At 38.1% G+C, this 72,089-nt stretch overlaps 1 protein-coding gene across 1 annotated transcript; it reads left to right on the top strand.

The window, feature by feature from the left end:
• The first annotated feature begins 25,678 nt into the window (after positions 1–25,678).
• On the top strand, positions 25,679–68,014 carry CMC1 (C-X9-C motif containing 1). The gene is made up of 4 exons (XM_084222826.1): positions 25,679–25,799; positions 38,363–38,455; positions 66,431–66,521; positions 67,753–68,014. Exons 1-4 carry the CDS (start codon positions 25,775–25,777, stop codon positions 67,865–67,867), a joined length of 324 nt encoding a protein of 107 aa, XP_084078952.1. The 5' UTR covers positions 25,679–25,774; the 3' UTR covers positions 67,868–68,014.
• The last annotated feature ends 4,075 nt before the right edge of the window (positions 68,015–72,089 follow it).

Raw genomic sequence — 72,089 nt, 5'->3', positions numbered from 1 at the left:
AAGGCTGCAGCAAGTGACACAAAATGGCCAATGGCTACCAACCACACAGGTAACCTGCTGTGAAAAGTTAGTGCCAAAAAATTACTCTGCTGTGCATAGGACACCTGTGGGTGAATACTCTATCACACCAAAAGCTGCTAACTGGCAATCAAGTTCAAACATCTGATCACTAGATACATATGTATTTACTTGGTCCATCTGCGGCACAGAACATGTGCCAGAAGTGTGACTTAAAGTAAGAAAGGAGCAGTTACTGTACCACATGTTTAAGAAACAGTTAATAAATGTGCACTAAATATTTTATTACTTTTTAAATTCACAATCAAAATGCTCCAAAGAAAGTGTAAACATCAGATTTTTAGTAAGGGGAGTTGTTGTTGTTGTTGCTATTATTATTATTATTATTATTATTATTATTATTATTATTATTATTATTATTATTATTATTATTATTATTATTAGACTACTGCTGTTGTACTGAAACCTTTTTTCCAAAGCCCTTAAAATTTCATATTAAGAGGAATTTCTGAAAAACCCCATAGTTATATCAAATAATTTCCCGACTGATTTCATTAGTTTGTCAGAACATGTTCAAAATCAGATCACTGGTACTAAATGCAAACTTTCTGGTACACATGGGTGAAAGGAGATCTAATGCATGATGGGATAAAGAACTGACAGTCTTGTTAAAAACCAAGATTAATCTAAACCTCACTGAAGCTAATGGGACTTTCCATTAACTTCTACAGTCTTTGGATCAGGTCCTATAGTTTATTTTTCTCTGTCCTTTTATCTTCTCTCCCTTTCAGATTTGTTTTTCTCCTTTATGTGTTACAAGAGCAGCAGTGAGAGCTGAAATGGACAATGCTTAGCTGGCAGTCATTCTCTGGTAATTAGACCGAGCCTCAAACACCTGACCTGCACATCTATGGATATCAAGCACGTCTGAGTGCCCAATTACCCAGGAGTATTAAGAAATAGGTTTGGAGGATGGGCAAATGATTTGATTCTTAAACTCTTCTGTAGTTGACGCTGTGCATGCTTCTTCTTCAGCACAGACTAGAAGACCCAAAGAGAGACTGGAGGTCAAACCCTGTCTGAACCATGATATGCTGTGAACAATTTCTTCATAGCGTTTAGGATCTTTGACCTTTAGAAAATCTACAGCATTCATAATTATATCTAAAGCAGCTTTGATGGTTTCTTCCCCTATAATGGATTCACAGACGTGAATAATACTCCTTAATTTTCAAGTATATCTCTTTCAAATTAATATTTCAAAGAGAAAAACCCTTATCTTGTTAAGAAAAAGAGTTTTAGGGTAGTAGCTCTTGCATAGGATGATACAGTTTGGTGGCCTCTCTTGTTAAAAATGTTCTAGTACCCATCTAATGCCCACTTATTTATGGATTTTAGACTAAAAGCCCTTTTTTGCCAGTTTTCTTCACAAGCACTTATCTCAGCATTCTCATTAGATGGTTTTTCTCTTTTCTTTTTTTCAAGGCCTATCCATGCCCTTGGTACTTTCTTTTGTTCCATTCTGCAAAAGGAATGGCTTTAAAGCATCTCTCTCTACCAGTTTCAACTTTTTTCCTTTGTAATTAGCCTTATTTGAGGAGGAGAAAAGTAGAAGACCAGAGAGAAATAATAATAATAAAACCCCCTGGTGAACAAAGCAGATGATGTTCTTTACTTCAATCATATGCTGTATAGCCTGAGTCAAAGAACTTGCACATCTTTTTTTTTTTTCAAATCTGACTCATACAGTACATGCAAGCCAGCTGAGAGACAGTTCTGAAGCTAAAGAACAGGAATGCTTTATTTAGCTGGTTATTGTTATTACCAAGAGCTTATTTAAAAGTTATAATTAAAGAAACCTTTTGCAGATTGTAATTTGAAAACGAATTATATGTTTGCCATCATCTGCTGAGAAGGAATATATTGATAGTGTTAATACACAAGTGTGTGAATAAGAAAGAATATATTCTATTATATTAACTGGCAAGTGTATGAATCTTTGAAAAATAGGCAGTGAAATAAGATATGGGAACTAAAATGGAACCTGAATATGAATTAATGTAGAATAAAGTCTAGAACTGCCCTTATTGTAGCTAAATCTGGTGTCAGCCTTTATTCAAATAATCAGGGAGGTAAATTTCTTTGCTAATTCTCTTTCAAACTGAAAAAATACCCAATACATATTGGCAATCCTGACAAATCTTTAAACTCTAGAAAGCATTTCAGCATACACAACACTGGCAGAAACACAGAAATCTAAATTTGTAGTGATTCTGAAATTCACTTGTGAATGGTTCAGAAGTGCCAAGAAAAACAAAAAAGGATTCCTTTACTAACAAAGTGAATCAATTTTATTCTTTTTCCAAACTTTAACAAAAAACCCCAAAAATATTTGTACCTTGAATATCACTTTCTGACTTCCTACCATTTGTTTGCATTTTTCTGTCTTTTTTCCTTCTTGGTATGCAGTTCTTGCTAGATTAGCTATCTAAATGAATGAACACTTACCACCTGAACAAAATGAACAAAAGCATATTTGAATTTTTAAAAAGCAAAACTCTCCTCTACAAGTACTTCCAAGGACTTTCATTAACAAGATGAACAGAAGATATTTTACTACTGGAAATCCACAGCTGTGAAATCATGAGTCTTTTTTGTTTTTTAAATCTGTGAATTACATAAGTATTTTTATTATTCATATCACTTTGAATAAGTACATAAAATTTATTTTGACTGCTACCAATAAGTCAGTTAACTTTTATTAAATGAAGATTACTACATTTGTGTCATATGTTGACCATCTTGATTTTATTTGAGCCTTAAATGAGTTCACCCAAGCCAACAGTAATTTCCACAGATGTTATAAGATTACTAATATTTACTATAAAAGAAGCAACATACATGCAAAGCCTTGATATTTTAATTTTTGTTTATATGTTCTAACTTTTAATAATTTTAGAATTATCCAAGTTAAGCTAATTTTGATGGGTACACAGTTCAGTTAAAGATTTCTACTTCTGTGAATTTTACTCTCACTACAATATCTTTTTGAATCTGCAAAACTGACTGGAGTCATTCCAGTAAGATAGCTGCCATTTGTTTTGTTGCTTATGTCAAAGTAACCACCATTTTTGCCACTCATTCTTTTTAATTCTAGACAGAAGTCTAGTAAAAACAAAGCAGAGTGTATAATTTCTGAATGATCACTGTACATGACTGAACCTTAATAAATAAGGTCTGAATTTTGGACAGAAAGTTCAGACATTTGTTATCTAAATAGGAACACTCTTCCTCATTTTGCATATCCTGAACCCAGTCAATCTACCAGCATTCTCTGTACCAAGATATGTAGGTTCATACTTGCAAAATGGGGGATAATTCATCAGTTCATTGATGCTAAAACCCACAAGTCTGAGGTGGTTAAATCTCTCAGTATCTTATCTCTGTGGTCCCTGCTCATTTACAAAATTGTCTCAGATAATACAAACACATTATGCAATCCATGCTCACAACAGAATGATCAAATTTAGTTTGTGGCCTGCGTTGTTTAAAGAATTATATCTGTTTCTGTTAGAATGCTTAAGATACACAGATATACTATATTTTATCAGATAAAGAACTTTTTTTGGAAAGGGAAGTTTACTTCCTCTTTTCATTTCATATTTTGTATACTTTTATATTTTAAGTTACAAGCTGACATTTTTAATTGATCCTCTAGCTGAACCCAGCTATGGCCTCAATATGCACAGGAAAGGCAGACAAGCTTCATAGACTTTGCAAAATCTATAAATGTGCAAACACCTGCAGTGCTTCACCTGCATGAAGTTAGGCACAGAAGACATCAGTGGGAAAATTAGAAACTGACTCTTTCTCAGGCTAAGGGAAGGTGAAGAGATTTATAGAAGGCATTTCTATTTCCTTCTCTCCTTAATAACCCCAACCTAACATACAGAAGAATATAGAATGAATGAAGTCATTTTAACTGCATCCTGCTAGAATAAGCATAATTGGATGCAACAAATCTTTTCAGTTACATTGTACAATTAAATTTCATTTAGCAGGATGTTGCATAGATTAATTATCTTGAATATTAAGTATTTTTTTCCTTTTAATTTCTAGGAATGTGCCTACCTATTAGTGGTAATTTACTTTGTCTGGCAGTAGGTATTTTAAGTGAATATTTCATACAGGAAATTACTCCTCCCTATGTTTTAAAGAAATCAAACAGAAATTAAAAGCCTGAGAGTCAGTTTTCTCAATTTAAACTTGTACCTATACTCTCAGTCTATCTTTTGACCAGCCTGTATTTGTGCTCAGGATTGCCCTGACCCAGGTGCAGGCCCTTGCTCCTGGCCTTGTTGAACTTCATGAAGTTAGCATGGGCCCACCTCTCAAGCCTGTCAAAGTTCTTCTGGATGGCATTCCTTCCCTCCAGTGGGTTGACTGCACCAAACAGCTTGGTGTTGTCAACAAACCTGCTGAGATTGCACTCAATGATGCTGACAATGTTGCAAAAAAAGATAATCAGACAATGCTGGTCCCAGTACAGACCCCCTGAGGAACACCACTCATCTCTGGGCTCCACTTCAAGCCATTGACCACAACACTTCAAATACTACCATCCCACTAATTCCTTATCCACTGCATGGTCCATCCATCAAACCCATGTCTCTCCAGTTTACTGACAAGGATGTCACGCAGGAAAGTGTCAAACACCGGTCAAATACATCCTACTTTAAACAAGGGGCTGGAGTAGGTGTTCCTTCCAAACAACTTTTCTATCACCCTCTGACTAAATGACTAATGAATAAATACTTTAATTAGGCACATTCAACTTTTGACTTTGCTACTCATTCACAAAAGAGCGATGTTACTGAAACCCCCTATTTTTCATAGAATCTTTCTTCAAATACTGGAAGCAGAAGCATCAGATGGTTCTGAATGCCTTTATTACAGAATGACTATCTTTGGTTTCATGGCCAAATGCTCTTACAGATTTGCCTCCCCCCTTGATTATGGATTTTCATACTCAGCAGAGAAAGAAATCTGCTCTGTGCTGACAGACCTGAGGACCATGGAATTGCTCTGATCCTGCTGTGCAGAACTTGTTCCTTTGTGAAAATGCATTTATATACACATCACAAATGTTGTGAGTCTAGCATGTTGTCAGCTCAGTTAAAATGGTATCCCAAAGCAGAAGATTTGGAAGAAAACAGATGAGGCAGAATCAGAACTATAATGACTGGTAACACACAGATCTCAAAAGTGTCTTTCTATGTTACTCATGACTGATGTCAGACTCCTGCTGCTTAAAGGCAGCTGGGCCCTCTAACCCTGTTCATGAACCGAAGAAATGCCCTCTTTAAATCAACCTCGTTTGTTCTCTCCATTGCTATTTTAAAGAGGCTGTTCCAGGGCTCATTCTTCTTAAAAACATTTTAATTTTAAATAGCATGCATGCTCAGATTAAATCTTCTTTCTTGTGCCAACTCAGATCTTTTGCCATAAAGAGATCTACCTGCTACCAAGGGTTGAGCACTGGTAAGAAAGTTTGTTTCTTGATTGAAGATGAAAGCAAATTTACTTTTGTTTGCAAACAAACAAGAAGTGTTTTGTCATAAGTTCCAAAAGCCAAAACCAAATACTTTGTGCTTTGTCCAGCACCGTTTTTTCTTTAGATTTAGTAAGTTTAACAAGACTCTGGGGAACCACAGAGCAGCAGCAAAGAAAGACAGAAATCTACTTCTGAGTTTTGGGTGGATCAGCCTCTACAGGACTTGGCCTCAGCCATGCATATGAGCTCCCATATCATCAACACTAATGCTGCAATGGCACTCTTAACACCCAAAGTATCGCCAGTAGCCTGAAACCATACACAGCAAACCTTTCTCAATACAGTCTACAGAGCTGAAGGCATCCATGCCCAATCTGTTCTCACCAGACTTTACAAATCTTGCAGGCATCTAAAAGGGTTATCTCAAGTCCTCCTCACAGTAAATAAAATATTCTTTAAAAGGCTTTTGGGGATCCTCAGGGCATTCCAGTATTGCCAGGAAGATGCTTTACCCTACCTAGTAGAGAAATACATAACAATGTGCTTTAAAAATTAAAAATTTAAAAGAATCTGAATAATGCTTCCTGTCAATTTTCTAGGTTGGCATCATGTAATTCAAGAGTGAAGCATCTCAACAAATTAATCTGGAAAAGTCTGTCTAGCCTGTGGAAAAGCTATGTAAACCTAAAACTGTGTACACAGCACAATACACAATGAGGTTTACACTTGCTTTGGGTTTGTCCTGAGGAATGTACAGCAATTCTGACACAGTTTCTGTCAGTGTTACCATCTACAACATGCAGCTCACTAGCACAGGAGTCTATTTCCTGTTCAAAGGGGAAAACAAGGACTTTAATATTTACAGGTTAATTGTCTCAAAATATTATCAGTTGGTTCTCCTTAAAAATAATTAAGTGCCTCTTTACCAGAATTAATGAAAAAGAATATTATTAAGTAGACATTAAAACTACAGGGCAGTCAAAAAATTCATAATAAAACCAGTGTTTTTCTATCAGCTTCTTTAGATTAGCACAGGCTATAGTCTCAGACCACTTCCTTTTGACCTGACCATAAGAATGAATCAAAACTAAATTGATCAGGGTCTTGCACTCTGATTTGCTCAAATAATTTAATTTTTTTTTCCCAACATGCACTAAAGGGAGCTGTGTGCACAATCAGGAGGGATATATCCTACCAGCAGAAAGACTATGGTTTATTTCAGTATTTTTATGAATCTTGAAAATAGAAAAGGTGAAATGGTAAGACATATTTGATTATAGCACACATACACTAACTAAAAGGCCATCAAACTTGAACAGATTTGTATACAGAAAATCTCTGAAAATTGTGAAGAACTGCTTGAAAACTTTAAAGCAACAGAATTTCTCAGGAAAGCAGTAGTCAAGCAAACAAATATACAGTGAAAAAAACATTTTTTTCAGTAGGATTCTGGGGGAGGGTGGTTTTTCTTCTGTTTGTTTGGGTTGGTTGGGATTTGTTGTTGTTATTGGTTTTGTACTTATTTTTATTTTGGTTTTGTTTGTTTGTGTATTGATGTTTACATGTTTGTTTTTGTTTTCTTTCCCCAGAAAATGGATTGATTTGCTTGTTTTGATTTGATGATTTGTTTTGCTGCTTTTAGAAAAACCAAGTTAGACTCAAAGCAGACTCAGACCATGAAGAATTTCAAACTGTATGTCTTCCTGTGTTTCAAAACTAAAGGCATTCACACTGTGACCAGATCAGTGCACACAGCATAATGAAACTTCTGCTATGACTGTAATATAAATAACTTTTGCATTAAATTGGATGCATATTAAAGACTAAAAAAAGAATATTATTCTTAAATACAAGGTAGAAAAGTGTAAAATTACAGATTTTAGATAGCACTAAAATCAGATATTCTCAGGAGTTAAGCCTTCTTACATCTCTGCTATTGCTTCAACCAGTGTTGCCAAGGTGCCTTGATTTACCTGGGCAATGAACCTATTACAGCTATACACTTATTCCACTACTTTCATGTATTTATATACATACTTTGAAGGAATCATTCTTATTATTGTGGGAGACTTAATGAGCAAAGAAAACTACAGCTCAAAAAGAATACTGAAGTAGAACTACAGAACTACACAGCAAAAAAACCCTAAAAACCAAACCAGCCAACCAACCAACAAAAAAACCCCCAAAACCCAAAAACCCAAAAAACCCCAAAACACCCCAAAAAAACCAGAATCAAACCACAAAACCAGAACATTTTGGTTGAAAAAGTAGCTGATACCGAATCTGTTATCTCACTTGTTAAAAATAGGACCATGCTGCTCATTTGCATTTGTCTTGCTCTCATTTCTAGCCTCAGGATTTCCCCACAGATATCCATGCACAATCTGGCTGCATAAATGTATGCCTCACACCAAAACAAAACTTTTTAGACTACAGTCTGCTTCTTAACATGCTTTGACCTGAGAATTCAGAAACAACACTTGTGAATCAGTATGAACATTATGAAGTGTTTAAAACATAATATAAAAATTCTTAAAATTGTAAGGGTAAAACGTTTTGAATAAGTTGCATTTTTAAAGTAATATTAAATTCTTAACTTCGGTATCTTGGATACCACTATTTACATATTGGATCAGTTTCAGAAAATAAAAAATTCAGATTAAAAGAAGGAAAACAAAGAGGAAGAGAGAACTACTCTTCACTGACCAAACTGGCATTAACCCTCTTAGTTATATCAAAAGCTGTGTGATACCCAGGTGAACTTAGAAGTCATTTATTGGTCTTCTTCAGTCCTTGAAGAACCAGCTTCCTCTGTTTTTCTCTTGTCCTCTAAACACCCACTGACCAAACAATTTTCTCTCAATCTGCACGAAAAGTGTAGTGAAAGTTTGCCTTTAGGGGACCATAGATTGTTTTCACCTTTCCCCATTGCTCTCTCAGGGCACAGCACTCCTGACTTCAAGGCAATATCAGCAGTATTCATTCACAAGCCTAGCAAGAACACCCATTAGTTATACTCAAGACAGTATTATTATGTCCTTTCTCTAAGTTCTATGTACTAACTCAACATAAAATCACAATTTTGGGTATTGATCAAATAAAAAATTTCCACTTGAGCAGTTCTGACAGAAAGCCAAGAGATTTGCTGCACAGCAGCACAGTCCTTCCATACGTGTAGCCGATATACTGAGGTTTCCTCTGAAGTTTTGTATCCTGACAGCTCTGCCCCTGGAGTGCCGTGGGATATGCCTGAAATACTTCTTTACCCTCTCTCTGATCTTTATTGGCTCTTCACCCCAACAGGAAACACCTCACACTGATGCTGTTCTGTTTGCCACAGAGTATTCCCCAGCTGCAAGGTGCCATGAACATGTCTTAAGACAATGGTCCACATTTGCAGAAAATGCTTCAGAGAAATCATAGGCCCTAAATTTATGATTTCCCTCTCATCTACCTGAACCCCAGCTTTAGCCAAGTTTAATGACAAAAATTCTCCCCACCTCTGAATTATTAAGCAAGTATTAAATGTAGACTTAGTTCAAGAATGGAAATCCTGGACTCCCACTTGCACCCCAAGCCTGGTTGATCAGACAGTAAGAGTCTAATTTTTATATCTGTAATCTCTATTTTTTTGTTATATTTTGCTGTTGGTTTTAGGACACAAAAGCAAATATCTGAAGTGCTCCAGCACAGTAAGGATAATTGTAAAAGTGGGAGTTACAATCATACTTATTTAGTGAAGCTCATCTCTTACAAGGAGTGCTTTTTAACTGGAGAATACATCCCCCAGCAGCAACACCAAAACTTGATGAAGTGAAATAAAGAAAGAGGTAAATTTACACAAAGTTTACTTTTGTGGAAATACAAAATGAAGCATAGGCTTAAGCATCCTCTTTGATTCACCTGAGACCCACTTCTTTAATTTACTTGACATTTGGAATTGCACACAGAAAAGAAAAGGAATGAGGTGATTCTTCTTCCTAAGCTAACATAACATAAAGTTGTTAATGTCTTTTGAACTCTACCTTTGTGCTTTAGCAGACCAGAAGACAGAGCTTGACAAACTGGAGTATTTATCCAGACAAAAATAGCCACTCAGCTGTGCTTTAGTGCCATTTTCTGTCACACCAGCATGACAGCACTAAGTGTTTAGTTCAAATAAGTGGTTCCACGTCCTCTGATAATACAACATGGTTCCAGCATTCTGTTCACTACAATTTCAGCTCCATCAGGGGTGGCACAAGACAGCTCAGTATTCCCAGAGATTTTCAAACTGTGGTGCATGTGTTCTATTATGCACTCAACCCGTCTGGTCCATTTGGACTGGATTCACCAGGGAATACAATTAGCTGACCATTTTATTTACACAACCCAGCCTGCCAATTTGTCTGGAGCTTCAGTTATTTTTTATTTTTCTCCTTCTTGCAGTTTTGAATTATTTCTGATGTGGCAACTATCTGTAGCACAGATTCTTCTTCCACCAGGCATTAGTGTGTAAGGCAACCAACTGTTGGGGGACTTGGGGCAGTCAAGATCTTCAAATTTAAAGCAGTAGTTATTTCCTCAACAAACTCAAGTACATTGTTCTTTAAAATGAGCCACTAAATAAGACTTCTCCTTAATGTGCTGCCAAACAAATCATGGAGAATACAAATGAACAGCAACAGACAACAGCACGCAAACACAGGGCAATGAATTAATTCTGTTCCCTATCGCACAACTAATCGGTGCTCCCAAAGCAGGGCACTACTGCTGCCCTGAAGACCAGAATTTGACACAGGCAATTTAGTGTTTTAGGAAAGCAGGCAAATATTCAAAAAATGAGACATTAAATGATCTTATCCAAAGGACAGAGATCTTAAATAATCTCATCAAGCCTCACAGAACCATTATTGTCACTGTATTTACTTTCCAAAGTTTTGTTAGCACAATGATAATGTCAAAAAATAAGACCAGACATAAAAAGAAACATAAAAAATCACACTCATTACTCATTTGAAATGGGAAATATATGAAAATATTGTGTGCTTTTTCAGACAAGAGGGTTCACATATTACCAGTTTTATGATGCCAAATATTTTCTGCCAAAGTCTTCACTTTTCTTTTCTTCCTCTGTCTCTGCCTCTTTCCTCCTGCATCAAAGAAAAAACTCTCAGCCTCCATTTTTATCTTGAGGCAACACAGTCTCAAAATGTTTCATACAATTAAAAGCAAAACTTAGTAAAACTGAACCACCTTTCAATAGATATGGATTTTTTTTTCCTCTGCTACTACTAAAAAGAAATTGCCTGTCTTTCAATTTGCCTAATAACTTTAATTATCTTTTTTCCAGAAACATGCTGCCCCTGGACAAGCCCATAAAATATGTCCCAAGGTACCCTCTTGACAAAAGCTTTTCCCATAAGCTTTTCCAGTCAGCTTCAAGAAACTTACTGGGTTTTTGTAACGATTTATATTTAAAATTTGATATGAAACTTTTGGCAACATATGTATAAAGAATTCAAATTATTAAAAAAGTTATAGCATACATTGCAAACACAAAATGACTGATGAGATTGCATAACATCTCTTATAACTCTGCAGGTTTCTATTACTGTAAGTCTTTTTGTGAGCAATAATGAGTCAAACTGAAACTATCACCAAAAAAAGGTTAAATGAGAAAACATTATCCATGCATTTATGGTGACAAACTGCCACAAATTCGCTGGAGTGCATGAAATGTTCACGCTGCTCACCAATACCACCAAGCACATTCCCATTGACATGAAGAGGCTTGAAAGCAAAAACCAGAACTTTATGGGACTACTTAGCTTGAGGGTCCCTTATTCCTCAGTTCACTGTCTCCTGGAATGTTTTCCCAAAGCACTGTGTGTTACTAGCTCCCCTCTCAGGAAAGTAGAAAGTCCTGAAATCCCTTCTCTGTATTCTGTAACTTCATATTGCATATTTGTTTGGTGGACTGACATAGCAGTCAGAACAAATACTCCTGCTGGGTTGAGAGCATCTATGAAGCTACAGGAGGAGAGAGGGACACATTGTCAGGGAAAATGAAGTGCCACCAGTCACTGTAGCAGAGCACACTGAGGTGACGACCTGTGAAGGAAAGATCTTAAAAGCACTGACAACATACCATAATCAAGCAATGCATCACTTAATACCTAGTTTTGACATCTTCATAAATACCATTGCAAAGACATGTTCTAGAGTTTTGATTAACTGCTGGTAAATTTTACATATTTAGGGAGACTAGATTTTGGGGTTCATAAGGGTTTTTTACAAAACACACTTTCATACATTAGGACACCACAGCAATAAACAGGAAAACTTCCAGAATACATATAACTGTATAAAAACATCTGAATGCCAGTTCATGGATCAAGACAGTAATTGTCTTTGTTCTCCCCTCCAGCTGAGTAGAAGTCCTAATACATTGTATTGCTGGAATAGGATTGGTGGAAGAATTTGTACTCCCACATCAAAAAACAGAGCTGTCTGGCCACTGTAATCACTGCTGGGATATAGGGTTCATGTAATTTCTTCAACAAGACTGGTAGTAGTTATCTTAAGAGCTGTGTGATATCTTGGTGAACTTGTAAGTCATTTAATGCTCTTTGTTCCTTGCTGAACCTGCCTCCTCTGTTTCCCTCATGTCTTCTACATACACAATATTAAGATCAGAGAACACATATTCATAGGGCCATTTTTTATTTCCTGCTGATGAAGGACAATCCCTTGGCAAATATGCAACAGTTCCATCAGAAAGACAACATTTAAAAAGCCAGCTATTGTTAAAAAGCAATATAGTAAAAAAGCCAACAATGACAAAAAGTTCCCAGAATGTTCAAATTCAGATTTTCAGAAAACTCTGAAATAATTGTATCTGCCCTTAAGCCATTTGCTTGAGTACAGCTGCACACAGTGAGTGTGTAGGGACACTTTTCAAGCCTGTGATTGTGAAGAGCAGACCACTGGATAGTGTTGGTCACAGTCAGGAGGCAAAAAAAGTCGGCTTGAGGGAATGAAAGAACATAAAGACAGTTACTAAAGATAGGCAGAGTTTACCCTGCTGCTGCACTTTCTAAAGCAATGATGCTGACACAGCTCCTTCCCAAGCAGTCCAGAAAGGTGCCTTAACACAATGAAAGAATCAATGCAACCACATAAAGATGGCTTACAGAGTACCTGAATGGTAACTTTATTCCATTTCTACAGGAGAAAGTGAACTCTGGGCCAAGGTAAACTGATAAGGGACAAGTTTTCTCCTATAGTACAAAACAAGCCAAGTCAAAGCCAAGCTCAGAAAGTCAAAAAAAAAGTGTCCATTTCTATCTCCATACCTGAATGAAATTGTTGAAGAAGTTTCTCTTCTGCGTGAACTTCAGACTAGAAGTTCAACACACTGCACTTCATGTGCAAACTTCATTCAACATTGACAGCTGAATGACCATTTCCTAGACTGCTTACAAGGATTTCCTTTTAATTTATAAATACAAGTTTACTTTTCACTTTTGCAGTATACTAATTTATGCTTAGAAGAAATAGTACACGTCTATCCCATTAAATCCATGTGCATGTTTGGAAACATTTGGGGTTGCTTAAGGTGTTCTTAGTTTTGTATCTGTTTTCAAGAAGAGCAGGTTAATTTAAAAACTTATTTGAAAGGCATCTATTTGGTCATGTGGTTTCTGCTGCAGTCTCCAGACAGGGAAAGTGAGGAGGGGAAATAAAAAAAACAGCTCTCAGAAATAAACACACCCAATTTATTTTGTGGTTTGTATTTCTGCATTCTAGGTTTTTGCATGTAAAAGGGATCTGAATCTCCTGAGAATTTCTCCTCAAAGAGATTGCTGCTGGTCTGCATTTCTGGATGTTGCAGAATATTGAGCGCTGCTTGAAAGGGAAAAGATAGTTTTCCCAGCCAAAATAAAATTGAGTTTTATAAGCTTTATCAAGAAATTTTCCAGTTAATATTAAAATAACAAACATATTAACATTTTAATATGAAAAATACAAGAACTTTCCTTTCAAATGTGGGTCAAAATTACTTTTAACATTTACAATAAGAGCTGGAGAGAAAATTATAAATTTCTAGCTAAACATTTAGCAATATTCTTTTAAGTTTCCTATATTTCAGACAGATTTTACAAATCTTAAACACCATTTAATTCCTACACATCTTAGTAGTTTTTCATATTTCCCATGGACATTTTTATCATAATTCATCATCAATTACTCAATTGCATCATAACTCACCCTCTCTCAATCTCAATTTTTTTTCTGTAAAACAGATAACACCCATATTAACATTCCAGGAACAAGACTAACTCTTATGAAATAATAAGAGAATGAAAATAAGTGCTTTGTTAAGTTTTTTCTGGACATACAAAAGAAGTATACACCAGCACACAAAGAAATTATGCAAATCACCTTTGTAAATGTACTTGAACAATCTGGAGATTTGTTAGTTGAAAACAAGAGAGTATTTCTGGTCCTCTGATAATTTTAACGGTAAAATGACCTAGGTGTGCCCCCATAAAACCCAAATACTGAATTCTTCATCATTATTGCCATCACAAGAGGAGACCTAAAACTTGACATTGACACATACAATATCTGGTAGTCCAGAAATCAATAAGAGCAGTGACCTGCTTTCAACTGAAAAGCAGGAAAAATCTCTCCCAAAGGTCTTAATGTCTATATGTCCTTCCAGCTAACCACCAATACACAAGAAAAATGAAGAAGCCTCAAACATAATGATAAAATGGACAGAAATGAAAAAAAAACACCACTTGTTTTAAACAAGTATGATTCAGACTTATTTACATTACTAGTTGGGTTTTTTCATACTGCAGAAGTCAGAAGTGGTCTGGAATAAATGACAGAGGAGAGAGAAACTGAATGAAAAGGTGTTAAGAAGAGGTTAAAACAAAACCACCTAGTCAGAACAGCACACTACTTACAGAATTACAGTAGTCTTCTGACTAGAAGTGTGTGAAAAGCTAGGAGGGTATTTCTGATGTACATCAAACACAGTAAAAGATGAAGTGAGACCTCAAAGCTCTTTTTCTTTTCTGAAACAGGTTAAGAATTTAATTATGCAGAAACAGAACTGGTATATGCACATCTTCTTCTGAAGGCCTTGCAGATCCTTCCTAAAAAAATGGCTCCTTTATGGTAGCAAAGCTTCCAACTCCAAAGAGTTTTAAGTATGCTAGCACTTGCTGCTCTCCCTTCACTGCAGACTCCAGCTCCTCCCTGAGTCAGTAGTGAACACACTTCTTTAAAAAAACACAACTATTCTGACAATAGACTCATCCTTTCCCAGAGTTAACTGCCAATTTCAAATGGCTTATTGCTGTTGTGAACTGCAAGAATATCCAAACTCAGTGGAATGAAAAATTACCTTTTTCCCTCCTCTAGTCTCTCCCTAATTCAACTGCAAATTTTCTCCCTTGCTAATGCAAGTATCTTTTGTGGAGGATTTTTCCTTTACAATAAAACCAAAAGTATCTCTTGATTTCAACATGATTGTTACAGATCAACACCAATTCTGACTTTGACATTAGCATTGCTCTTTAAAACAAATTTGGTAGTTTCTCAGCAGTAGCATCACATTTCTTTAATGCTTATTGACAGGCAGGTCAGTAGCCAGTGATTTTTTTTTTTATGACTGTATTCTTTTGTTCTCTTTGCAGTACCCGCAAGGACTTGAATGACAGAAAGTTCATTTTTCTCCGAATGAACATCTGATTAGAGTAGCCCATGCTTTACCCCCCTTTGGGAGACATGCTGTCAGCCAGCAAAGCCATGGTGGTCGTGGTAGCTGTCACTGCATATCCAACAGCTGCTCCGTTACACATTCCCTAACCTGGCAAGAACCGTGCTGCAGAGATTCTGCCGCTTTTCCCCACCCTGGCTCTGTGCTGCCCTGGCCCTGTCCCTCCAGCAGGCAGGCTGGCCAGCAGCTCTGCCTGCAGCTGCTTCCCACCCTCCCAGTGCTGCTTCACCACAGCAGGAGCTCTCCCAAAGGTGCATTCTATATGGCCTTGGCCTGGAGAGTGAGTGTCACCCTGCCAAGGAACCAGAACTCCTTGGCTGTAAGCTTGCGGCGCCCTAACCTGCTTGGTACCCACATTGTGCAGATAGTGGCACACTGCAGGGTCTTTGCTGCACCAATGGAAGGAAATTATGGGGGGAAAATTATGCTGAAGTGGAAATTTTGAATTATTTACGTTCAAGGCAGAAGATGGCTTGATGAATAGAAAGTTAATCAAATGGTCTCTGTATGTTGCCCCACTATGAAAAGAATTATGTCAGTGCAGTAGCCATGCCCTAGTCAAGTGCTAGCTCAGAACTGCCTAGGCAATTCAATGCAAATTGCATTTCATAGATAGATAGATAGACAGATGTCCTAAGTCATCCAGTCATTTCAGTTTAATGCTAAAGAGTTCAGAATGTTATTTTAATTACACAAAACTAGGTACCTTAAGATTTTCTTTGGAGCAATCCTTTACATTTCCATCTTTGTTGAAGATATGATTAGAATACAAATAGAGCTTAAGCTGTCACCACAGCTGGTTACACCTTCCTAGAAGGACTTTGCACTAATGGCAGGTGTCCTGGATAGGATTGTATTCTATGTCTCTCACATATGAGTAGCTCTGTGTTCCACAATGAAACCCAGAACAGAAATAAATGTGAGACATTCTTAAACATCACACTGTTCTAGAAGCCTGAAGGTATAGCAAACTGCTTTAATTTTTTTAAAATCAACATATATTCCTGCTTGGGAAAACCATACAGAGCTTAAAAAAATAAATTCAAAATTTTCCCTAATTTTTTGGCTAAGTGATAGCCAAGTGAAAAAGACTTAATCTGACATTCCAAATGCAGTGTTTCTTTAGAACTCAGGGGTTAAAATCTAGCTCTTACTCCTAATCTGCTGCTTTGCATCAGTAAATCATGAAATTCAAACTTCAACTTCCCTTTCTATAGCTTATCTCAGCATGGGAATTGATTCATCACACACTGCAATCAACTTTTTGGTACACAACTGAATACAAATTATGATATTGAGGGAGATTTACATGTTTGTGTCATAGAACACAGAGCTCATGAAAAAAACAGTTGGTTTATCCACTGCAGGGATTCAGTTACATTTCCAAATACCCATTCAAAATAAAGCACAGAAAGACTGAGAGGATGAGCATTTTAATTGTTTTCTCTCCCTTTTTATTTCTCCATGTTTGTTAATGTAACTGGCCACTTTTTTAAAGGATTGTCTTCCATTTATCTCAATCCTTTGACTTACCAGAGATACCAAATTTGCTCTCCGATAATTTTGTTGTAGAAGTTCTGGGAAATCTCAGAAATGCTATAAACCTCACTGAAAATTTACAGCACTGAATATTCTTTTCTCTAAAATGTGAATTAGTCACTGAAATTAAATAAAAGGTGTTCGAAAAAGTGTGTGTGTGTGGGGGGGAATCTCCAAGAAAGAATGAATTTGAAAATACCTGACCAAAAATCCCTGCTTTTCTGCATTGATTAACACTTAGTCCCAGTTATGTAAAAACATGACAGAAAGCTAAATATTAAAGTTACACTTTCTTTTGACACATCCCCATTCAGTCATGTCTGATGCTATGCTCCTTTCTAATTCTGTACAATAAATCAGAAAGAGAATTAATATCTGTACATATGAAACTTTTACTACATTTCACATATATTACCAATGTATAATGGTTACAGATACGCAGTAGATGTTTTCATGCTAAATATGACATTTGTAATGTCTTCTTGCTGTTTTTGCCCTTATTCAATTCTGCTTGTTAGGCCATTTCAATTGTTTATACTGCAAGATATTTGGAACAGATAGGCTAACAACGCCTGAAAAACCAGACAAATCACTCATACTTATGCTAATAATGCACAATGATCAGACTAATGCTGAATAAATAGTAAATAATAAAAATAGTAAATCCATCACCCAACATTGCATCTTAGGAAAAATTGAGAAATATAGGATACACCTTAGCTACCTATTTAATTGGAGAGCAAAGAGAGAACTATGAAATCCTAAATCATAGACTCTGTATTCAATTCCCAGTTTCAGTTTGCCCTAAATTAACATAGTTACCATTGTCACTGAAGCTTCAGAACTGTCCAGCACTTCCAAGATCTTAAAAGATTTGTTTTACTAATTTTGCCAAGGGTTTCTCTTGAGTATCCATTTCTGTCTCAAGCTTCAATTACATTACAATACATGAGGACATACATGTCCTCATATAATTTTCAGTTGTGAATAAAGGTTGAACATTGGTAGTAAAGCAAAGGACATGGTTAATCAAATGCTTTGCAGCAAAGAATTTGAATGTGGAAGTTGTCAGGCTCTTATGACCTCCTAAATGCAACTGGAATCAATGGGATAAATCCCTCGAGCTTTCATCTGGATTCTGTGTATTACAACATGTCACATTAATTAGTCCAAAACATATTTCATTATTCTTTAGACAACACCATGGTTTGACACATCAGCTGGACCCCCACCAACTAGCCATCAGAACTGGAGTCACCCAAAGCTTGTATTACTTAGGGATGCACATATCCCAGGCAGGGAACTTGGTACACACCAGAATCAGATTGCAGAGAAATACATGTTGAGAACTGAGTTTTCAAATCAGACCTCCCCTGCACTCAGCGCTCACTTAACACTGAAATGAATGCCAGTAGGTGAAAGTACAGCAGCTATAAAACCACACACAGCAACACAAAAAGATGAGAAAGGGGTATGAGGATAGAAATAACATTTGTTTGCAGGTACAACGAGAATTTATCTCTCAGCTCAAAAATATGGGACATTATAATTTCACTGCCTTCACCAACAAGTCTCCTGTACTCACAAACAGGCAAATGCTTAACTGTGCAACATAGGTAAGATACTAGGAACTAAGAGTTGATTTTCAAAGCAATAGATGCCTTACAAAGAAGCATGTAAGACTTTTTTCCCTTACTGAATTTCAGGTTATGGAGTTATATGACTGCCAATTCTTCCTCTTGACAACATCCATACCTCAGTAATTAAAACCTCAGAATCAGTGCTGGTCAGCTGAGGTTCCTTAGTAGAGTAGTGTTAAACTTAAAGTCACATTGAATTTTCCAGACTGGTAAATATAGAGAAGCTAAGTGTTCAGAGTTATTATTGTTGCATCACTCTTATGCACCTAAAAACTAAAGAAGAGGGAAAAGATTTTACAAAAAACATGTTCTGACCATATCTGTTGGGGTAGAAAAGCATCTTCCTCTACTCACATTCTGTTTATCAGACTTTAAGTGATGAGTTTGAATTAGAAACAAATGCAGGATAGATATTCAAATGTAAATGTTAAGGTAAAATCTCGGTGGCTTAGATTGTACTTTTTATTTCATGGAGAAAAAGACAACCAACCAAAGACTTCTCAACAATATAAACTAAGTAGGCATGCAAATATAACATCATAGATAATTATATAACACTGTGAATCCAGTTGGATAGGTGTAAGGATTTACTGTAAGTTAAATACTGAGAGCTAGGTGCATGCAGAAAGAGGCCATCTGCTGACAGAAAAGATTTTTGAGATGGCATCAGGATCACATTTGGCAATGACATTCTTTCTCTTTCATTTCAGCATTCATCTCTACATCCATTGATGAGTAGCTTTTGTTTCATCACCTTTTTCTTCTGTCCTGATGACTCGAATCTTATAATTTCCAATGATGACAATCCAAATGTAGAAGTATGGATTGTACTTAGGCTTAATTTCCTGAATTATGAGTAGTGGTACAATCTCAAGTAATCTGAATGGACTATAAATTGAAGAGCTTGATCTTCAGATCTCTAGTCTATCACTAACATTCCTCCACAGTGTCAGGCAAACTGCTTAAGCTCTTTCTGATGTTTTTTTTTTCCTATCTCTAAGGTTCCTTGTGGTTTAGAGAGGAAGGAAGCAACTACTGCAGTTGTACCTCAAGGCAGAATGGTGATCCTACACTACAGGGCAGTGTGCCCTATGAGAAACAAACATTTCCAGAACTAAAGAAACAAACAGCAGTTAAGAGGATTTGTATCTCTAAGCAGGGATTTACTAAACAAAATGAGTATGTACAAACAAGACTAGCACTCAGACAGGACCATGTAGTGCATTTCACTTATTAAAAGCTTACTCTTTCTTCTTCTGTACTTGCAATACAACTCCTGACACCAAGGGTGGAGCTGTAACCTCTAACTGCATTAAAGAATGGATTGGAAAGTACCTTGGAATTTCAGAGCTTGCCTCCATAGAGGTGTTCTCTGCTGTGGCACAAAAAAACCAAACAAACTAAAACCATACCAAGGAGTGATTAGGAAATATCCATACTAGTACTGATGCAAGGACAGCAAGGGGGTTCTCATGCCAGCTTATATACCTAGAGGACTGCACCACACAGTAGTTACTGTGGCCTAGAAGCCACATTGAACACCAAACCATTCATTTTTTAACATTTATCTTCCAGGATTAGCCCTTCTCTGTGTGGCACATAAAAAAATGGGAAAGGGTAAAAGCAAGAGAATGGCTAAGCAGCTTTTCAAAGAGCTTCATGAACAGAAATAAAATTTATGACTAGATACAGACCTGTAAGGAGGGAAAATGAAAACTCTAAGCTCTAGCAATGACTCAAATAAATTTCTAAACAAAACTTGCAATACAAGTGAGAGTCACCCTATAGTTGTTGTGAATTTATTCAGACAGAAAAGCATTCTGACCACAGCCTGAAAAGTAACTCTTCTTGTAAGCAAGGTAAATAAAAGGATGAAAATTTACAGTCTGCTTTGTTTTGGTGGCAGACCTTCCCTTCCTCTTACACTACTGAACCAATAATACCTAAAAATCTTAATGACAGTCAAGTGATCTACACCTGTTATAGAGTTTACAGATTCAGACACATCTGAATCTGTTGATATAAAAGAGGAATTTTTTAGCAAACAAAAGCCAGTGAAAGAGAGTGCTCTTGTGAGCAGACTTCAGAAAAGAAATGGAACTGTTTTTCACTCTGTCAATCAGATCTAGTAGTGACTAGTAAAAAGAATTATTATTTGATGCAATTTTTCTTCTTTAGCAGATGGCCAGCTTCCTATATACAACCTCAGTGACATCTTGCTAGAGACAGCAAGTTTTGGTAGTCACCCTGATTAGATGGTCCCAACTGTCCTGAAACTTGAGTGGAAAGGTCGGGCCCATGAAGGGAAATATTTCATTCTTGGTGAAGTGGTAAGAAACAGTCCACAGGACTCGAGATAGGCACTACCACCACAGAGCTTGCCACCAAGCAACAAGCCAGCTATTCTTTGAGAGCAAGACAGAGGCCAAGGCAATGCAGTGCCAGTGCCTGCACTGTGAAAATACTCCAGAAGTCTCACGTCACTTAAGTGAGGCTTGACAGGCTGCAGGTTCAGAGGTATGTAACACACACACATCCACTAACAGCCAGAACAGGCAAAATTAAAGACACATAAGACAGGGCAGAAATAGTTCAATATGCTTAATGCTTCTTCCTACAGTAACAGATTCTGCTGTAAAGACGTCCTATCCTTAAATAGACATATGGATGGATTTAAATCTGTGGGGCAATAAATACAAAATGCTGCAACTTGTCCAACAGAAAGACACTAGAATTCCTCTGTGTTTTTCCCTCTTCTGGAAGATGTCTTAAGTCAGTGAAAATCTCAGATGACAATTGCAAATAAAGCCCTCAACAACTTTGCAGTGACTTCAGTGAGAGTACTTTCCCTCCAGAAAAGAAGGAAACACTTCTTTGATTCTAAATATTCTCATTTAAAGCTCCCCCACATCTCACACCTATGAATGAATTTCACATGGGTAAGTTTAGCAAAGAATCACAACCCTTTACTGGTAGTTGTATTTCATGAAACAAGATCAAAAACCTCAACAGCGAACAAACGTGTCTAAGAGGTGCCACTTGAAAATAAGCCTTTGAACTCATTTGACTAAGGCTATTGTTTAAAAAAAAAATCACACCTGTGTGCAGACAGATAGGCTCTCTTTATCTGGTAAAAACAAGTTGTGGAGACTCATGGGACAGATAATTAATCTCTATTGCTATCTATAGTTTCTTTGTTAACACTGTCTTGGTTAAAGTGTGAAAATATGTTCACACTTTGGAAAATGGGCGATTAGCTAATCAAATAACAATATGAATCTTAGAAACACAGAAATTACTGTAACCCAACACCACTACTTCTGACTATATAGGGTTTATAAAACATCTTCCCCACTGTAACAATCAGTGCAGAAATTGTGACCACCATCTTCAGTCTATTTCCAATACTTCACCCAGTATTTTATCCTCAGGGAATCAATTGCAGGGAGTATTTTCTTTGTATAGACAAATTCCAAGAAACGGTGACAGTGAGATGATATAAGCAGCACCGAATAACCAGGGGCACTATGCAGTAGCCATTGTTCTGTTAGGGCCCTGTAAAGTAGCAATTGTGTGTATTTAGTAGTACTGGTCTTACACCAGTGCCCCAGGAGATGTCCCAATTAAGCAAGTTTACCAGACAAGTGCCTCAGTTAAATGAAGCATACGGTACGAACTTGTATCAAAGTGCTACATGGCAAATGCCCCACACATTTCAGCACAACTTCACAAGGCTGCCCAAGTTGTGCAAGATTCATATTAAAAAAGATCTGACTAAACACAAATTGCATACTCCAGATGTCATTTCAAAACTCTCTCCTGGGATAAGATACAAGTTAGACCTCATGTTTAAGGAAGACCCACTTTGCACTTTTTTTTTTTTTTTTTTAATTAAGCTATCCCTTTATACCCTTGGATGCCCCTATAGGATGGAGCTCATTTTCACAGGCACTTCCACATTAATGAAGGAAGCAATTCTTTTCTATATATAAGTCAATGATCTTATTAACATCAAGACTGTATATAAAAGCATGAAGATCATGTATCTACAAAGTTTTGCTTTTTTATCTGTGCTACTAAAATTCTTGATGTGGCACTTAACATTTCACATCTCTCACACAGTAACTTTCTCTTTTCTAGTGGTAAAAACTGTTCTGCTTCTGTTCATTCAAGCTGCTTAAGAACATAATTATCCTGTGTCATTAAGTCAGCCATTGTGCCACAATCTGGTATCATTGCACTAGCTCCCAAGTCAGACACAAGATATTACTCCTAATTTAAAGCCCTTTGTGGACAGTTGCTACCTTACTGTCTTATGGCATTCCAGCTCTGCATGTCAGCCTCATTTGCTTATCTGTTAAGATAACACTTTCTCTGTACTTTCTCATGTCTGATAATTTCTACTAGCCTCAAATAGCATGAGATTGTTATCAGACTCACAGCTGCATATGCCCTCCCTCAAAAACTATTTCTGACCCACAAATCTCCAAAACAAAGTTTTTCTATCAACTTTTTTTCCTTTGTTCTTATTTTCTCAAGTTGTGTCTTAGTACCTTTTGCGCTTCTCAGCATTCATCATTCTTGTCTCTCAGACTTGGAAATAAAACTCCAGAAAGTCCTGTTTCTGCTTTCCAGACCTGCTACTGGAAGAAGCAGCAGCAGCAGAGGACAACTTCTCCAAGCTACAAAGCTATTGGACATTTATTTTTGCAGGTACTGTTTCCATGAAAGAAGCAGCAAAGTTCTGGCCTGAAACTGGTCAAATTAACAAACACACGGAGCTGACATGTAAGTTCAGAGATCTTCATCAGTAAAAGAAACCTTCAGAGTTCTAATTTTGCAGGGCATATATAAAATATCAGTACCCAAGAGTTTAAGAGCAGCAAAAATTACAAACTTAAATAATGCCTTTTTTTAAAAGACTCAACTTACTTTGAAAGCATACATTCCCCTTTTTTGGCTCTCATGCTGAAAGCTCCTCTTTGTATCATGTGTTTTCTTGTATTTTCTCTTTGCAGATTATGTAAGAACTCTTTGTAGATTGGCTGGTATCTTTTTTTTTAACACTCTCTTATATTCATTGCAGAAGTGGCATAGCCAAAATCCCTTAATAAAACAAATACGAATAACTTGACATGTTGCATTTGCATTGCTTTTTTCAATTAAAATTCTCAAAACACTTTATAAACATTAACTGAAGACGTATAGTTTAAAGTTAGAGAAAACAATTGTAATATTCATAGTTTACTCTAAGGAATGAGATCAAGCTTGTGGTTAAAAAAAGAAAAGCAAAAAGGCACTTAATGGTATAAAGCAGAAATGCTCTAGATCAGTAAGGCCAAAAGCATTCATGTGGAAGATTTTGCCTACATCACGCTCTACTAATTTCTGTGAATGTATCAACACGAAGAACTTGGCTCTTAGTGTGGCTTCAAGTTGAAACAATATATTTCCTAATAAAGAGACTAAATTTTCAAATGGGGAAAATATTGTCAATCTGGGGTAAAACTTGAAACTTTGATGGAAAATCATTTTAATAATAAATAACATGGCATCATCTAAATCCCTCCTACTGAATTTTCTAGACTGCTTATTATCTGCCAGAGGCATTCAACCTGGAAGTTTGGGGAAGGCTCCTGGGTTTCTCACTTCCCTGAGAATGTAATGTTTAAAACTCACCTTTCCACTGAACAGAAAGTAACAATGCCAGGTAATAGAGGAAATGCTATATTTGGAAGAATTTTTGCAGCCTCTTGTAAGAGGCTACTGCATAAAAAGACTGGTTTTTCACATGACTTGTCAGTTTAAAATGGTAAAGATAGGAAAAGAGGGTAGGCTTTCTGAAAATTCTGGCTTGTATTTGTTAAATCAAGTCCTGAGTTTCGGATATGTCTCCTTACTTCTCATTTCTCTTAATTTCTCAGGAATCATGTTCTTGGTTTTTTAAGTGTATGACAATTTATGGAAATTTATCACTTTTTAAATTAATTTTTGTACTCCATGTTTTGTGTCCCAAAGTGCTTATTCTTGCCTCATGCAACTAAAGGTTGGTCAATTATTGACCAAATATTTCAAATACATTGCAGACTCCTAACTAATTAGAGTTGGAGGTGGAACACTAGATTTCCTGATTCCTCTGTCAACCGCACTGTCAACCGCTCTGTCACTGGGACCACGGGAACGTGGTCCCAGTGACACTGAGGCATGAGAAGGGACCTCATGTCCAATGACTGGCAAGCCCCTTTTTATGATCTGAAACCAAATCATTGATGAAAACAGCCACCAATGAAATTCTCATTTGCCACTTCAACTCCTTGCTGTGGAAGGCTCAGGCACCCCAAGGGCTGGAGGATGTGACACCGGTCCCTGTCAGAGGCTGCACACATGCAGACACACACACAAGCTTCCCTGAGGTTCCCCGGGAACCTGGTGCTCAGCACCCAGGTCTGTCAGGAGCCCTGTTTTGGGCTCCTCAGTACAAGAGAGACATGGAGCTGCTGCAGTGGATCCAGCAGAGGGCAATGAGGATGAGTGGGGCACTGGAGCATCTCTTATGAGGAAAGGCTGAAGGAGCTGGGCCTGTTCAGTCTCGAGAAGAAACATCTGACAGGGGACCTTATCAATGTATATAAATACCTAAAGTGGGGGCGCCAAGAGGATGGAGCCGGGCTCTGCTCGGTGGTGCCAAAGAATAGGACTAGAGACAATAAGCAGAATCTGGTGCACAGTGAGCTCGACCTGAACATGAGAAAGAATTTTACTGTGTAGGTGACCACGCACTGGAACGGCTTGCCCAGAGACGGTGTGGAGTGTCCCTCACCAGAGATACTCCAGAACGATGTGGACAATCCTCCAGGACAACCCTGTTTGCGCAGGTAGGTTGGACCAGATGACCCACTGCGGCCCCGTTTCAACCTGACCCATTCTGTGATTTTGTGATCCCTCGGTGATTCACAGCGTATGAGCCCACCCACGGTCAGGAAATCACCGCGGTGGCGGCTCAGTCGCGGCGGCGGCCCGGTCACGGTGCCGCAGGGCCGCCGCAGGGCCGCCTCAGGGCCGCCGCCGTGCTCACCCGCCCACACGCACGGCACCTTCGCCCTCAGCGCCCCCGCCCCGGGGCTCCGCCCGACGCGGGGAGGAGCGGCCGGAGCGGCCGGGCTGTGCCGCGCCTGCGCTGCAGGGCCGGGGAAGTGGAAGTGCGCGCACGCTGTGCGCAGCTGCCGCCGCTGCGTGGGGCCGCAGATGGAGCCTGCCCCCGCCGCCGCAGGTAGGGGCGGCCGACGGGCGGGCGGGAAAGAGGGAGGGAAGAGGGGAGGACGGCGGGGCGGCGGAGCTTCCTCCAGACATACTCACTTCACCCCCGCCCTCCTCTCCCCCACCGCTGCTCGCCTCGCCAAGGCTTCCTGTGGGAAACCCCCGTCGCTTTCCGCTGGCCCTTCTCACCCACCGGCGAGGGCGGTGGCGTGGGTTGCGGCGCACCGCCGGTGGGTGCTGGGAAGGGCCACCCTGGGGGGCTCCACCTCGAGCCTCAGCGGGCTCCCGGCGCCACCTCCCTGCTTCCCTCCTTGCCGCTCTGCTGCCGCCGCCGTGACCTCCAGCGGCGGGGCGAAGGCAGCTCCGGGGCGTCCAGGCGCCCGCGGGGGCCTGCTGTAGCCTCTCTGGCTGCGTAACAAACGTAAACGCAAATCACCAAGATTATGTTGTCCTCGGCTTCGTGCTACCGAGGTCTTGTCCGAATGGCTATAGACACGTGTCCACAGGAGTGAATGTACGCCCGTGGCCTTTATACCCGCGTAGTGTTCACTCACTGTGCCCAGAGTTCCCGAGTCAGGTGTCTTCAGCTTGGCGTCTTAAAAGGCAATTCCCTTCAGCTAATGCAAGGTGTTGAGTCTCCTGTAGATGGTGGTGACCTGCAGTGGTCATGGCTGTGCACCTCGGTCCCTGCTGCCTGTGTCTGCTTCTCCAAAAGCTGAAGGTTGTTGGTGAAGGCCAGGCTCTCAGTTTCCGATGGAAACCTGTCTTGGACCTGGGTCTCCAGGCCTTGTAAGCAAGGCGTTCATCGAGTAGTCAAGTTCTGGGTTTATCGATTGTATCCTCTACGCATTGATCCATTACTCAATTAAGAAAACGTTATAAAACTTACCATGGCATTTCAAGTGGTGGATGTAATTTCACTTCCTAGTTGTCCTTTGGAAAAAGCCTAGTTATTACATTAGTTAATTCACAGATTCATAGAATAGGCTGAGTTGTAAGGGACCCACAAGCATCATCGAGTTTGACTCTTAAGTAAGTGGTACATAATAGGATCAAACCCACAACCTTGGTGTTACTAGCAGCATGCTGTAACCAACTGAGGTAATCCCAGTGATTCAACCTGTTGTGATTTCAGTGAGAACAAAAGGCATGGCACCAAACACTGAAGTCATCAGCATTCTGCTTCCATATTTATGTATGTAATGACAGTATCTGTTCTCATACCTTACTGTGGTCGTATGTTAGCTGTGGTAGGACTGCTAAGGGTATACTTTGGGTACCTGCTGTGTGGCACCAATACTGAGATTCATCTCCTGAGCAGTGACATTGCTTACTGACACCTCTCTAAATCTGCTACCTTGTTATCCACTATCTTTTGCTTCCCTCCCCCCTCTCCCCATCAGTTTCTGGCTTATACAGCTCTGTTGAAAACCTCAGAATGAACTAAACGCGGAGATGTCTAAGTGAGGTAGGAGAGAAACTGGAACAATTGCTGCAAGAGGTGTGAGCTGCCCTGTTTGTATTAGCAAGGTGTTAACCCAAATACCCTGGTGCAGTAGGTTTTAATGTCATCGTTGTTAACTGCTTCTTGGCTCACATATGAGAAAAAAAGAGGGAGGATCACAGTTCTGTAAATTGTTACCATGACTGATACTTCATTTTATGGTCACAAAAGACACAAGTATTCTCATGGCTTTGAAAGGCAATAGGGAGTGAATATCAAGGAGTCCTCTGAAGCTCAGATTGTAGAGCCTGTGAATTATGTTGTGATATAACAACATAATTGTTATGGAAAGAATTTTTTGATATAAGAACATAATTGTATGGGAAGAGTTTTTTGATAGCCATAGTTTGGGAAGAAACTGTGGTTGTGTCATTAGGTAATTATATCCAATAAATAAATTGTTAGTAAACATGTTCACAAGATTTTATGTTCATAAAATCACTGATAATCCTGAGCTGGAATAGACCCACAAGGATCCTCAAGTCCAATTCCTGGCCCTGACTTCCCCAAGACTTCCCCAAGAATCAGACCGTGTGCTTCAGAGTGTTGTCCAAACGCTTCTTGAACTCTGTCGGGCTTGGTGTGGCGGGAACTTCCTTGGGGAGCCTGTTCTAGTGCCCAGCCACCATCTGGGTGAAAAATCTTTTCCTAATATCCAGCTTAAAAAAACCTCCCATAACTCAGTTTAAAGCTTTTGCTTTTCCCCTTGTGAGAAAGTTATAGACTGCAATGAGGTCTCCCTTCAGTCTCCAGGCTGAACAAACAAGTGACCTCAACTGCTCCTTGAGTGGCTGTAGGCCCTTCCTCTCCTCTAGACCCCTCACCAAATTTATGCTCCTTTTGATGCTCTCCTAAAGTTCTGTATTCTTTTTGTATTGTGGAACCCAAAACACACAGGACTCGAGGTGAGGCAGCCCCAGCTCAGAGCAGAGTGGGACAATTCCCTCCCCTGCCTGGCTGGTGATGCTGTCCCTGATGCTCCCCAGGACAGGGTTGGCCCTCCTGGCTGCCAGGGCATTGCTGACTGTCATTCAACTTGCCAGGACCCCCAGGTCCCTTTCTGCAGTGCTGCTCTACAGATGCTTTTCGCCCAGTCTGTCTGTACATCCAGAATTTCTCCATCCCAGGTGTTAAACTGTGTTAAACTTCATGTGGTTGGTGACTGTTCAGCCCTTCATTTGTCTAGGTCTTCCTGGAGGGTCTCTCTGCCTTTGAGGGAGTCAACAGCTTCTCCCAGTTTAGGAAAATGTTGCACTATTTTGTTTTATCCTTCCCCAAAATCAGTGTGCTGCAGCCCAGCATTGAATTTGATTTTTGTATGCAGCACTTCCAAAGCTATGTAGGGTGCAGTTTTTAGTGGTAGAGGCCATAGGTTATGAGAAAGTTAATTTTATTTTTACTGTGCACTCAGTTATAGCTGTCATTTTCAGGTGGTGATGTTTGGATCCCTAGTTGAACATTCACCGATGCATAAAGTGGAGTCATGGATGATAGCTGAGATAGACAATACAGATTTTGATACCTATCCTTGACATAGGGCTTAAAAACAGAGGGTCTGAAGACTGTTTTGATATTTTTCCTAAGCTCCTTAACATGTCTGTTTCTTCATGTCAGGTGGAAGTGTAGGTTGTTAAATACAACAGCAGTTTTATCAGTGAATGGAGAAAATTTGGCTTGCAGAATGGATGGGACTTGTTTCAAAGTGGCAAGGGCAGTAAGACTAGAAAAGAATGAAATTATAGCTTAAAAAGATAGAAAGGATAAAATAATGGGTGATAAAGCAATGTTGAATTTAAAGGGAAAAAATATAGAAGTAAAAGGAAAAGTTGTTTTTCAGCTGTTCTTTTTCAACTTTTAATTAAACTTCTTTTAGATAAGTTTTGTGACTAATAACATAAGTTACCAGAATAACATCTGCAATCCTTGTGTTAATGTAACTGAAAGGCTTTTAGCCTTGTCACCTCATGCTCTGAAACTTGAGAACACTGGTGTGTTTTAATCATATCCCTGATGTTAGTTTCCAAGATGTTCATTCATTTATATTTTATGTACTGATTGTTCATTTACTACAGAGGTACAGAAGTCAAAGGTAGGCATGGTTTTTCATTTGTTTCTTAATCCTTACTTCCAGTTAAAGAATTTTTTTTTAAAATGCAGGAAGAATGGTATTCGGTCCTGTTATTTGTAAGCCTTGCTCTTCATTTGTGTGTGATGTTCTTTATCTGGAATGAAAGGTGTAAATTTTTTCTTGAAAGGAGTGGCTAAAGAGTTAAATATTCAAGCTCTCAAGGAGTTTGAGCAGATTTGTTTCTATAATGAAACTTTTATTTGTGATTTACATTGCTTTTCATTACACCTTGTCACACGCTTCTGAAAATTATGTAGTGCTGGAGCAGCTGATTAATAGTATTGAGCATGGTGGCAAATCTTAGGTGGTTAACATCTCCTCAGGTAATAATTGGGGGGTTTGTTGGTTGTTAGATTTTCCTGTATCCCTTCCTCGTCCATATTGGGTACTTTGCTCTTTCTATGTCAGATTTACCTCTTACTCTTCTCTTGTTTCTGGTGCAAGTTATCACACAGTTTCTTATGTCATTGCTTAGCTCTGTTTTATGTGATCCGTTTGGTTTATACGATTCAGATAGTTTGTGTTTTTTCAGGACCTTTCTCTGTTTCTTACTCCAACTGGAAGTAAGCAATAATTTCTTGGACACCATTCACTGTTAGTTAGAAAGGGCATAGAAGAAATAGGGATTTTACACTTGGGACTGATTTCAGACAAGAGGTGCTCAAATGCGTGGGCATGACTTTTTTAAAAGTTTGCCACCCTATCCGATATGTAGGATTTGAATTGTGCCTGTGCTATTAGTATATTTTAGCATCTCAGAAAAACCCCTGGAATGTGTATTTGGTTGCTGAAATCCTGCTGCATGGTGTTTTAAGTGACAGAAAGTTGTGTTGAGGATTTTTCATCAGTTACCAAGTGAAGCACTCAGAAGCTTTACAATAGTGGAATTAGGGCTGGCTCTGCTAGTTTAATCCTTGGTGAGTCCATAGCCCTAGTTGTGTTTTCTGCATTTTGCTGGAATTCTTACCTGTTTTCAGATGCAATTTGAGGTGGGCTGAGGTATTCCCTTTATAGGTAGCTCACAACTTAAGTTTTCCTAACTGGCAAGTCTGTCATACTTGAACAATGGTGCAGGCTACGTATTAATGAAGCTGCATTATTTCCAGTAGTAAATATTAAGTCCTAATCTGTAATTAATTTTCAGGCCCTGTAACTGGATTTGCTGTGTGATCAGCAGTGTAAAAATATCTCCTTGTGTCGGCTTGGCTTTAGTTATTACTCACTAGATGTATGAGCATTTGCAATCTGCATGTAATTAACAAGAAAGTGTGCTTTGTCAGGTCTGCTTTCCCTTTTCTTTCTAGGCATTACAGACTTGCTGTAATGCAGCCATTGTTCACTTTTAGCAAACAGCATTCTCGTAATCCAGTACTGCCATATTGCAGGAACATGAGCCCGAAAGCAAAATGTAAGATAACAGATTCAGCCAGTGAAAAAGGTGAAAATTGACTTTGAGGTGATGATAGAATGGTGAGAAGTTAAAGCTTTGGAAATTTTCCCTGGTGTTGTCATCCCTGTACTCCATCTTAATTTCAAATGTTCTCAGTATTAGAAAGATCTCAAAATCTGGAACTTTTTAAATACAAATAAATTTATTCATATACATTTAAAGAAGAATAAAAAAGGATACGGCGTAGAAAAGCTGCATTGATAAGTTTCTTTTGCTTTTAAATTAGAGTTTCAGGGTATCACAGATCTAGTTTCACTTGGATTATAACACTTCTATCATTTCAAATTGTCCTTCTATACTTTAAAACCTCTGTAGAAGCTCGCTGCTTAAGGCTCTAGTTTGTGTGCAAACACTGATGTGCAAATGAAATTACCAAACTCTGTAGCATTTCACATATGTATAGATGTGTTTGTTTGGTCCTAGTCCATCATCCATCAGTTCACACTGAATGTCTTTGATAAAATTCTTTCTCTTTATCAATGTCTTTGATAAAAACCTTTAACGGGGTTCTGCAGGGGTTTTATAGGACTGAAGTTTACAAAGCCGGATGCTAAAATTATTCTGTAGCTTTGACCCCACGAATTCCTTGTTGGTAAAGGAACAGGAGCCCTCCCAAAGGCTACAGCATTGGATACGTAAAGTATTAATTGATACATCAAATACAATTGTAGGAAAAGATCCTAAGATTTTGGAAAGATAAGTTGTTTTTTTCTCCCATGACTTCAGTGGGTCTATCTCTAAATGAATTTGTTCCCCTGTGTGACTTAGTGTTTTCAAACAGAGGTTTTGAGCAGTTGATGCAGTCTGATTCAATGATACAGACTTGTTGGAGAAGTTTTTATGATGCACATATGCATAAATTATTCACATGAATTAACCTAAGAATGGTAATTATTAGTTAATACAAGGTGAATACGCTAGGCAGAATAATGGAGATGAAAATTTTAAGTTGAATGCATTCTTTTCCTGGAGGAGTACTAAGCTCTAATCATATTTGCTTACTTGAAACACTGTTATAGGTGCACTAAAATAGATCTGATTATTTTTTTTGTAAAAAAAAATTTAATGTCTAGTACCAATAGTCTGATTGATGAAAGGAATGTTTGCCGATAAGCAGGCAGTGGGCACTCTGCTGCTCCTTCTGTTATTTAGAAAAGTTTACATTTCCAGTGTATTTTTATAATTATCTCACAGGCAAGTGTTCTAAAACAAAACTTTGTAATGAAATGGAGTATTTACCTGACAGAAACAATTTTTACCAAGTGACATGAAGAATAACTGAATCCTCTAAATTAATGTAATTTTGCAACTTAGTTATAAACTTGTTATTCATTCTCCAGACCATCTCAAGTATTGTGTAAACTATAGATCTGCATATGGAAGAAATGACAGAATGGCTGTTAAATTCAAGTTTTAGTAGACTCGTCATAGATTAAAACAAGACCTTCCCTTCCAGGAACACAGCTTCTTTGCAATGGAGATTTTCTTTAAATGTGATGTAGGTTAAAGAATGGTAATTCTGCATACATCTCCTGGGTTTTCTTCCTTTTCACTTTAGTAACTGCTATTTCTAGTGTTGAAGTTCTTCTTGATGCTTGTTTGAGTTTTATTTTTTAGCTTAAAAAGTAAGAGTATCTTAGAAATCTGTCTACTCACAACTGCTTACCTTTGATCGCAACTGGTAGGAAAAAAAATACTAAGGTGTAATAAAAAAGAAGATCCCATTTATGGCTCTCCATTTCTCAATCTCCCAAAATAATGAAAGTGGTTGCTTTTCAAATTTATATTGTGTTGTATTTTAACTTGGATTCATGAACCTTGACTGAACTTTCTACAGCAGTTTTTCTAGTAAGTACATAACTGATGTTTAAAAGTTAATAGAACTGGAATTTCAAGAAAAGCGTGAGGTAGTAAAATTGCTAACTAAAATGATGTAAAGTTACTAAAGCTTTCTCTGTTCTTCATACATACTGCGATTCTTAATGAAAGAGCAATAGCATTTAAAGTACTGTTTTGAACATTTTTTGAACGTGGCTAAATAAAAAATCAAGAAAATCCAAATTATAGGTTGTATAACTAGAAATGCACATTTCAAAGACTGTACTGGAATTGTTTGACTCAGTTCCCTTTGGATGGAGAAAGTGTGAGGTTCTTTAAGTAGCTGGGTAGAGCAGATTTCAACTTTCCTGAGTAATCTGTGTCCCTGCTACCTGATGTCGTGAAAGAGGTGAGAGCAGAGCTGTTAACTACCAGCAGGATGAGTAAAGGGTGAGCAAGTCAGTTACTAGCTGTGTTGAATGAAGTGGGGAGATGACATCACTTCTCTCAGGGCACTCTTCTAGGAAGGCTTTTGTCTTGGTATCCTCTTCTTGTAATAGTGTTCTAATTAATTTGAGAAGCTGCTAGAGTCCCTTTTGTTGTTAGGACTGTAAAGCAGCTTTGTATTTCATTTTCCTGTCCCCTTTAAAGGTCTGCTGCCTGCTGCACAGCTCTGTAAGGTGCTCGTGTTGTTCTCAAGGCCGTTCTGGGTCCTTTAGTCAGAGGCTAGAAAGTCAGCAAAGTATTTGTCATCTGTTTTGCCAGCTTCCATACAGAGTGAGTTTGATGTGTTCTAGTGGTTGGGATGTTCTTGTTACTCTTAATGTATATTAGTTTCTTGGGGTTTGGTAATTTTTAGAAAAATTACAAAAACTATTAAGATGACCAACTGTGGTCCTTGGCCTTCCATGATAATAAAGAGCTCTTGCAGCTGAGGGTTTTGATCAACCACAGAAGGCTATTATTACAACTGTAGCCTTGTGCCCTACATATTGTATGCAGTGAGAACCATGAGCACTGAGATTTGCCAAACCCCACAGATTTTTTTTGTTAAAAAAAAACAAGTCATAAATGTTTCTTCATGATTTAGTGAGTAGGGATATCTCCCAGTTAAGTAATCTCTCTCTTTAATTCTTTGAACTGGGCCGAGGTTTTATGGAAAACAATTTCTCTTGGTATTCCCTTTTCTGTAGCTTTCTCCCCTTTTGACTTTTTTTTTTTTTCCTGCACACTTGTAACTTCTTTAACAGTTCTTTATCTTCTCATTTGTTCCTTGTCCCCAAGAGGAGCATTCTGGAATCTGCTGATCAGTCATTAGGAAACATTCAGTAATTCTATCACACAGATTCCTTGTCTGTAGACTTACATTTTCAAGGAGCTAGTGACTTAGCTGTAGCCCCTGGAAGCCAGCATTTGGTTTTAATTCTGGCTAACTTTTGTGTATGTTTTTACAAAATACTTGGTTTTTTGTAGTTGTAGTATTTAGTCTTTATTTTGTAACCTTTACTTGATTAGCTATGTTCACCCATCTGTCCTTTGTAATGTTTGATGGTACTTGGAAATTTCATCAGAAGGTAAGGGTAAACTATCAGAGTATTAAATTGATCTAACAAAAATGCCCAAGTTTGAGCTGGCAGAGGGAGAAGGAAAAGCTGCTGCTAGCATTTGTCTGGAATGATGTGGTGGTTCACTTTGTGGCAAAAAGCTGTGATCTCTTCAAACAGCCTACCCAGAAGACCAGGAAAAGTGCATGGAAGATGTGGGTGATATCAAAGGTATCAGCTTTAAAATGCAGAAGGCAAACTGTAGGAAAATCTATTTCTTACTTGTCTGGGAATAATATTTTGATGATGAAATAAAACAGGAATAAGACTGTTGAAAAGCAGATTCTTCTGTAGGGATTAGTCCACAGTACCTGGTATTAGAGTAAGAAGCACCTTTCTTAGTGCAGAATAGTGAACTTTTGAAAGGGGGGAAAAGTTCTTATTCTGGAAACTGTAATATAGTTGATAAAAGGCAAAAGGAGTTGATGGTTTTACATCATGGTTGTGTCCTATTTTTTGATGAAGTCTTGCTTCTGAGGTTGGTTTTGGGGTTTTTTTGGGGTTTTTTTTTTTGGTGTTTTGTTTTTGTTTGGTTTGGGGGGGGTTTCTTTGAAAGTTGTTGTCATATATGTTACTGCAGAGATGAATAGCTTGAATTGATGGTGATCTTGCAAGGGCTTGTACATCAGTATCAGAAGTGCAGGTACTTTGCTTGTGAACACATTTGCTTTAGCTGGTATCTGCTATTTTTAATATTTGTACCTTATTTTTCTTAAATATTTTGTGTAAATCCTAGGGATACTGACTTCAATAAAGTGTTTTAAGATTGTTGAAGGAAAATCACTGTAATTGCAATGCAATGGATAGTTTAGAATCAAGGAAGAATATTTAAGATGTTCCAGTAGAAACTCGCAAGTAAATGCAGACTGCTTAAACTGAAAGTCTGCATTTGAGCTATTTGGAGAGGTAGTTGTACCCAGAGCCTGAAACTTAGACAGTACAAGATAATTAAAATTACTTGGGCTTTTCATACAGTCACTTAGGCTAGGTTGAACACCATCAAGTCCAACCATTTTTAAGTACTAAATATTTTCTAATTAAAAATACAAAAGCAAAATCCTGTAATTGCAAGCATTTTTTAAAATTAAAAAAAACCCCATTGAAACTGATATTTCACAACAGAGATTCTTCTAAAAACAGTAGATGAGTTTATAAATAGTCTTTACTGTAGTTTCCTTTGTACTGTTGTATAATTACTTTTGAATTACTGTTGTAGCTCTCTTCTCCTTCTTCCTACTGGATGCTGCCCAGTGTCCTGATGTGCCCTCTCCTTCCTGCATTTTCAGCATTTGTAGACTTGACAACATGGGACTAAAAAGAAGGAATTTGCCTGGAGCACAATTCTGTCATGGTTCTGGTTGTGCTGGTGTTAACACCAGTAGAGCTACTCCTTGCTATCAGTCTTACGCCTCTTTCTTTTGAATAATCAAACAGAAGATTGGGTGTTTAACCTAAGAGAAAACCTGACAATCTTTTTTGACTCTTCTGGGCTATCAGGGAAGTCTTCTCTTTTTGGGTTTCTTTTTCTTTTCATGCTTGCTTTTTCCCAGATGTCCCTGTGTCCTGTTTCCTTTCAAGCCTTTAGTTGCATTCCTACCCACTTCTCCTCTTTGTCAGTAGAGGGATAGCCGATCCTTTCACTGGAGGCTTGTGCTTTGTCATTGTGAAAATTGTGGATGCTTCTAGCCAGCTTTGCCAGCAGGGGAAACCCAGCTGCTCTTCCCAGACCCTAAAGACTTCTCTCTGCTACGTTCCCATGTATGCTGTGGTGTAAAAGTTGAACCTGTGCAGAGCCAAGGGTTGGACTTGGTGATTCTTGTGGGTCTCTTCCAACTCAAGATATTCTATGATGCTAATTATGGGAAGTAGATAGGTAGATCTAATTACTCCAAAGTGTAAATCAGCTGAGAAGCACCTTTTTACATGTATTTGGGTTAGTTTTGTGTTTTGACCTGCTCACTCACTGCGAGGTTAGGTGCATAAAAATGATGATGTGATGGGGGTGAGTGAGGGCAATGTGGCACTGGTAAAACTTCCCTTTTGGTGACAGGTGGCAACCCACTTGGTTCACTGTATCTGCATTTGTTTCTATGTACTCCAAGCGCCAGTATAGCCAAGTTGAGTTTAGAAAAAGAAAGTGGGGGGTGCAGAAATTTGGGCTGTAATGTGAGCCAGTGGTACTCATGATACTTCAGTCTTTCTTCTTGTCTTCATCTCACTGAATTCCATCATATGGATGGCTTTGAAGTTACACAGTGAACAGGATCAGGGAATTTACCTAGTTGAAAATTTGCCTAACAGGAAATTTATTTACCTTTAAAGGAAATTAACTTCCCCTTTCATTCACTACAGGGCTGCTGAGCCTGTCTGTGTGGGCAGAGGGAAAAGAGCATCATAGGAATGGGGAGAGGGCCGGAAGGCTGCAGTGCCAGCTTGCTTTGACTGGATGAGTGGGGCACGTAGCATGGGGGTACCAGTTCCTGCCATGTCATTCAGCTGAACTGATTTGTCCTGTTTACAAAACATGCTTGGAAGTTTTCTGACAGCTTTGTCTTGTCTGTAGCCTATGTACTGTACCAAGTGTTTGGTACACTGATACTCTGCAGAAAGCTAAAATGAAGGGTATTTGTAAAATTTTATCTGTAAAATAATATCTTTGTAGTATTTTAATATGAAAATCAGAGCATAGAAGCAAATCAAAGTCATGAGCTATTTGTTTTTAGTGTTTCTGTTGTATGTACAGAATAGAGGGTCTTTTCCTGCTGTAGTAATGCTAAGAAGGATATTTTTGAGGAGAAATGTCTTTAGCTCAGATTCTGTATGTTACTTGTTGTAATCCTCTGTTGTTGCCAGATTCCACGAGTAAAATCACATACAATACTGTGTAATCTCATAATGTAATCTCTTAGCATTAGTAAACTTTAAACGATGATGATTTAAGAATGACAAATGTTGGTTTCAGTTATTTTTTATGGAGACGTAACAAAAAATGCTCTGAAAAATAGTGTCTGAAAGGTGTTGGTAACTTAAAACCTGATTCTTTCCTTAGTTTCAATAGATTGCGCTTTCACTTTTTCATAATTTCATCTCCTTTTTAATGAGCGATTTTAAATTGAAATGATTGTCACTCAGAATAACTGTCTGACAGTAGAATTTCCATAGTGTGAGCGCCCCAACTGATGCTATTCTGAAATGTGATATCAACTTTGAAGGATGAATACATAGTGTGTTTGAAGATGAAAACCAGATATTTGGGATAACTGCATTGGACTATGCAGTGTTCTGAACAAATGTCCTTTAAAGGGCTATAAACTCAGAAAACAAGAAAGAAAAACCTATTCTTGATGAATTCTCATTCCTTTGTTTTGAAGAAAGTGGATTTGGAAAAGCAGTATTTCTTTTTGTAATGATCTGTGTTGTTTATTCTAAATCACTAGCTGTACTCAAGAGAATTCTAGAAACAGCTGAAAGCAACTAAAACTTTACTTTCAAGTATAGAAATCAGTCAGCAGCACTTCTTCTTTTTAAGTTGGATTTCTGAATGAAAAAGCTCCTAGATCCTCCATTGAAGAGACTTCATTTTCTTCTGAAGAACTGAAGTCTTCCACATAGCCATACAAATTCTAGGTTGTGCTCTAGTATGTGCTGTTTTTCTCAGCTTTGTGTCAGTGAATGAAAGAGCATATACAGATCATGGGCACAGAAAAATATTAGCATCCAGAAATAAACGTATTTGACTGCTGTGCTGTTTGTATGCAGATTTTTAATTCAGTAAGGCAGAAATTCAAATGTGCTGCCAGAATTTGCTCCTTTATTTTTTGTTCACAGTGCATATGAAACAGAGTAGAAGTATTCAGGATAATGCTCATATTTGTATCTGAGCAAATTCTGGACTTTCCACCCTTTTGGTCTGCGTGGTCCTTTCATGGTACTTTCTGCTGCTGTTTGTGACAGTTTTGGTATACTCCTGTATGTTATATGAACAATGTTGTGTTATTTCTTTAGATGTACTTTTTCTTATGTATAGATAAGAAATTTTTTTCAAAATTATCTTTTTTTTTCACTCTTGCAGAGAATTCTAAGCTGAGACATGTAGAAAAAGATGTTTTGATTCCACAAATAATGAGGGATCGAGCCAAGGAGCTGTGTTCAGATAAGGTGCAAGGTAAGAGTCAAATATTCATTAGGAGATCAGATGTACTCACTTTTGTGCCCTGAATATAATCCTTGTTTTTGAAATCATGTAGTCAGAGAATTAATATGTGTGATCTCCATCTTATCAGCTCACTGTGAAACCAGTATTGAAGCATATAAATCTGCTGTGTTGGCTTTGGCTGCTTGGTGATGTGGACTATTTTCCAAAATTACTTGCTCTCAAGGGCTGTAGAATTTAGTATGATTAATACAAAATTTTTTCACATCTCAGTCTGGTGGTGACAGAGCAGCACAAGAGTTACTGTGTTTCTGTATGAAGTATTTAATACTTCAATAAATTCAACTGCCTCATGCAAACCTTCAGTTAAGGTTTCTCTCATTGTAACCAACTTGTTTAAATATTCCCAACTTACTGCATCCTTTCCTTGCCCCAGCATTGAAATGATCCATGTGTGCGTGGATCATGCATAAGCACATATGTTACTAGACAGATGTTGAAATAGGGTGATGCAGTGCACTTCTGTTTTCATTTTCTTGTGAAGAGTACTGGACTCTTTAAATTAATAACTCTTCAATAACTCTTTTAAGTGGTGTCACTCCCTCTGCTGAGAGCTGCTTACACACAGGTAAGCCAAGAATGCTGCTCTAAGAGGGATGTAAGAATGGATGAAAAGCCAGTGGATTATTCTGTACAAGTGTCAGCTTTCAGTAAAGGACATTTGCATCTGGTCATCCAGATCTGAGCTCTTTAAACTTCTTTTGTTCACGCACCCCATCAGTAAAAATTTTCTGACTGCACAATCCAAATATAGGTATATTCAATTATAAATTATGTAAATTTATAATTGTACTGTATGTTATATAAATTATAAAGCATAAAAATAGAAGTTAAAAAAGGGGGAGATAAAGGTGAAATAAACAGTTCTTTAAAATATCTTAAATATTTATCAATCAAAAAAGATTACTGTTAATAACAGTACTTTTTATTGAGATCTGTATTACTGAACATGCATCATAGTTTTTAAAATATTTATCACTGTGATATAGGAATTTGAATACCTGTTTCTAAAGTCAGTGTATTTCAACACTTGATCTGGATAGGTGCCCAGAAAAGATACCTTACAGAGGTGCATATATCCCCGTGGAAGAAGTACATAGTTGCTTCACTTACTAAATTTTACTTACCTATACTCATTTTTCAGTCCTATCCACAGGTTTTGCAAATGGTTTGCTTGAAATAGAGCTAATAAATTATCTTCTCCCCTGATGTCAATCAGTTTTTCTTCCAAACTTAGGAGAAAGTGTTGCATGTCAGTGTTTTCAACCCCCTAAAACTCTCTTTGGGAAGATTTTTAACAGGTTAGAAAGTTCTGTTATCCTTTTTGTTCACAATAAAACCAAATAAAAAATTACATAATTAGGTGACCATATCCAAATACCTGTTTTCAAAATGCTTTCTCCAAAATGCAAGTTTCTCTTGCAAAGGAGTTACTTTCTTAGTCATTATTAAAATGACACCTTCACCTTAAAAGAGACACATTGAGTGCTTAGTTTTTGGAAATTCCTGCTAGGTAGCAAACTGCTCACAGCCACTTGTCATCACCAAAAAGGTCAGTGGATTTGGAGCACTTGTCAAACCTGACACATTTTTTTTAGAAAAGACACCTCTTTGAAGCACTTTGCCACAAGTTACCCAGAGAGCAAACCTCTCTGTGCTGCCAGGGATTTTCATGGCCCCTCCCCATCTCATTACAAAGTCTGGTAAAGATGCCACTGTTTGAAGGCTCGTTTTTGTCAGGTTATAACATTGATGCCATCCTGTAGCGCACTGTGCACTCCTGGCTCCATTACTTTGCTGCAATAGCTTAGCTCTGAGTGAGGCAGTGAAGGAGTTTTGTGTGCAGTGCTCTTTCTGTAGCCTTAGTCTGGAATCCCTTTCTTATTCCAGTTAAGGCAGCCACTCCATCAGTAGCTACATTTGCACAGTTTGTCCATAATACATTGTTTTTTATTCAAGATGCTACTTCCTGTTCAGAATAAATCTTCTCCAGTACATCTTTCCTGTAGTGGTTCACAAAAAAAAATTTTTTTTTGTGCATTTCATTATTGAAATGCAAATACCACAAGGTGTGAGAAGTTAAAAACTTCTGTACTTTCAAACTCAACTGTATAGCAAACCTCCCACACTATGTAACTTGTTTTAACACTTGTTTCTTCAAATCTTCCACAGGGTCTTCTGTTACTGACAAGGGAGTGCATTTTAGTTTGTTGCCATATTGTTTTCCCTGAATTATTTCAGCGACTTTTACCATGGCAGGAAGAGGAATTGTTTCCCCAATGGCATGTGGCTTTTTGTGTTTTGCTATTATTTAAGAAACTTCAAAGGAAGTTTCTGGAGTTTTATCACTAGGGTGCTCTATGACTAGAGTCAAGTCTAGGTAAAGTGGAGCAGTGTATTTTTAAGCAGCTGCTTTTATAGGTTCTCCAAAAAATTTTAAACAGTAGTGTTACCGTAATATCTCCCAAAGGAAAGTGGCATCATGTAATAGGTGCCTTCTAGCGCTGCCAGAAGGGCTTAATAGACCTTTTTTTAAAATTTGAACAATAGTTAATCATTTTTACTTTGAATTCTGTACCTGTTGGGGAAAAAAAATGAAGATGAAAAGCGATTGCAGTAGTGTGGGCCATTTGAAAGATGTTGGTTAAAAGTATTTTGAGAGCTTGCTATTTGTATAATATTGTTTGAGGTTAACCAAAGGCACAGTGTGACTGTGTTTTTCTCCTCTGAACTTTGTGTAGCATGAGGACTTTGGTTTCAGCATCTTCATTTTCTGTGGCAGCAGCCAATATTGGAGGTTCTTGAGCTGCGAGCTGTGGACCATTACCTCGCAGCTTCTCCATCTTTTCCCCTTCATAAATTTTCAAGCCAAATGTTATGGTTTTCTGTTATGTTAAGCAAAATTAAAATTTATTCCTTCTTTCTCCTGTGTAGAGTTTAGTTTTGTATCTTCAGAAAAATAAGGTTTGTGGATACATCCATCTCCCCATCATTCTTCTGTCACATGTAAGCCAACTTTGATCAAATTGTGTGAAAGTTAGAAGTAGAAACTGAAACATTTTTTTTTTGTCAAATGGGTGAGCAAAACCCCACATTAATACCTCTATTAAAATAAAAAGGTGGTAGCAGAGCTTCAGTTATTTTGTTGTACACCTTTTCATCTCGGTGAAGGGGAGAGACCAAACCATGGGAAATGAAGCTTAAGCAGTTTTGTGATCAGTAGATTTACCATCTCATAAATCCATTGTGAGATTATTCCTGGAATAAATTTGTCTTGTTAGTACACAGGGATAGGTGTTAATCAGAGTAAAGAGGCTATGCTTTTTATGCTGTAAACAATTATAAGCTATGAACATAAGCTGTGTAATTAAGTAATCAAAGCTCTTGTGACTTGGTTTGTGTGCTGTGGAGTGTACACACATGCATGAAATGGAGTTGTTTACGCTGAGGGCAGAGTTACTCATTTGACTTGCTCTCAATGTAGGATTTTTCTGCTTTATGTTAAGTTCATGTTTCAGAAACTCCTATTAGTAGACCCCTGTTTCTTATTGTCTTTAGGAAATTGTGATAAATGCATCAGTACTGTAGGAAATAAAGCTATTCCACAAGTATGGGCCCTTACAATTGGCCTGATCAGGCTGGGTTCACATGTGTCCCTATGGGGAGCCCCTGTACATTCAATAGTGCTCTGCATGAGCACAGGGTCCATCTGTAGCCAGCCCGGTACCTTAGCCTGCAGCTATACCACCTAGAGCTGTGTGCTTAGCAGAGCTAATAATGCAAGTAATGACAGCCTGTCCAGCACGTGTTCCAGAGCCGTCCAGGGAAAAGAAACCCCAAAGGTTACAAAAATAAATAAAAAAAAAAAAGGTCTTGTTAACTTAAGAAGTGACCCTGCTCCCTAGCGCACAGTTAAAAGGCTGGTTCATTGCTGTGCTTGGTTGTCAGCCTACCAAAATGGATTAGAGAAGAAATAACCATGGAAAGTATGTCCACTCTGGTCATATTTCATTTTAGTTAGATTATTTAAATTTGCTTACAACTTTTTTTTTTCAGATTGTTCCAGTATAAGTTCTTGTGTGTTCTGCATGTTTCTTAATAATTTTGTAGCTCTCAGTTTCAGAATGATTTTCGTGTGATTTAAGATTTTCAAGCACTTTTTTCAGTGAAAATGGATATATTAGTAGTTTCGTCAACTTGGGTAGTAATTCTGTTCACATGCTTTCTGGGAAACACTAGTCAATTTTCTGTGACCATTATGTAGATATGCTTTATTGTGTTCATATCCATGCATTGTATGTATGTATGTGAAATTGTGGGCAAAAGTGTCAAAAAACAAGCAGACAAAAACCCCAAAAACATTGTCATACAGGAATGTTTCACTGTATTTTTACAAACTATAGCATGAGTTTGCCTGAAACAATATTCAATTATGTATTTCTCTATCAGCATGTCCTTGCATTTCAAACCTAAGTAACTAAAAGGATCATTTGTTAGCCATTGCCTCACTGCTTTTATGAAATAATTTCTTAAGCAAGCTGTTTTCCTGTTTTGCTTTAATTTCCAGTTATAAAATTTAAAAATGAGTAAGCTTCTTCAAAGCAAATTCATAGCAAATTTCAGGAACCTGGAGTTAGTGTTTTTCATCAGAATGGTGGTGACCTTTAGCACATCCTGTAGTTTCACCAAGCTGTGCTTGCTTTCCATGAGTCCATGCCCTAAAACTAGAGACAGCTCCATGCTCTAAATCTAGAGACAGTCATGGAAAAAGTTGCAAGAGCTGTGGTTGTTTCTTGATCATTTCTACAGAGAAGTTTGTCTAATTTCTTGAGAGCACTTACTATGCTGTCCAAAGTTACAGATTCTGAAACTGAACTTGATGGGGTTTTTTTGGTAACAGAAGTACACAAACTTGGGTTGTCAGCTTAATTTGATTTAATCTTGGGTAACTTGGCTTGGAAAATAGAAAGGACTGACTGACTTTGAGGTGTTGTGAGTTTAGACTCAGAATAAGTTGTATTGAATTGAGATCCCAAAAAGAAATGACTGGGTCACAGAGTCAGGCATGAAATTAATTCTGTATTAAGTTTATTGTTGATGTTTTATGTATTTGTTGTACTGTAAAGCATTTCTGCCCACCTTCCAAAACCTCACAACTTATTTTTTTTTTTTCTGGGAAAAGAGCAACTTTCTCCATTGACAAGGGATTTAAGTTCTGAACTTCTTTCCTCTGAATTTTATTGTCTGTTACTGTCACATCATCTGGATTTGGGCCCTTAAGGTCATGAAGAGGACCTGCAGACTTCTGTAACTTCTGTAACTTCTTCTGTAACTGAGACTCCTTTGTATGATTGAAGGATTCAATAGGAAATAGACCTACAGTATTTTCAGGGTCACTGCAGGGACAGATAGTTCAACTCAGCCTGGTTCTGCTGTTAGAAAGGTGGTGAAGTAAAGGTAGCCATTTCTTATTTTAAGCATATTGTGGGAGACATCCATTTGATCAAGATGACAAGTTGTTCTGCTGTTTTTTAAAAAAATATTAATCAATTAAAAAAATTTAATGAAGGATACACAAGGAAGATATTTCTCCTTGTACTGAGTTGAGGACCTTCACTGGAGAGCACTGCTGTGTTGGTTCTGTTGTCTGGAGGAGCTGTGTAATTAAAGCAACTGGAGTTACATTGCTGAAAAAATCTCATAATACTTGGCAGGGCTTTAAAAATGGTTTGGAAAGTGTGGCTGGAAAAGGACATTTCCAAGCAACCATCCTCCTCCCATTCTCCAGATTTCCCATTAGCCCTCTCTTCCTCAGGGCTCATGTTGATACTTAGTGAAGATGATGGGATGCAACACTACTGCAGGCTTCTCTACAGTTGAGCATGACCAGTGTCATCAGGAGTTTTGATAATGTGCAGTTACTCAACAGTCCTGTCACTGACATTATCTCTGTCCCCCTAGGGGCCACCTGCTCTAGACCATGACCCTTACACCTGACATAGCAAGGTCCGTAAATCCAAAGAAATTTCTGATTGAACTACATGTGGTGCTGTACATTTAAATGCCCAAGCACACCTTTAGATATTCCTTCTTAAAAACCCCATTCTTTTTATATATACTTTCCTATCAGAAATGCATATAATGAAATATGTGAAATCCTTAGCAAATTTGCTTGATATTTCTTATTTCTCTGGTATTGCAGACTGAGTTCTACTAATTGTTGCCAACCCCTGTTGAATGCTGAGGGAGGATTAACCTGTTGGTACCTACATTTCTGACATCAGAAGATGCTAAGATTGATAGTAGAGGGCAGTTACATGACAGGTCTACTTAAAAATTTTGATGAGTGTTCTTGTCTTGTACCAAATTAAAACTAAAATCAGCATGTACAGCTGAACTTCACTCATCCACTTTGCATCATTGTGAAAATGTAGTCCTTACATTTTTTTTTCAAGTTCACATCTCCTAGGAGTATCTGGGAACACAGTGATCTTCTAATTGACCAAAGCAAAAAGATCAAGTGACTGATAAAAATCAATGAGTTAACATGACAGCTGCTGGTACCTTTTTTTTGAATTGAGCTGCTGGGATCAGAAATTGCTTACATATGCTTATGTCCATATTATTCATTGTTTGGTGGAAAGCCTGAGAGGTTACAGTGGAAGAATCACAGATTTTTTTTTATGACAATAGCCTTCTCTTAGAAAGATAAAAAATAATGCTGCACTATTATCTGCAACTCCGTTTTTGTGAGAGGAGGGTTAGTATAATTTGAGAACATAGTTTCAATTCAGAAAAAAAAATGCAGGTGGACAGTGGAGGAAAACTGTTGTCTTCTGTTGCTATATGAATTATCTGAATATTGAAGTATATTATAGTAATTTTGTGTGACCACATGGCCTTATATGAAACTATTAATATTACATTATGTTTTATGTGCTGTGCTGTAGTCAGTTATTTAAATTATTTTAGATGTTTTGATAGTGTGCAGTTATATTTGGTACTAATAATAAATTGCTATGAGCTTATTTTCTGACTTGCATTCCTTGAGAATAAGATGCTGAATTTTTATATGATGCTCTTATTTACTCACAATATCTTTTATTTTGGAAAAAATTATTCAGTGCTATATTATTTCCAATGAAAGTTTACTCTCATCACATTTAACTATGTGAATTAATACAATCTCTAGAGGGATTATGGTATATTGAGCTTTGCTCCAGCAAACTGGGCAGAGAGAACAACTATATGTAAATTAGAATTTGAAGAAATGAGATTCTATATTTGTGTGTGTTTGTTTGTTTGAGTGAATGGTAACAGCATTAACTACCCTAAGCTAATTTATAGAAAAGAAATATGAAGGCATATTGTCGTGCTTGAAGATAGACATTTCAGTGTTCTAACTAGTTTTGAGCACTTTGAAGAAAATGTTCTGGGAGGGAACTTGCCTGGTTTGATTATTTTTGTTCTTCCCTCTGTCCATGTCATTTCAACTCAGTTGATGACAAGAAATGGGTCAGACTGCTGCTAGCTTTACCACTGCAACTTAGTTGTGTGGGGCTTTTTATTTTTTTTTTATTTTTTTTTTTATTTATTAGGGAAAGGAACAGCTTTTACAAGGACAAAGAGAAATGAAATCACTTTCAGTGAAAGAAAGAGGCCTCATTATAGCCACCAACAGCAGTTATTGACAGCTACACTTCCTATTAACAAGGAGCATTTAAGAGTTTGGCTGTTGGATCTTTGGACTTGATCTAATTTGCTAGCATTAATTAGTTTCTTTTGAGCACAGACACTTGGTGCTCACAGCTATAGATTTAGAGGACTAATTAGGACAGAAAATTGAACAGAATGGGGTAAGGCATTAACCTTCAACCATTACCAGCTGGGGCTCTGATAAAGACCACAGAGTCCAAATGCTCCTATTCATGCAAAGAGTACTTTAATGAATATCAATTTCAGCCAGGTTGCCATATCTTACAAGCCCTGTTTTGATTTTGATTCTCTTACCTGGTAGAGATTTTTATGTATAGATATTAAAGTGATATTGGTAGTTCAGAGCTCATAGATGAGAACCTCAGGAGGTTACCTGTGTTTTCTGCAGTCTTTCAATTTGCTTTTCTCAAGTTACAGATTTTATTGGTTTCCAGCTAAGATCCTGAATTTCAAATTGATTTCCCTGTCCAGCATAAATGTATTAATATAGCCCAGATTAATTACATGTTCTTAACAAATGCTCGTGTAAAAAGATGCCAATGTGGTTCTGTATTACTGTGGTACATGGTAGTAATATCCATGGCAAGAGCACTCACCAAGCTAACTGCTGAAAGTTTAACAGTAGGTTTGCTTCTTCTGCAGCTCTTACAGTGAGATACAATTATTGTATTATGGTGTTCCATTGGTAATTCAGTTTTAGGAGGAAAACTATTCTTCCAGATTGTTTTAACATCTGCAGAATGGGAGGGCTTTAATTGTGTATAAGGAAAGAAAAAAACTATTTGCACTTGTCCTCTTGTATAATTTCTTGGATTGTTGGAAGAGTTGAACTTGAAACTAAGTGTCCAAATCATTAGTTGTTCGTACCCTTTAGTCAAATTACTGCACCCTGACCAATTCCCCAGTGAAGCTGAAACATTGTTTCTGTCTTCATGTGACTTCTGTAACTGAAAATTCTTTGCCCACTGATGAAAGAAGTTTAAAAGTCTCTTCTCTATCATAATTTCTCCAAACTTGTTTTTTCAGGAATGATGTCAGGATTGATGTATATGCTTTTTAAGTTCTCAAGTTATTTCCAGTTCTCCACTAGTACACAGTACAATGTTAGGTTGAATAGCTGGTTCCGTGTCTTAGGGTCCTGGTGAAGTGACATTGGTACAAACTGTAAAGATAAAGAAATGCAGCCTTTCTTGTTGATCTAATCTAATGATCTTGGGGTATTTCATGGTATTTAGATCAGTCTTTAGGGAACCATGTGAGGGGAGTGTCCATAGTGGAGGAGACATGGTCGAGTTCTTCTCCCAACAAAAGAGTGAGGGTGCAGTTCCAGCCGCATTGACTAATGCCTTCTCCCAGGTGTTATATGCAGTGTTTGCTGATCTCATAGTTTTCTTTTCCACTTGACACATTTTGATTCTTCTGTGTCAGTCATTCTTACTACCAGCAACCAAGGGCAAACTTGGGATTCTGTGAGGGGTTTTCTGTATCCATTCTGATGGTGGCAATAACCTCTGGGCGCACTGTTAGAGTGTTACAGTGAGGTGTTACTGTGGCGTGGGTGGACGGAGCAGTGGCCGTTCATGTGACTCACAGTAGCTGTTGTTTTAACTGCCTGTCCTTAACAATGTATGAAGTTGTTGCTCTGAAATTTTGCATCATAAACCCCTCTTAGATACTACATTCAACAGTTACACAGTAAGCAGTTAGTGTAAATAAATCTTAATACTTTTAAGAGGTCATGCTATATTCTCATTGCCTGTGTATAAAAATTTATGTTGTATTTGAAGTATTAATATTACCCTTAGTTTCACACAGAAAATAGGTTATTTTCAACTGTAGAAGTCAGAATGTGTAGTATAGGTAGCATTAGGTTCAGCAGTGGAAAATAAAACTTAGTTTGATCAAAATGCTGCTTCTCTGAATTCAGAAATACAATAAATAGTGAGCATTCAGAAATACAATAAATAGTGAGCATTCAGGAAGCCTAAAAGCAATACATTTACCTCAGCATAAGGTGATAAGGGAAAGCTTCTGTCCATTCTTAAAACACATGAAATTGATAAGTGTATTTGCCAAAGAAAATTGCTTATCCAAATGTCCAGAAATTGAAATGAAGCTCAACAGAAATTAATACTAAATGGAAATCAGAATAGGAGTTGTGATTTTACTTAATATGCTTTGATTTAATGAGACAATGGATTATGAGAGTTGTAGTTTTGATCTCCTGTATGTTGGAGACCTATACCTGTTATAAATCTTTGTGTAGAATGTTACAACTCAGCAGAACCAGTCAAAAAAAAAAAAAGGCAGGAATCACAGGTCTTATCAGGCAGTAAGGGAACACACAGTTGAAACATAGTTGGGCAGCTACACACACTTTCAACAAGAGGTGGTGTTCTAAGGGTTCTTCATGCTTTTTGATCTAAGTGTTCTTCATTGTTTTCTGAAACCAATGAAGTCTCAAATTTTTATCCTGTTTTGGGATGGAAACATTTTAAGCTGCTTCTTACATGTAGAGCAGTAGTTCTAAAGATTGTTTAGCTCAAACTGAGGGAGTTGTCCCTCTAGCACTTATTCTTTGATGTAGTAGTTAATGGGTCCTGTGGTAACAACACTGACAATGTACAAGTCGTTTTTTAAATGCTAGAGACAATGTTGTCTGTTGCTGAATAAAACTATGTTCTTGTACATTGTTTTTCAGGTCCTTTTAATAACAACAATAAAAAATAATCCCCCTCTTTCTCACCCCCAAATTTAGTTTTGTTGCTGTTGTAAATGCTTTCCAGTAGTTGTCTCTGTGGTGCTGCATAGAAAAAGTGTAGGGAGATTTGTGCTCTGGAGAGTGTTTTACTTAAGGGTCTGATGCTTAAGAGGGGAGTAAAGGCTACATTATTGAAATGTCATAAAACACTGCTGTGTTGTCATCCCTTTGAATTTTATTTGTAACAGTCCTGCAGAAAAGAGCACCTGGAACATTTGCTGCCCCAAATCAGGATGGATACCTCTACAGGAAGTGTAATCATGTAGCAGAAGGTGAGAGGTTTTTTGGATGAGAAATTAAGAGCTGCAGAGCTGGTTAGAGGATAGGAAAACGGATGATCAAGGACTGCTAGAGCTGCTCAGAGCTTTGGAGGTATGGATGAGGCTTAAAATTTATGATAAGGGAACAAGAAAAGCAGTTTAACTGCTCTATCCTAGATTTGAGTGGAATACCAGTAAAGGATTTGGAAGGAATAGTGGAAAGGAGGGAAGGTAGTAATGCTGATGGGATAATGAGTAGGAAAGGAACTTACATGAGGAATTTTGAAGAAGAAAATGTAGAAGACCCGTGTGTGTGAAAATCTCCCTTGGATGGAGTGACCAGATTCTTCTCTGCATATTTATTCATTGTATTGGGAAGGAGTTGAAATGGTTGTAGGGAATTTGGGACTTTAATTATGGTATTAAGAGATCTGCCTTCTTACATTTTTCCTAAAATGAGTATAAAGAAAGGTTGCTTTAAGTCACTACTGCCTTTTTTAGGGGCTTCTGATATTCAAGTTTTGGATTTCCTTGTATTACTTTTATCACCCATAATGTTCTATACTTTTTAGTTGTCTTTCTTTTTGGCCGTGATCTGGAATCTCCCAAGGAGATTCTAGTTAACTCTTCTTTTCCCTCCTCTTCAATATACACTAAATAATGCCCTTCAAGCTTTCAGATCAACAACATATTTCAGGGCTGTTTAAATAGTCCTTTTTGAAGCACAAAATCAAAAAATTATTGTTACATTTGCGTGCCAGGCTTGATACAGGTCCTGCCTTGTTTCCTGGTGACAGAAATGTCCCATGCTCTTTCCTGTAATGGGATGCTCATGAAGTTAGTGAAAATAAAGCCCTGCAGAGTTGTGGCCTGAGATGTGATCTCACCTATGGCTGTAGACTGTCAGACTTTTTAAAAGGTATTTTAGGGAGACACAGCTAATGTTGCAAAAAAAACCTTCTGAATGCTATGGTTTAATATGTGGGAAATGTACAGAAAGTGTATAATGTGGAAAGGCATAGAGAGTTGAAAGTAGGACTTCTTGATGCAATCTAGACTGGTCTAACTATGCTTCAAAAGCATGAACTTCAGTTCTGTGAAATGCTTATCAAACCTGATGCCCTTGGAGGGCACATTTATCAAGCATGAAAGGGTTGCAGGTCTGCAAAGGACTTTGGGAAGACATTTTGAACCATCATGTTCTCTTGGAGCCTTACCTAGTATGCCTGTGCTTGTCCTGTAATCTGGTTGATGTTCAAGCTACTGTGGCCTGTTCAGTGCTTAGTTCTATGTTACCATTCAAAGAATGCTTTTTGCTTTCTAAGTTCTTTTTTGATTTAATGCCTGAACTAATTTTTCTTTGTGTATCAAGCAATTTGGGTTCTCATACATTGGACAGATTCCTGGCAGTGATCTGAATAAATGCAGGACTTCAAATGGAAGAAAGAGGATGATCTGATTTATGTTAAACAGGCAAAAGGGAAAAAGAAAAATAAAATACTTACTCAGTAACCATCCTGGAAAACTATTTCTATCACAGTCCCCAAAATGGCCCAGGGAAGGTGTTGAACCCTGAGATTCCAGAGTTGTTTTCAGGAGCATGAAGTATTTTAAACACAGACACCCAAAATCTTTAATGCTGTGATGTTAAAAATAACATTTAAATTCAGATGGAGAACTTGTGCTTTCAGCTTGAAAAAAATTATATCCAGTGAACAAGAGTGACCACAGACTGTAACTTCAAACTTTGTTGCTCATTATTTTTTTTCCTGCCTTTGGGGTGATAATTTTCTACATGACTCGGACAGCCCGGTCAAAATTATTCATAAGACCAATGGTGAAAAGATCTCTATTTTTCTCTGGTGTAAATAATCTTTGTCATTTCTGATCTGTCCTGATTTCCTCCTTGTGCTTCTTTGCATGTCTTTTCTGAGTGGTTTGGGGTTTTTTACATTAAATATAGGCGTCAGCATATATCTAGTTAATGAATAGAAATTTGTCTTTGCTTTCCATAGGATATGGAAAAGAGCAATACAAAAGAATGGTATAGCGTTTGGGGTTATATAACTTAAGATTTAATTAGGAATTAACTAATCTTTAATGGGGTGCTAGAAGAGCTCACAGCTTCTCTGGTGTCTTCAATGACTTACCTCAAAAGTCCTATGTTTGAAATATTTTATATTAGCTAATTAGCTTCATGACAGTTGAGTAGTAGTATTAATCATTCTTCAACTTTTTCCTTGTAATAGAGGTGTCCCTGTACTTTTCCAACTTTAAGGAAATTAAAAAGCATATTCATATATGTATGTGTGATGATTTTTTATATTTTATTTTATACATTCCAAACAGCTTGAGGAAGTTTTGAGTTTTTTGTGGAGAGTGAGAATGGTGTGGAAAAGATGCTTTTTCTTCAGCAAGACTTGTGCAAGTTCATTTTTATATGCTCCTTCTGTTGAGTAACTATAAAACTTCAGCAGTTTTAAACCAAAATACTGTTGAGGGAATCTATCCTCTTCACTCTGCTGTCAAATTCATTAAAATACTGCTTATTGACCGTGCACAAACCATTTAGCAACATTCATTGTTGGGCAGAGAATCCTTAGTAAATTACAACCCCCAAAAATAGTATTTGCCCTTCTGCAGAAGGAAAATATTAAACAGAATTGCATACTTTTGCTTTGGCTACCTTCTCCCACCAGATGAACAGTTCTGGTCTCATGATTTTCTTTTCTGCAGTGGTTTCAGTGCAGTGCTCTTTGTTTCAGACCTGATGTTACAGATCTATGTGGCCCTAATGTTTGTGCTACAATGAGTTGACTTGCCTGAAAGTAATTCAGCCCTCTAATAAAGATGAGAAATAATCGCCTCTGGGAAATGTGTTAAAAGTACTTAAAGGTAACAATGTTTGGGTTGTGGTTCAGGTTCAGCCAGATCCTTTTTGCATAACCAGTACATTGTAACAGTGTGTAAAAATTCTTTTGTGTGAAGCAGGTAGAATCTCCTTGTTTCTAATGTAATATAGTCACCATCTTAAGTTTGATTGTAAGGTTTATACACCGATGTCTGGGTTCTGCTGTGCTGTAACAAGATCTGGTACTAACAATGTTTTGTGTGTCCAGACCTGAACTGATTGTACAATAACATTTTACTCGGGCATTTTTGTCCTAATAGTTGTCACGTCCTCAGGCCTCTAAGCCTTGGCTGAACTTCTGACAAAAAAGTCAGGATGAATACCTAAAGCTTGTTGTATTTTAGGCAATCAGAGAGGATGAATCTGAGTAAGAAACAGAGTCTAGCCTTCCTCTTCTCCCTTCTGCAGTCTTTCAAAGCTCAAGGGGGATAGAAGTTACTTCATCCTCTTCTGCAGTGTTCAGAGAGGAGACCCTTATAAGTGGAACACCCTTGGAGATTAATGTCAGCTCCTCAACCTCCTCCTTTAATTTGTGTTTAAGTCATGTAGGATGGAAGACATCTCATCCCAGTTGTAGTCCTCTCTCTCTCGCTCTATCTCTTCCCAGTTCCCTTACCCCTTCCTTGTCAAGGCAACAAGGACAGGAGGGTACTTTAGGAGTCAGCTTTGGGTGGGACATGGAAATTTTGGGTGGCTAAAATGAGGCAGAGTGTATTCTACTGGTAGTCATTCTTAGTCTCTGTTCAGATATGTGTGACCATAGATGAAGGAGAACTGACATGATCAAAGCATATGGGACATTGCATAGGTATGCATAAAGCAAGGAATGGCAGTGCTATCAGTTTTTGTTTCGGTATTTGATCTCCTGCAAAAGCCTTGTAGAAACCCTTGGACTTTGCAAGCATTTCCTAAGGATTTCTTTGAGCTGTTTTTTTCCTGTCTGTCTCTGGTTGCTTCCATATCTTGGGAATCCCATTGGTTTGTTAGTGTCTTCTCTAACATAAGCATCAATGTGTCTGCAGGTTCTGTGCAGGTGTGGACTGGCAGGATAGTGTCTTTCAGCTCCCAACAAGATCTGATCAGAGTAGGGAAAAGGCAGTTGCTGCCTGCTGGTTCATGTCAAACAAGGCTCAGCTGGACACTGGTTACCAATTTAAAATTTGGGAAGAGCACTTGTAATTGAATATAGGCCTTTTACTTTTGTGGCTCCAACTGCTTTTGTTTTTTTTTTACTTTCACTACTGGCAGCAGTCCTGGACTCTAGCTAAAGACCAAAAGCTAAATGAAGCCATTTTTCATAACTAATTTGATGTCTTGTTTCCTATTTCATCACTTTTTCTTTTTGTCACCAAATATATAAGGCTGAAATCTTGGTATGCAGGGGAAAACAGGCAAATAATCTCAGCAGTGTAAACTTCGATTTATAAATTTGAGACTTGCAACCAGACTGCTGTACAAGAAAACAGATGCCATGCAATAAATTAATACTAAGCTGAATAATAAACAAGACGTATTGTTAAAGGTCTTTAATGCAAAGAAAGTGATTTCAGACTTTCATATGCTTGTTTTCTGTCTTTGTTTAAATGAAGCCTTTGCATGTGTTTTCTTTATTGTTCTCTTTCGTGCACATTTGAGCTTTGTTGGGTTGAGGACTTGGTCTCTGGTTGGGCAGTGGTGATTAACTTACACTAAATAGGCAGCAATAATGTGATTTGAGAATGAAAAGGATTCATTTCTTTTAAACGAGGGGAAAAAAAACAAGGTTGAAGGAAATAGTTTACATAATCTGTAAACTAGTTAAGGAGCTGAATATTTATGCAGGTTGAAATTGAAGCTTAGTTGCCCTCTAGGGGTTTTACATTAATACAGCATATGTTAGCTTTTGGGTGTTTTTTTCTTCTTTCAGAATAAAGGTGAGACAAGTCTTTGGAAAAAACTTACGTGCTAACAAATCTGTGGTGATAGAGGCATGTGTACATCTGTATTCAGTGAGTAAAACTCATTTAGTTCAAAACCCAGAAAATGGAGGAAAGATTTTTAGCCACGTTAGGTTCTTTTTAATCGCATTGTATCGGTGGAGAATGCACTCACAGTCAACCAGTCATAGCACTGAAGTCCCAACCAGGAAAGGTCCTTACTTTCAGTCCTAAATAAACAGAAGACAAAAAGTCACAGGGGGTTGTAGTGGCAGCTCCAGGACCCTCAGTCAGTTTCTGCTCATGTCCCAGCTGCTGAATGCTGCTTCGGATTCTTGTGTCCTCAGCTGCCACTGAGTAATGCACAGGGGTCTTCTGTCACTTCTGGTCTTACAGCAGGTTGAGCCCTGGATATTGGTCTGTGATTGAATGCGTTAGGAATAAACTTAGTCTCCTCCTTTAGAAAGCAATTGACAAAACCGGTAGTTCTTGATTGCTTGGATAGGTGTGTGATATTTCATTGGAAGTATCCTCATACCATAGGAAGAAGTGACAAGTGGCTTCTAAACCGGAGCTACAAATATGTATCCTGTTGTCTTAACTTTCAGTATCTGCTTTGCCAATGATTTTTGTAGCAGATGCACTGTTAACATACTTATTTTAACAATTGCTAAATAAATTAATAAGAGTTTGGTTGTTTTTCTAAAAATTGAAACCACATCTCCATGATTGTTTTTGCTGTTTCTTTCGTAACACTGTTTATGCTGTATTTGTATGTTGATGCTCTGAGACATTTTTGCATCAGAAACAAGATAATTGGAGCAGGCAGAGTAGATGCCTTTAAAAAACTCCCTCCTGCCAAATTCGAATCCCTCTGCATACAGCTTGAGGAGCACAGTTGTAATCAGCTTTCAGAAGGCAGAGCTGTGTCCCCGAGGCTTCAGGGTACCAAACTACACCTGGATTTGTGCTAGTAAAGTCAATGTTCTCGCACAGATTTTTATGCCATTTGCCTGTTGAGCTTTACACTGCAAAACAGTTTCTCTCTTTTAGGTTTTCATACCTAGTTTCTGGTGCATTTCGTTTTGCTTTGTAGATTTATCAAAGACTTGTTTGTAAATTCCCTCTCTACCAGTATTTTATTTTATTGTCTTCAAAATTACAGCTTTTGTTCTGAAGAAATGTACCTGGTTATTGCAGGTTATTTAAAACATTTTACAGAAGATGAAAGATAAATGTTACACAGTTACTACCAGATTTCCAGATATTGCTAAGTTTTGAGAGTGTGATTTCCTGCCTCATGGTTTAAAGTAATTTCTTCAAAAACATTAAATGAGGAGGGTAGTCTGAAATTCTGAATGCCTCCATAGTCAATGAGGCAATTTTATTTGAAAAAGTAAGTTTATGTACTTTATCACATGGTGGCCATAATTGCAGGGGTCGAGTTACTGTTCACTTTAGAATATGGACACAGCAGAATTTTTTTTTTCCTGGAAAATTTGCACTTTGGTTTTGTCATCCTTACTAGCACTGAGTAGTACCTCAATCAGCAGGAATTCTCCATGGTGAAGAATTCTTGCCTCCACACCAGCCTATGACTAGTCACTTTGGGAAAAAAAAAAAGATTTACTGGAAAGTAGGGCAAGTACATGATGATAACTGTTTTGGAGATGTTGGGACAGTGGTTGGGGATGAATTATGACCTATGAGGGAAAGTAACTTCCTCTTTTAATAACTGTATAAATATTTTATATTCTATATATTGGGAGCATTCTATATTCTCAAAAGACCCAAGATTTTGACCCTGTTCTGTGTGCCCCATCTCACCCCCCAGCTGGAACCCTGGAACCAGTTTCACTTTTTTTTAGAGGATATTTTGTTTCATTCAGAGGAGTGAGAACTACTATTGCTGCTACCACCAACCTTCAGTATTGGAGCTCTGAGTTAAATAGGTAGTTTTGGAAGTCCATTAAATTGAACTGGGGCAGGGGGAAAGGAAGAGTCCCTGACACAGCGCAGTGTAACTGAGAGCTGGTGTCATGGTGGAATAGCTGGGCAAATGCCTCCTCAGGAGTTATATAAATGCCCTGCTCTACCCCCACCATGTGGTAGAAGGACATTACTGTTACTTCTTCCACTGCGTGAAGCTCTGTTTTTGAGAAATAGATATATTTGCCTTTAGAGTTCAGCTGAAGAGTCAGTCGCTGTGGGACAGAGGGAGGGGTGTTGTTTCTTTAAATCATCTGTTATCCGGACTTCTCAGCTGTCCCTGAGTGGCTCGGCAGCTCCCGAAGGGGGCGGGAGGATAGGCAGAGGCGAGGCTGCTCTGCTCAGCTCAAGTTGGATGCACTTGTTTATATAAAAGCAGGCAGTGACAGACAGTAGCCATGGGGGAACTTGCATTTGTTCCAGTTCTGCCTCTTCCAGCGCCTGGTATGGTAACGCTTGATGTCAGGGATACTTACTGCAGGCTGGGAGGAAAATTAGATCAAGGCAGTCTTAAAGGAAGCAGTTGTTTAAAACCAGTGCAGTTTAACCAGGTGGCTGTGCTTGCTGGATTTGCTTTACCTGAAGCCTTTTAGAGAAGGTGATGCTTGTACTGGACAAGAACATTCCTCAAGCGGGTTTCTTTAGTGGACAAATCATGATTTACACAAATACAATGCTTTGCAGCAATGTGCTTACTTTGCTTAAAAGGGTAGATTTTTGTAATTTCACTAGAAAGAAAAGGAGGTCTGCTTCTCTGGAAAAATCTGCCTGCATAGCCCAGCAGATTGTCATCTTTGAGCACTTAAATCTGCCTTGACTGACAAAGTAGTCACTGTAAAGCCTTATACATGATAGTTATGCCCTTGCTATTTCTCCTGTGTCTTCTGAGGACATAACCCTCTTGTGTACTGCTGTGCTCTGCCTGTCATGCTTAGTCAGAAGCAGGAGGACTTGTCTTGTAGCTCTTCTAGAGCTGGGTTGCTGGAATTTACTTAAAAATATGACAGTGTACTAGATTCCTATGCATTTGGGGCAAAATGTGTGCACACACATGTAGGTAGGTGTGTATACTCACGCTTCAGAAAATGCTGACAACTGTACATCCAGGAAGGAAGATCAGATCAGGTCAGGATCAGATCAGGTCTATGGCACCAAAACTAACAGGCGGACATTTCTCTTTATCATCTCTGCCAAAGATCCTTTTGCTGTTACTGTCCAAGTTCTGTTGAAATTCTAGTGACTAAACATATATTGCTAATGAATTCTGTCTTTCACAGTATTTCATTTATCAATAGTCAGGAAAGCACTGCCTGACATTTTAAGGTATATGTTCTTTTCTGACTCTGTGACTCTTAGAGAAACACTTTTCCTAGTCAAGTTTCATGTGTGCATTCAGTATTCTTATGAAACTGAAAACCAACTTTAGTCTTTCCAACTCTTGTCCCCAAGAAGACATTTTGATCAGATCTCATATGTGCAGGACATAGAATGAGCAGAGCTGACCTGCCCTTGTCCTAATGGCAGAACTAAATGCTCCTTAAAGTATCCTGAGATTGCATGTATATGTTATTTTCAGAACTTTTTTTTTTTTTTTTCTTTTATGCTTAATTACTTTAATCTGGCATATTTTTGTTAATACTTTTAAGTATTTGTCTGGGTTTTGTTAGTTGAACTGATTGGGTTGGCTTGAATTGCTGTGTTTGGCTGTGTTCCTCAGCTTGTTTTATGTGTTTTTCTTAAACAAAACAACTATTCTCTTTCTTAAACTTTGCTTTTCAGTTCCATTCTCTGTTTCTTGGTGCTTATTATAAAATTGGAAAGAAAAGGTCCAACGATCCACTGTGGATAAGTGTGGGTTATTTGGGATAGAAAGAAGGACTTCTTAGCTGTTGCTTGAGGTTTCTGGTTATGCCTTTTAGAAACATCCACAATTCTCATCTGAGTGGTAGCAAAGTTTGAGCTGCAGGACACATGGGACTGTATCTTCATGGTTCATGGCTTCCGTGAATGTGCTTGTCATTCCTTGATGGTAGTTTCTTAAGATCCTCTTTTTTTTCCCCCACAAATTCTGTCTTTAATGATTGTTGGCTTTGAAAACAAGAGAAAACCTGCTAATATTTCTGTAAGAAAAAGATCAGCAGCTGAGCAATGACTTCTGTTTTGAATTAACTGATGTTGGAGGATCCCTATGTGCCTTACATCAGTTTTCAGAACTGCTGTGGTATTGTGGTTTTAAAAAAACCCCTATATATGGATTTTAATAATTTTTGAAACTGAATGTTTAAATAGGCCATTGATTTCCTATATTAATTTTAAAAGCCCATTGTAAGCAGTTGACCAAACCTAGATCCTTGCAATATCAATGTATGTAGGACATGAAAACTTTGGAAACTCTTGTTCCTAAGTAGGTAGGTGGCATTTGCAGGGTGAGTCCATTTCAGGATGTCCTGAAAAAAACCCAGCCAACTCTCAAACATTTTTGATCTGGGTAGAGTGCCTTTGCTCCCTACTGCTCTGGCCTGTTTCTCTATCCAGCTGAGAGATACTTTGAGGCCAATTAATTTTTGCAGCAGGATTTTGAAAACCTGCTAATGAAAAAGCACGTATGGTATGAAACAAATAACTACAATTGCAGTAGTTGGGAGTTTAGCTGGACTTGAGTGGGCCAAGGCAGAGAGATTGTGAAGGAATCCAGGCTAGCATATACCTTTCTGATTTCAGGAAGTTTTTCCCCTCTTTCATCCCCTTGTTTTGGATGCTTGTCCATTTAGACCCCCCATGTAAGGCATCCTAAGGGTTTTGAAGGGCATGTGAGAACTTCAGGCTTCAAGGTATAAACCAAGCTTACAGTTGATAAGGATTAGGAAGAAACTTCATTTGAGAAGATGTTTTTCTGTAATGTAGCCTTTCTGACACATTTTTTAAAGTAGCTATTGCTGCCTTCTGAGAAAGATGGTGTACAGGACAAATAGGCCCTTTGATCCAGTATGTTATTTTCTCATCTCTAAATGTCCCTTAAAGCCAAGTCTTCAGATTTATTTCCAGGATATTGGTAAGATGCTTTCTTTATCCCAAGTCATTGTGTTTAGACAAACAGTTTCTAGATTTTTTGGGGAAACATTCTTCCTCTGCAGATCACAGTTGTGCTGTTTGCCTTCCGGATGTTTGTCTCCTGTTGTATGTTCACCTCAGTCATGGGACAAGGGAGGTTTCTGCATTTTATTCTAGAGTGCTAGAGATGCTGTGGTCTGCTGGGGGATCCTCTGTTTGCTCTCTGTACTTTAAGATAAAGCTGTTTTTCTATGCTGAGAGTGCCCTGGAAAAGACTGGCCAGGGGGATGAATATCCCTTCCTTAAAATTCCTGAATTCCTGGGAATCTCTGCTCCCCAGTCCTGTATTGTGCGCTAGTATGTATTGATCATCTCTCCTAGGACAGATGCCTGCAGCTAAAAAAGCTGAAATGGAGCAGATTATGGGGGGCTGGTGATGAGCAGGAAAATGGAAAGTATATGATTTTTATGTTATGGATATTTGCAGAGACAAAGTATTTGATCTTATAACAGAGGTTCACTTGAAAAAATCAAGGTTATTTTATGTCAATTTTCTCTTTGCCCCATATAAGATGCATTTAATTATTTCATGCTATCTCCTTCTCTTCAAATTAATCTGCCTTATATATATTGTTGCTCAAATTAGAATAATTCTTTAATCAGCTGTGTTATGCATGCCATAGAAGGGTAGAATAGGAAAGCTACTCCTAGCATACTGACGATGCATGTATTTTATTTGTTGTTGTAATTTAAAAGTAAAATCAGAAATATTGATTTCTACTTGACTGGAGAGATGATTTAGTTTGAATATCAGACTGATCTTAATCAGGTGAGAATTAATTGAGTTGGAGGTATTAGATATTCAGTGATGTTAACTGAACCATGAGCAATCTACAGAGAAGCTTTCTTTTGTACTGTGTTGGAAATATCAAATAGCTTGTACTCTACAATGTAAAACAATCTCTTCATGTTCATGTTACTATTTCCTCTGGCTCATTAAATGCACCAGTAATCTGTTCTGTGCATACTGAGTCATCTTCAAAATAACAGGCTAATGAATCATAATTTAATACAAAATTAAAAGCATAATAACTACCCTTAAAAATGTTGCTGGTAATGTTTTGGATCATTTAATCTTTTTGTACACATTTTGCAAACATAGATTTTAAAATTTTGCCCTTATTTAGATTTTAAAGGGAGCTGTTTCCTCCTCCTTCTACTGTCACCTCCAAATCCCTATTTGGGCATCCTTTCTCCACTCAGTGGTACAGCCCAAGGAATGACCCAAACACTTGACAAAACAATTGTTTTGGGGTTTTTTTTTGTGTAGAGGGAAAAAACCTACCCCAGAATAAGTCTGGTCTGGATCATGATGCGAGCTGGTTTGTTTTTTTTTCTTATTTTAAGAGTGTGATAGCAGTATCATAAGTGTTGAGAAAATATAAATGGTGAGATAACACCTCTGTAGGACTTTCTCTTAAGTAGTAAAATTGTAAAGTCTTTAAATAAACGAAAACCAGACCTGAGAGGATCAATTTATCTTGATAATGGGGAATATTTCATTTATTTTGTGTACAAGCACATCTGCAAAACAGATGCAGAATTATAATTGATGAAACTACAGTTCCAACATTATATGAAATGTACAACACTTCACAATATGAGGCAGTATGAAATTGCCAAGTATTTTTATAATCTGAATCTGCAAAAAATGAATTTTCAGAAATAGCCTTCACGCTACAAACAGCTCATACATTGAAAATAATGAGGATGATTCCTTGGTGTTATATCAACACAGTTTCCATACAGCTGTTTGTCTGGAGATAAGTCCCACTTTTTATTCTTTTACTTTGCATATGGGAAGACTTTGATGTTTGGAGGAAGAAATAATTAACTATCTTAATATTTTAAAATACTGTAAGTAAAGAGAAAAAATCCCAAATACAATCTGATGCTGGTTGTTCCTCTTTATTAAATTGCAAAAAAAACCCCCAAAACTTTCAGTTTGTTTTTAAGCTTGTGGCCGGACATAACATGGTTTATTTTCATGAAGTCTTTCCTTTACATACACATAACTGAAACTTCAGCAGTCCAACACACCTATTCCACCATTTCATTTTGAATGCAGCACTGTGAAGAAACCAGCTTAATTCTGTTTGGGTGCGGGATGGTATTGTAGGATACATAAAGGACACTTGCATCATAAATATGTTGTCTTGTTTTTGTTGTCCACTGTTTGTAGTCCTGCAGACACTGAGATTAACAGTGTTAAAATTTAACCTTGTCTGGTTTAATGGTGTGGAAGAAAACCATTGTCTTTATTCTGCAGAGTTGTGCCTGGGTCTTAAGCCAGATGTTGGTTTGTGCCTTTGAATCAAAATCCTACAAGTTTTATATTTTTGTCATAGAGAGCAAATATTTCTTGAACTTATCAATATGTCCTAAAGTTAAAATGGACAGGACCCTGACTTTTTATCTCCTTTTTTTAAATTAGGACTTGTATGTCCCAGGACATCTGTTGGTGGACCCCCACCAACTTTGTTGTAGCTTTCTGGTAATGTATCTGATCTTTTCAAATACTTTAGTGTGTATTGCATATGCCTGACTGACTGCTTGAATAGACAGGGAAATAATTTGTCCAATCTTTACTCTGTGTTAAGTGAACTGTTTGCCACTTTCACTTCAGTTTCCATCTGCTTCTCATATTATCTTGTTGTAAAGTCATAAAACAGAGTTGGGGAAAAAGCAATTAGAAATAGTAAAGAAAAGAATTCTTCTTAGATACTGTTTTTTTCAGCAAAGATTAGTGTGGACTGTAAAGATCTTTGTAAACAAAGTGTTCTTTACTGCACCAACCTAGCTAATTATCAGAGAAACCTTAATAAAAAGAGTGCTCTGTAACTTAAAGAAGTTTTTAATCAGCCATCAAATATACCAAGTCAGGCACTCAAAACTAATTTTTCATGCCTCCAACATAATTTGTATAATTCTATATCTGAAGGGAATTACAGAAAGACTTGGAATGGGATTTTTATTTTAAAAAATGCGTGTCTGTCTTGCTTTATAGATAAATAAAGAAGGGTTTAGAAAGCTACTTTTTTGCTGTTCTGTGACTTTACATATGTCAGGATCTAATTTCTCCTAGTTCTTTGTGTCGTGCTTTCTCGACAGGTGGGTAAGTTGGGCTAGGAAGACCCAGTGAAATCCGGCTCTCGGATCCTGGGCAGTTCCACAAGCTCTGGAGGGGCCAGGGGCCAAACTCAGCAGCTTCTCTGAGCTGCTCAGGGCTGGAGATGCTCCCTGCTGAAGAGTCAGTCCTTGGAAGGACTCACTCATCTCTGGCCTCAGCCAAAAAGCCCTCCTGTCTCTCCCTGAAAATGTGTCTTCCCATCATAGGCAGATCCCTTGCACATGCCAGCATGCCATAGTGAGCAGGTGAGAACTGGCAAAACTGAATTGCTCTGTATTCAGACATGGCTCTTCAGCTTTTGTTCAGTTTTGTTCAGCAGACCTCTGTCTTGGCAAAGATGCATTTTGGCCTTACATCCTTGGTTGATTTAAGAAAGGTACTAAATTGCAGGCTTGCTTTAGCAGTTAAAATCTATGTGGCTGTAATGGCCAGAAGGTAATGAAACTTAAAATTCTCTGAACTGCGACCAAAACTTATTTTGGATTTGCCTTGCAACAGAAATGCAGAGCTTTCTTCCTAAAAGAAAAAGCAGAAATCCAGCCTCAAATCAGTGTTGAGCTGTTCAGTGAAGTCTCTCTGTGCTGTAGCCTCCAGAAGACATCTTCGCTTCATGTGCATCCCCTTAGACAGGGCCCGTGGCATGGAGAGGAGCCTGTGGGTAACCTATGTCAGACATGATGTCATGAACCATGACTGCTGCAGGTGAAAGGGGGGTCTGTAGCCAGTTTCCGTGGTAACTGGTAGGCACCTGCAGCTTGCTGACGCAGTAGTGGATCTGTCCTTGTCTGTGCACAGAGCATTCAGTGATGGACATATGTAGCTGTCCTAGAAAAGCCTTGGCAAAGGGGTGATTTGATGGAGGGAAAGCCTTTTTCCCCTTTCTTACAAGACATTTTCACTTCTGTGGTGTTGAGCTCTGTTCCTCAGTTTATTTGGCTTGTATTTGGAAATATTGGGAATAACTTTTATTGTTTGAAGAATGACTTTCCTTTGTGTTACCGTTTGCAATGAATTTACGGACTTGCCCAAATTTACCTCTTGTTTTGCTGCTGCTTGAAGTTTTGTTTTGGTAGCTTGCCGCTTGCAGGAAGAAAGAAAACGTATCAGCCCATGAACTTCTGAAATCATGGAAAGCCATTTCCTGAAGTCATAAAGATAGTACCATACACAAGATTATGAAAAGATCAATTCTGTTCTTTCTATAATGTGCAGTGGATCAGGAAGAAGGTTTGTTTGGATTCTTTTAGTGTTCTGATTACCCCCCATAGCTGCTAAAGTGGTAAATTACAATCGGTTTGTAACTGGATGCTGTGTATCTGCTCCTTTTGGGCTATCTTACTATGCATCCTGAAAGTTTGGTTAACAATGCAGATATTGCCTGAGTGAGGAATGACTAAGGCTTGTCAGACATGGAGATAAATTCTTGGTTTGAGATATCTGCAACTGTTGAGCACTGTTTCTGACATTATTCTCCAAATGAGTAGTTTAAACACTGTTTGTGCTGCTCAGCATTGACACATTTCATTTCCTGGAAGAGTCACAGGATCATGGAATAAGCTGAGTTGGAAGGGACCCATCAGGATCATCAAGTCCAACTCTTGGCCCTACGCAAAATACCCCCATCACACCAAGTGCCTGAGACCATTGTTGAAATGCTTCCTGAACTCAGGCAGGTTTGGTGCTATGACCATTTCCCTGGAGAGCCTGTTCCAGTGCCCAGCCACCCTCTGGGTAGATATCTTTTCCTGGTAGCAAACCTAAACTAGCCCTGACCCAGCTTCATGCCATTTCCTTGAGTCCTGTCACTGGTTAGGAGAGTGAAGAGGTTGGTACTTGCCCCTCTGTGAGCAAGACAAAGCACAATTAAAAATAAAAAAAACATTCTCCAGACTCCTGGAAGGTTTCTGGTAAATGTTTATAACTAAACCTGTCTTGCATTCCTTACATGACTGCCAAACAGAAGAGATGGATAATCAAGTTTTGTGTGCTCATATAAGGATGCCTGATATGCTTTAACCTTCTTTCCTCCTCTCTGTTGTTAAGCATCAGTAATGTTAAAGCTAAACAGCTGGAAGCAGTTTTATCACTTTGCAACAGTGCCTGCCCATGTACCACAGGCAGGGCCTTCTGAAGCCAGGGAATGCTGGCAATTGCAGTTCAGGCTTTTTTTGTTCACTGGGACATCACGCCTTTAACCAATCAAGACTGGTGAGTTAACAAGTGAGAGAGACCTCCTGTTGTCTTCAGTGGTTTTTTACTTCACAGCTTCCAGAAGAAATGATTACTACTACAAAAAAAAAAAAAAAGAAAAACCCAACCCAAAACCTCAGCACAGCACTTAAAGAAGTGCCTGTAGAGAGTATAAATCAAATTAGACAGACCAAAAGCTTTCAAAAGCTTTGGATGTTTTTCCCACACAAAAACAAAGGTCATTTTTGGAAATGTACTAATAGGTATGATTTTTCTGAGATGCTGATGTAGGAATAGTCAATATAAATAGTCCAGGAAGAAATGTCAGATTCACCCTTGAAAACCTAAGAAATATTCTGGTAACCTAATAACACATTTGTCTTGTTCTGAGCTTAAACTGCTTAGTAAACTTGAGCTGTCCAGGAAACAGCTATCCTGTTTCCTCAAAGCTGTGCTTGTGCATTTGGGTGACTTTAAGTCTAAAACACATAGATCTTATAAACTGTGTGGTTGTTAATAGATACCTTTGAGCACAGGTTACAGTGTCTTCCCAGCTGGTAATTAACTGGTTAGCTTAAACCCATTTTCTGCGCACTTTCATCTGGTTTTCATGTAGGGTGTGGTGGAGTTGCCAGTGTGTAACACTGGGTGCTGTGTTGGAGAAGGTTTTTAAGTGTTCATCAATAAATAATATGTTTGAAGTAGGTAAGAAGTCAGTTCTTTTTACAGTTCACAGTATAAGGACACTGAGATCTGTCATCACCACTTTAAGCAAACACTACCTTGTCTTGTAAATTATTTAGTGAAAGCCTAATTAATAATAGCTGTGGACAACCAGATTAATCTCACCTAGGGATTGCTTGCAGCTGTTGGATCACTTTTCCAAAATCTTGCCAGTAGTGTCCAGGATCCTAAAAGGTGGGTTTTGTTCCACTGAGGTCCACAATTGCTTAATGCCCATTTCAGTGGACATCTGCTATGAGCAAAGGACAGGAGTGCTGCCTGTATAGGCACAAATCTCTTTGTTGTTGTTTATTTAAGTCTTGATGTACCTATACACTGAACATAGGTAACATGATTTAGGTGTTGTGTGATGTAGTACCATTATGTGTTGATATTACTAGATCAGCTGTAAATTTTGCTAAGTATGTGCAAGAAAATAATTTTTGTATGCCCTAAATTTGCTGGATATTAAATCGCTACCAGGAAGACCTTAGAAGAGGAGAAATGGATGGAATTCCAGAAGGGGATGTGCTAGGGGTGAACTTTGTTCTTGATCTGGCTCCTGGTTGATCGTGGACACATGGCTTCCTTTTTTTCTCTCTTTCTCTCTCTTTTCCATCTGCTAAATGTAGCTGATTACCTCTTAGAACAGTTTGAAATCTCCTGATAGAAATAATAGCCAATTCTTATCTAGGGTTATTATTCAGTGAAACACCTGTACAGAGTGCTGGTAATGACCAGGCATAATTTTAGTTACTCCCAGATAAATCCCATGTCCTCAGCCATAACTTTGCTGTTCTGTTTTAGTATCTCACTGACTTGTTTTTAAGTCTTAAGGTCCTTAAAACAGACAAGGTACTTTCACTTAATTGAGCAACTTCATTGTTCTTAAATGCCAGAGATGTAGGTGGTAGCCTTGAGTAGAGCATGTGAAAAGCAGGCACAAGAATCATGGATTTGCTACAAGAATAACTTCAGAAATGGTATTAGCAACAGCAGTATGTGTGTGAATGTGCTACATGATGAGGGGAGAATCCCAGTTAAAGTGTTGGTGCTAAACAAGTGACAAAGACCTTGCAAACAGTATGAGAATCTGGGCCAACTATGGTTATATTAATAATAAATCAGATCAGGTCTGCTACTTCCTACACATAGGGTTTTTTCCCCTATTGTCAGTTTTCTAACTTCAATTTAGTTTGTGTTGTTTTTTTTTCCTCCAGCATTTACTAAATGCTGTCAAGAAACTGGCGTTCTGATGGTGGTGAAGTGTCGGCAGGAGAATGCAGCACTGAAGGACTGTCTGGTTGGCTAGTAAGTCCCTCATGAGTTTTTGCTGGGCTTTTATGCATGGCCTGTACTAATCTAGAAATGTTAACTATTCTGAAAAGGGCTGTGCAGGCTTAGGGACTTGGATGTATTTTCTGAAAATGGTATCTTTGCTTTATTAAAACCGTGCTGGTTAGGGCCCTAACTGACAAGATTTTATTTACCATATGAATCTGTGGCTACAGAGACTCTTTTCTTGATTCACCTGGGGACAATTTCAGCCCAGAGGACCTGCAGCCTTTTATTTGCTCTGGTACATCACAGCTGTGGGTATGGGGGCAAACAGTGAAGCTTCTTTGTAGTCTGTTATTAGGACAGGAAATTTTGGTTTTTGCTTTGCTTCTGTTTTTTAAGATTTAGTCTGTCTTGAAATGTCTTGCTGTTGTGAACAGCAGTAGCAGGAGCAATGGGAAATTGTTATATATGAGAGGTCAGCTCAATGCCATGGTGGATTGAAACATCTTTTTTGGAAGTCCTAATTTACCCCCAGTGCCATTAGGCTGAAGTGTTAGATTCTTGAATTTCCCAGGGTGAGGGCTGCGAAGGTTTTGAGTTTGACTGAGGGAAAAAGGAGGTTGGTTTGATTTTTGGTGTGTCCTGTTCTCTTAAACCAACCATTTATTTTTCATCTCTTAAACTGAGATGAAAAATAAATGCCTTTGAATTAGTGATAGTTATTCTCAAGTATTTAGGAACTGATGAAAAAAACATCTGCAGCCCGGCAAGAATTTAGTCAGAACATGCTGGAGTTACTCAGTTTTATTTATCTGTTCCTTCACCTTTTGAAAAAAATAAAATTAAACAAAATGCTTCTGACAAAAAAAGTTTTATAGTGTTGAATAGTTATACTTCAAAAAATTATGAGAGAAAGGAATTTAATGTAATGATCAAGAACTTTGATCATTACACTTGAACCTATTCCCAGTAGTTACTTGGATGCCTTAAAAAAATAAGTAATCTCCAGCAGCTTCCCATGCTGAGGAGGATAACTGCAGGTGAATTCTTCAGCTGAACTTAAATACCAAATGTGTTTCCCTTTTTCTGCCTTTCTTCTTGGTGGCTTCACTACAGAGGCTTGAAAAGAAAAGTTATTTTACTGTTAAAGGCAGACAAGTTTTCTTTGAGTGTGGAAGGAAGATCAGTTATGAGTGGTACTTGTGCAGTATCTGTTCAATATTCCAAGATGAAAAACAATATGTGTTTTTCTGTCTTGTAGCTATTCTGATCCATCATTCTATGAAGAATGCAAAGCAGAATATTTGAAGCAAAGAGAAGAATACAGAGCAACTGGAATTAAGAAAAAAAGACAGAAGTTTACCCCAAATGTGTGATTAAAACTTAAAATGAACTTTTTTTAATATGGAATTTGGATTTCACTTGATTTAAACAGACTTAAATTGTCTGTACCACTCTGTGTGGAGTTTAACTAAAATACACAAAATGAGATGAATGGAGAATAAAATAATGTCTGAAATTAAGAGTCAGTTTTAAAACTTTTCATAATTAGAGATCTAGAGCATGCTGTCACAGTTTGCGAGAAAGGTTGCAAAGGTGTGTTCCTTTGTCTGGACCTGAGATTTTGTTACCAGTGTACAATTTTGAGTTTACAATTCCAGCATGTCTTCTTGGAATTTAAAGCCTGTATCTAGCTGTATGAGCCAGGCTACATAAAAACATAAGGGTGAATAATTTAAGTTGTATTAACTGATCACAGATTGGTTATACACTGTTAGTCGTCACCTGAAGCTGACTCTATGGAGATGCTTTTACTAGAAGAGAATGGTGGCAAATGTAGAAGAGCTACTCAGACCAATGTGAATTACCCTTTTCATCAAAATGTTGTCAGATGAGAGCCTGGCAGTACTTGTGCCTGCACTGTAACTCATAAGTCTACACTGTGACTCACTTTCAAGCTTACACTGTCAGAAGGGATGGATGGATGCCTTGTGCTTGTGCGTGGTCCAGACCGACCATTTCAACTCTAGGTGAGAAAGTAATCTCATCCAGACCTTCTTTGAGAACAGGGAATAAGCTTCTATGCTTCAGGAGCAACTGAGTGACTGCACTTGCAAAATTATCCCAGGTAGAGGTGAGTAAACAACTAAACCAGGCATAGAAGATGCAGATCACCTTGCAGGAACTAAGTAGGTCCCTCATTTGAAAGGAGAACACAAACGATCTTTTGTGTACTGATACTTGAAGCTGCTTAATTGTAGTTAATTAATTAAATTATTTAAAAATTAATTGTACTTGCTTAAACAGCTTCACTAACAGCTTCACTTAGTTTCTAAAACTTTCTATTAGTATCACTATTTTGGAGTATTGTCCAAACATTCATTTAAAAGCAACAAAAGGCTGTACTTAAACTTGGCTACTTTAATGCCCTGATTAAAGAAGAAAAAAAAGTAATTTTCTGAGTAAGGAGAAGCATTTGATGGTGTTCCATTAGAAGAAGCAGCATTGTACTTGTTTATTTTAATACTGCTTCACCACAAACAGCATTTCTCTATTCAAGGAGGAAACTCTGACACATGTATATGAAGGACTTAATGCTGCAGGTTAATCATTGCCCTTTGTTCTGTGCCTGTTACTGGAATAATCATTAATAATGTTGCTTCAGTAGATTGGGTGGAGGACTGGACTTGTGAGTGACAAACTGAAAGGACTTGTGAGTGACAAGGCAGATGTGTAGTGTTCTGCCTTTTTAGGTAAACTTAAGTGGCGCTCAGCTCTAAAAGTAACCACCTTGAAACAGCTTGTGTGGAACAGTGTCCTGCACATGTTCTCAGCTTCTTATCTCAAGCATTTTGGAAAACCAGAATATTCCTAATTAGTTGTTTCACTGTATGTATTTTAAAAAGGAGGAAATTTAAAATAGATGATGACATGTGTCTTTAATGAAAATTACTGTTCTTCTGTCCCACTATGAAAATCTGCTATATTTTCAAGCTCTGGAAAGCCAGCCTGAGTGTTTGAAAGTGTTGGCAAAAGCCCTTCCCCAGAGAATTGGGGTGGGAGTGAGCATTCTCTTAGGGGCAGTGCTGGCAGTGCTGGCTGCTGCCAGTGGTGTGTGCCTGCACTGAGGGCTCACCTGGGCCATACTCAGCTGTGGCTTGGGTCTGAGTCAGACAACAGCACCAGCCATAGAGGTCTCTTTTTCTGGCTCAGCAGAAACTGTGTGCAGCACTTGAAAGGGAGCCCCAGTGCGGTGACCAGGACGACAGGGGAGGAATGGATGTGTGAAATGGAACAAAGCTCAGGTGAACCTGCAGGTATAGCTCTCCACCCTTCGATACTGGCTGTATGTGAATAGCAGCCACAGCTCACAGCAGCACTGATGTCACACCTGAAATTCCACATACTGAATGGTGCTGTTGGCCATTTATTTCTCTTTTCTTACATCTGGATTATTGGAGCTCCTCTCTTAACTCTGGTATGCACTCAGAGCAGGGAATGGCCCTTGGATCATGCATCAGCTGCCTCTATAATACAGCTCTGGCTTTACTTAATGTGATGTGCCCTAGCTTTGAGTTCTTGGTTTCACACCTTTAATTTTCTTAGTATCTTCTGCATCTCCTGTACTTGAATTGCATTTCCATCTTTTATTTAAAGTTTAAATGAAAGAATGAGTACCCTGAGATGACAAACACATACCACTGAATTACTTTCGGTTTTGGTTTTGTCTCAGCCATAAACATTCCTTCCTACTCAGGTTAACTGGAGGCAGCCCTGGATTCTAATCAGTGTAAGAAAACAAAGCACAGGGGCCCTCTGTCCTCTTCAGAGCGCTTGGCAGGCACCCAAGACCTCCCCATTTTTTAGTGGAGGCTCTATTAAAGGTCTCTTCAAACTCCTGAGGGGAGCCCCCTACAAATGGAAGGTATGAGAGGAAAGAGGGAGAAGGTGTCACATACTTCTTTAAAAGTTTGCCTTCAGAGGGTAAAACCCAAACTCAGAGGGAATATGAGGGGCAGTCTGTAGTGCACAGGGTTTTCGAAGGGCAGTGGAACAGCCACTGCAGTCTGAGACAGCACCCAGAAATTAACCATTCTGAAACCTATTCTGCTCCGCATTTAGCACAGCCATACTCCTCCTCAGGTAATTCCTGCAAGTAATTCCTCCGTCCTGTTTACTCTGCTGATCAAAAAATGGTCAACTACACTTGCAGTGTAAGTGTTCCACCTCGTTAAAAACTGGTTCAGTAACAGTAAGCACCTGGGTGTTTCTTGCACGTTTCTCCCTAGATCAAACAGCTGTACTCAAACATGATCATCTTACCACTTTAATTACTGTATCTTAATGTTTGACTTGCTCTCTTCCATCTTAAATTAATTAATTTTGCTGGACAGTTACCACACAGGGTGGGTTTTTTTACTGGTCCAACTGCAATTCAGTTAAAATTAGTGTTTACCTTTACTGCTGGTCATAGAAAAATAAAATGCTTTCATTGACTGCCCTATGTTCATACAATTGCAAGTAGTAATACCACCGTCCCTAAAGAAAGGGTCAAAAGCCTGAAAAAAACCCTCAAAAATAATAAAACATCAAAAAAAAATCAAACCCCCACATGCCCTTTTTTACACTCAAACCACAGAGAATCAGGGAAATACCTTACACCTCTGCAACCACTGTCCTTCACAGGGCCTGTCTGAAGATCAGACGACAATAGAGGTGTCAGTCAGGTGCCAGAGCTCTTCACTCTACCAGCCCACAGCATAATTAAAGCTGCAGTCGTCTCAGCACAGGAGTGGCAAAGTCTCCTGCAAGTTGGTTTTGGAAGAAAATTCAATCTGCTTTATCCCACAAGTATAGTTCATGTGATACTTACATGGGCCTGTGTTTCATCATTTGGAATGGGTGTTGTTTTACTGTAACTCTGCCATATGTCTTGTGCTGCTCTTGTCTTTTTCCAGCTGTAAAAATTGGACAATGCATCACAGCTAATTTGGGAGTTTGCTTTCTTCAACATGGCTAGTTCACATATGAGGAAAACCGATCTGCTGTACACTACTAAACTGGCAGGGAAACTTAAAACTATCAGATTTTAAAAATACTTAAAATTAACCAAACAGTGCAAGTTTACATGTAAGTTATTAAGAAGGTTCATCCAACTCACCAAACACCCAAATACATAATCATCAGTTTGCCATGTGGTCATTTAAATGTGCAAAGCAACAACTTCCTCCTGCCCCAAAAGCTGGCTTTCATTTCTGTTAAACGGAGTTAGTGCTTTCTTAAATTAAAAATTGCCAAATTGGTGGAGACTTTAAAATGTTCAAAGTTTGCATTCAAGTTAAAATTTTCTTGGGGTCATTTAACATACTTATTTGAGAGCTTTGGTCCTTACTATATGCAATTTTACAGTTTTATGTAACACATGCACACTAACACCAGAACCCCGTTATTACAGCTACTTGTCCATGTAATTTGCTGTCACTGATTAAAAGATTTCACCTCTGAAAATGGAAAAAGCACTGTAAGCCACTAGTGGCGTGGATTTAAATGACTTTTCCATTTTTCAGTCAAAATCTGATTGTAAGCTTCAGACCCAAC

Source organism: Fringilla coelebs (genome assembly GCF_963513975.1).
Source record: "Fringilla coelebs genome assembly, chromosome: 1".
In the NCBI taxonomy this organism is placed as follows: Eukaryota; Metazoa; Chordata; class Aves; order Passeriformes; family Fringillidae; genus Fringilla; species Fringilla coelebs.
The sequence above is the reverse complement of the archived record's forward strand: the minus strand, read 5'-3'. Positions and strand labels throughout refer to the sequence as shown.

Excerpts from the sequence above, each read along its gene's own strand:
- CMC1 (XM_084222826.1), top strand. The coding sequence starts at position 25,775 with ATGGAGCCTGCCCCCGCCGCCGCAG. Across the intron at positions 38,456-66,430 it reads GTGTTCAGATAAGGTGCAAG|CATTTACTAAATGCTGTCAA; the intron begins GTAAGAGTCAAA and ends TTTTTCCTCCAG. Across the intron at positions 66,522-67,752 it reads AAGGACTGTCTGGTTGGCTA|CTATTCTGATCCATCATTCT; the intron begins GTAAGTCCCTCA and ends TCTGTCTTGTAG.